The sequence below is a fragment of the Emydura macquarii genome, unplaced genomic scaffold, assembly GCF_026122565.2.
Source record: "Emydura macquarii macquarii isolate MOO-44397 ecotype Brisbane River unplaced genomic scaffold, CSIRO-AGI_Emac_v2 contig_1790, whole genome shotgun sequence".
Lineage (NCBI taxonomy): Eukaryota > Metazoa > Chordata > Testudines > Chelidae > Emydura > Emydura macquarii.
The window spans coordinates 4474741-4535688 of NW_027131927.1; the positions used below are offsets into that span (position 1 = coordinate 4474741).

General features: G+C 55.7%; 1 protein-coding gene across 1 annotated transcript; it reads right to left on the minus strand.

Annotated features, from left to right (window-relative positions):
* Window positions 1-11114: 11114 nt before the first annotated feature.
* On the minus strand, window positions 11115-54466 carry LRFN1 (leucine rich repeat and fibronectin type III domain containing 1). The gene is made up of 4 exons (XM_067557303.1): window positions 54263-54466; window positions 22570-22627; window positions 15449-16857; window positions 11115-13185 (listed from the first exon to the last, which is right to left on the minus strand). Exons 3-4 carry the CDS (start codon window positions 16822-16824, stop codon window positions 12363-12365), a joined length of 2199 nt encoding a protein of 732 aa, XP_067413404.1. The 5' UTR covers window positions 16825-16857; window positions 22570-22627; window positions 54263-54466; the 3' UTR covers window positions 11115-12362.
* Between the last annotated feature and the right edge of the window lie 6482 nt (window positions 54467-60948).

The following is a 60948-nucleotide window of genomic DNA, read 5'->3' on the forward strand; positions in this document are numbered from 1 at the left end:
CATGTGAGGCAGTAGCCAGCAAGAGAAGCAGTTGTGAGCATCATCCTGAGAGGAGGCAGCAGGACAGAGCTCCTTGGGGCACAAGACCAGCTGGGGAAGCAGGCGTGGAAATTGTGAGTGAGGAAAGTGCCTCTTGTTGTTTGCTTCTGCTGCGTTCAGGGAGGCAGGACCGTGCGTGTATCCCTCCTCAATAAACAAGCTTGCAGCAAGGAATAGAAGCATCAGTTTCTCCTCCTAATGGAAAGAATCCGGCAATGCCCTGAATACTGGCTAAAACTAGAGATGGGGGTTTAGCAGTTACAAAATTTAGTACCCAAATTCCAAACATGTTAATTCGTAAATGGAGGAGACATATTGTCTCCAAAGATGATTGGATAGATTTCTCGTTTTTATATGCTGGGGAAAATTTAGTGGAGAAAATTTTAATATATAGTGCTAAAACGGCTAATCCTAAAACGTGGAGAGATGAAGAGTTTTTAAAATGGAGTAATTTAAGATGTCAGGGAATTGGTATTAAATATTTTTTAAATGATTGTATTAGTAATTCATTTTTAAAATATCCTTGCGTGGCCAGGGGAGCAACTGCACGTGTGTGTGTGTGTGTGTGTGTGTGCGCGTGCATGGGTATACACGGGTGAGTGTGAGTGAGTGCATAGGTTTGTGTGTATGGATGTATGCATGGGTGTGTTTGCATGAGTGCATGGGTTTACACAGGTGTGTGTGTGGATTTTGCATGTGTATATGGAGGTATACACAAGTGTGTTTGCATGAGTGCATGGGTTTACACAGGTATGGTGGATTTTGCGTGTGTGTATGGAGGTATGCATGGGTATACACCGGTGTGTGGGTGAGTGCACGGGCAGGTGCGTGTGTATGCAAGGGTGTGCACACATGTATATGTGCATGTATGTGCTAGAGGCCGCTATAACCATCAGCGGCAGCCCTATGGTCCTTAGACCTCATGAGCCGTTTGACTGGAGCAGTCAATCAATGGCCCTCCTTAGCCCCGTCCCACCTGAGGCCGTTGTGGGCTCCGCAGGGGAGAAGCCGCAGATGCAGACTCAGGACCAGCCCTAGGGACAGTCACGAGCTCAGCCACACCCCAGTGCTGTGCTGCCCCATAGGCACAGGGTGGAATGTCCCCCTCTAGGGGCAGATCCTGGCAACGACAGCAGCCTGCTAGGAACGGCCAGTTGGCAGGGCTGCACCTTCAGGGCCAGGGCCCTGAGCTTTGGGATGGCGAAGGTCCCGGCTTATCCCCCCCCCCACGATCTAGCAGTAAATGGTCAGGGGGATCTTGCCGGCTGTGGTGGGTTTATGGGGTGCATCCAGTGGGAACTCATACCTGGGCTGTGCGTGAGTTCTCACAGCGGGCCGTGGAAATCCCCCCTTTTGCTCTGGGGGTGTGGGTGTGCATGTGCGAGCGTGCACCAATGTATGGGCTCACCCCAGTTGTGTGTGTGTGCATTCACCAGTGTATGGGCTCATGCAAACTGTGTGTGTGTGTGTGTGAACGGGCACCAATGTCTGAGCCTACCCCAAGACTGGGGGATGGGGAGGGCTCAAATAAACCTGCGTATGGGACTACACCAATAGCACGTGAGTGTGTGTGCACCAATGTATGGGCCTACACCAATTTTGTGCATACACGTGTGCACACATCAGTTGCAGGTGCAGTTGTATGGGGAGATTTTGGTAGACCAGTAAAAGAGCCAGGGACCACTCGATAGTGCAATATTACCATCAGCAGCCAAACTTGGTAGGCTTTTCCGCAGGCCTGGGCAGTCTTGACATGACTAAGCCAGGAGGGGAGGGGAGCCTATTGCTCAACCCTTGCCTGACCCTGCACCTCCTCTGTGATGCTCTGATGGATGTGCTGGGATTTGTGTTTCAGGAAAAAAACCAATAAGCTTATTTATGCATGGCCTCCGGCCTCAGATATGTAGCTTCTGTAAGAACACATCTAGTTAATTAAGTACACTGACGGCCTTAGGCCTCGCTTGAAACGGTCGGCCCAAGAAGTTTTCTTTTTCTTGGCACATTATCGTCTACTAACAAGGATAAATGGGTGGGAAGAGGCTTGAACTCTTTGGGATCTCTTCTTGGACACACCTTCTGGATCTTCCAATGACAGCCGGAAGATCAGGCCAATCGGAAAGCCGTCGCTGGTTCCACTTGAAAGCTGCCCCAGACTTCGGTAATTATTGAGGCTTGAGGGTTGGGGTGTGTTTACTAAGCTGTTGCGGACGTGTGTAAGTGCTTGAGCCTATGTAAAGTACAGCTTTGAAATAGGAGCACTTTTGTGTGATACTTTTTCTACCAGTCCATCTATCAGCTGGACGGCCGTGTCTCCATTTGACTTATGTCCTGACACCATCTCACGCATAATAGGGTTACCACAAGTTTTGGGTTGGCAGAACCTCGCGTAACACAGTGTCTGAGTGCGTATGTGTCGATATATGTGTGGACGGATACAGCGTGTGCGTTGCTCTGGTGGGAGGCACCAGGTGGCACTGTTAATTTTGCAAGTGCATTCTTTGCAGCCAGGCTGCTTTTGGCCTTTCGAGGTGCGCAGCGTTGCTGTTAGCGTCACGATGATTTCTTTCTCAGGGAGCTGTTGCAACTTGCAAGGGGCTAGGATATTTCCTCCCTGCCTTAATCAGTCTAATTAGGGTCAATTCCTGAGGCAAAAATGCTCCCTGGGATCTGAGCATTGGTGCAGGGCTTAATGGGCTGAAAGCTGATAGAGTGGGTTGCCTACATGCCATTTGTGACCACCTCTGTTCCAGGACTGGTACATACGATGTAAATAAACTAGTTATATTCAGAAAATACCCAGACTCTGCATCACAGATTTCTTTTCCAATGGAAAACTGCAAGGCCCTGAAACCAGCTATGGCTTGGCAAAGGGGAGATCACATCACAGGTGGTCTTGGAACGATTAGATTTTTATCAGTAAATGTCGATAAATGTCAATTTCACACAAACCTACCAATATTTCCACTGATGATAACTGAAATTTACAATATGCACAGTAAGAAAAATTGTCTTGGGAACTTGACTCAAAATCCAGTGATTTATACTTTTGCAATAGGCTTGTTACAAATGGACTAGTGAATGAATGGTAAAAGCGGGTAGGATTTATTGATTTAAGGCTATTTACTTTGTATATTTTGACATGCGATGTTGACAATTTGTGTTTTAACAGTTTATGAAGAGTTGAATCACAACATCTGCTATCATTAAATAAATGGCTGACCCACCAATTTCCTGCAGCTGTGAATTTTTAAATTGATACAAAATTTTTAAAAGTTTAACAATATATATATAGATATTATCTGTCAGAATTATAAAAAATAAAATACGAATTTTGTCAAGTCTAATTATGTGTGGGGTGTTTGTGTATTGGTGGCTGCTCACAAGTTGTGTGTGTGTGTGTGCATATCAGTGTGTGTATCAGTATTTGGGCTTACAAGGTGTGTGTGTGTGTGTATCTGTGTGTTTGTGCATATCTGTGTGTTTCTGCTTACATGGGTGTGCTTACAAGTTGTGTGTGTGCATGCATCTCTGGGTGTGTGTGCATGCACACTTACTAGCTGTGTGTGTGTGTTGGTGTGCTTACATGTTGAATGTGTCTGCATCTAGGTGTGTGTGTGCTTACAAGTTGTGTGTGTGCATATCTGTGTGTGTGAGAGTGCATAGTGTGTATCAATTTGTGGTTACAAGTTGTGTGGGTGCATATCTGTGTGCATATCAGTGTGTGTGTGTCAGTCTGTGGGCTTACAAGTTGTGTGCGTATGCATGTCTGTGTGTGTGCTAACAAGCTGTGTGTATACATAGTGTGTGTATCAGTGTTTGTGCTTACAAATTGTGTGTGGGTGGATATCGCTGTGCATCTGTGTGTGCTTACAATTTGTGTGTGTGCATACCAGTGTCTGTGTCTGTGTTTCTGCTTACTAGTTGTGCGTGTGCATGCATCTCTGTGTGTGCATAGTCTTACAAGTTGTGTGTGTGAGTGCATCGTGTGTGTATACCAGTATTTGTGCTTATAAGTTGTATGTGTGCATAGCTGTCTGTGTGTGCTGACTAGTGTGTACATGCATGCTTACAATGTGTGTGTATATATATCCATGTGGGAATGTGTGTCAGTGTGCTTACAAGTTGTATGTGTGTGCATCTCTCTGTGTGTGTATGCTTACAAGTTGTGTGCATATCTGTGAGTGTGTATCAGTGTTTGTGCTTACAAGTTGTGTGTGTGCATGGCTATTTGTGTGAGTGCATATGAGTGTGTGTATCAGTGTTTGTGCTTACAAGGTGTGTGTGTGCGCGCGCGCGCGTGCGCACAGCAGCATGTGTGTGTCTCAGTCTCCAGTTCTCTGCGACGTCATTCCGAGGCCTGGGGCTGAAAGACTCTCGCTGCTCACATTCAAGGGGAGCGACAGACATTAGTTGCCAGGTCTTTCGTGCTGGGAAATCGAAAAGCACCGAGCGAAGCCGAGGCAGAGCGAAGGGAGCAGGCAGCAGGATCCCCGGAGCAGCCTGGATCCTCCCGCCCGGCCACAGCCGTTTGCTCTACAGTTACCTGCGACTGCTGCGGAAATTGAAGGGGCAGCAGGGCCGGACCTCGCCCAGTAAATAGCCACGTGCAGGGATGGGGAAGCTGGGAGGGACTGGAGGGGAGAAGGGGGGATGCGACTGGCTGGCACCCTGAGGCAAATTGGCAGCTTCAGGGGTTTGATGTTTCAGGGGAATGGGTGGGTGTCAGGACTCCTGGGTTCTCTCCCAAACACTGGGAGGGCTGTGGGGTCCAGTGGTTAGAGCAGGAGGCAGGGGGGTTGCTGGGACAGAGTCCACATGTGATGGGCCCACAGAGTCCACAGAGTCCACATGTGACAGGCGTCCTCCAGGAAAGTCCCTTGCTATTCATCCTGGCCCAGGTCTGGCCCCTCTGCAGGGTCGTTCCACGTAACCACCTGGGGAAGCCAATCCTCCACTAGCTTGTGCTGACCCCTGCAAAGGGAGTGAACCCGATGTCCCCTGTCATAAGTTAGATAGAACCCAGGCGTCCTGACTCCTTATTCTAGCCAATAGCCCGCACTCCCCTCCCAGGGCCAGGAATAGAACCCAGGAGTCCTGATTCCCCAGCCCCCAGCCCCACTACTCCAATGCAGTAGCTAGACCTAATTTCCTTTAAAAATAGAAGCAAACCCCCCAAAGTCCCCCCCCCCCACCAAACCCCTGTTCATTATTTCTGCCCCCAGGCTCCTTTCCCAAGTGAGTCAGAGCAGCCAATTCCAGACACGCCAGCAAAGATGATTAAGAAGCTTTGAAATTAATCCCGCAAGAAAGAAGGGCCCAGTGCGATTTCAAAGGGCATGGCTCATTATATTATTCTTCGACACCCCCCCTACCTCCCCCTGTGCTCTGTAAGATCTTTATTGACTCGGGGCACTCAGGGGATGGGTCGGGCCTTCGAAAGATGGGGCGGGGAGCTGGGGTGTGGAGCGAGGGAACGAGAGAGGAGAGGAAAAGACAAGAGGAAGCTTCCCAGTTCCATCAGCCACGGGACCCGTTCCCCGTCGTAATAACCGTCCCCAGCGCCTTTCAGCGGTCACGCTCTAAGTGCCTGGCAAAGGCAGTCAGTGTCGTTACCCCCGGGGTACAGATGGGGAAACTGAGGCATGGGGGGGGGCAGCCAGGTGACCGGCCCAAGGTCATCCTGCAGGGCCGAGACAGAGCTGGGAATGGACGCAGGTCTAGGCAGGGCTGGTGCCTTTGGCCAGAAGGCCTGAGGAAGCTTTGCTCCCTCCTCCGATCCTCCCGCCCGACCCGCCTGCCTCACACGAGCCGGACAATCCCACCCGGCCACCCCGCCACCAGCTGCTACCTGGCAGTCGAGCTACGGCCGGGCTTTTAGAAAAGAGGCGTCCCTTCTTCGAGCAAAGAGGCCGGGTGACGGAGCCTCCACCACGTCTCTTGGGGCGCTGCTCTCACAGTTAATCACCTCCCTGGGAAAAACATGCCCCTTATTACCAGTTTGACGCCCAGTCCGACCCCACTGCCCCACCAGAGATATAAGCCAGGAGTCCTGGCTCCCAGCCCCCGCAGAGCCTGGGGGCCCCACATCCCAGCACCGGCCCATGGCAGATCCTCCCTGTAGGTGCACAGAGACAGAGGGGTCTTCTCCAGCTCACCCCAGCCTGCGCTCGGGACAGGGATGGTGGGAGGTGGTTTAAACCCCCTTTACACACAGATCCCCCGCCCAATATTCTGGACCCTGCTGGCCACAGGTGTCAGGTAGAGCAGCCTCGGGGCTGCTCTAACTCACCCTCTGCCCCTTAAGGGCCTGAGGGGCAGAGAATAGCCACAGCGCAGCGTGCTCCGGCCATGCCCCCCATGCACCCCGTCTGCCAGGGACTGGGAGCAGGACCCTGACTCCAGCTCCCCCCGTCACTGAGGCCTCCTGTGCGTGGGGGCAGGGAGTGTTTTCAGGCCCAAGCATGACTCAGATCGTGGCCAGCCGGCTTCCTTGCAGTGACTCCCGCTGGACCCTCATGACTGGGGCCTCAATCCCCTGCCAGCCCCAGGTCCCGGATCCCCAGTCCCCCGAGAGGTGGAGGGTGGGGGGGATTCCCCAGCAAAGGGGAGTGAGGGGGGCAGAACTTCTGGGATGCAGCCAGAGCCCGGGCTGAGGCACGTGGCCCTCGTTACCACTCCCCTCTGGCCCTTCCAGCTGTGGGGTGTGGGGCTGGGCTGCTCTCCAGCCCTCCCCCTCCCCCCGGCCAGGTGCGTGTGGGGAGGGGGTGGGTTTTTTTTCCTAACCAGACCGGCTGCACCCCCCCCCCCCGCATCTCGCTGTGACCGTTAGAGATGGGGGCGAAGGGAAGACAGGAGGAAAAACCATCCTCAAACATCCCAACGCAGCTGGCTGCCATGGAAACAGCCCTGGAGCCACAGCTCTGAAATATGGAGTGTGACAGAGAGCTGGGAGGGGGGCAGCCCCCCCCCCCAAACCTGCTGTGGGCGGGTCAGGATAGATATCACGGCCCCCACCTCAGAGAGTGCAGCCCATTGCAGCATCCCCTGTGCCCCCAAAACCCCACAGCCGATACATGCCAATACTGTCCTCCCAGGACCCCACAGATTTCCCACTCTCAGCCCGCCTGCTCTAACCACTCGACCCCACTCCCCTCCCTGAGCTGGGCATAGAACCCACAGACACCACTAGACCCCACCCTCCCCCTGACGCTGGGGATCGAACCTGATGTCTTGTGCTGACTGTCACGCTCCTCCCCCAACTCCTCCTGTGTTATCAGCGCAGTGTCAACCTTTGCCAGCCTCCAGCTAACCTGTGTTAAAAGTACAACCGCCTTGTCCCCGTTCCCCGGTGTACAGCCAACCCAAGCCGGATGGTGTACAGCGCCTGGCACGCCGGGGCCCGGCCCACTGGCACAAACAATACCTGATTCTGCTGAAGCTGGAGTTTATGGCCACAAGAGACAATCGACCTCCTGGGTGACCCAAGCCAGAGAATTGCACCTCCATTCCTGCTGTGCTGAGCAGACCTTCCTCCGGTCAGGACTGGAGCCGCCGGCTCCAATGGTTACTCGTCCTCGCCTTTGCGAACCGGTGCCAGGCATGAACTTGCAGCCGCTGGGCCTCGCTCTGCTGAGATCGCCGCCCTTTTGGGAGCCGGGGTTGGGCTCGGGGAAGGCAGGTCACTACTCCTGCCGTCCCTTGCCAGGCTGCTGGGGTCTCGTCTTCCATCAGGTGAGATCGGCACCTCCGCGGGAAGTGTTCGGGCAGGAGAGCCAGCTGGGAGCCCGGAGGATCTTTGCCTGACCCCTGGGGCGGGTGGGTTACCGGACCCAGATCCACAGACAATCTGAGCCTGGTCCAGCCCCAGCCCCGGCTGATTAGCTCCCGCCATAGCAGCCTCTGTTGCAGACGGTATTCCCCGGCATGGCAGTCAGCCATTCCCAGAGCAGCTGGATTGCACATCGCCTTCCCCGCTAGCCGCTGGGCCAGGAAAAGCCATCGCCTCCCTCACCTTGTGTCTCCGCTCTCCTGCAACACTCCCACGGCACAGCAGGGGGCACAGGTCACCAGAGAGGTTGGAAGTGATGCATTGTGGGAAGGCATTGGAGGACAGTAAGAATCCCTGGCTCTTATTATTAGAGAATGTGTGCAGCGCGTTATCCCCCTTTTTATAGCTGGGGAAACTGAGGCCCGGAGCAGGGCAGTGACACGTTTACCTAACAGGCCAGTGGTAGCGCTGGGAGTAGATGCTCCTGCGTCCTGGTGCACTGCTCTATCCAATAGGCCCCACTGTAGCAGCCCTTCATTGTCAGGCCATGGCACCAGGTGGCTTTCCAGGAGCAGCTCCAATGGGAAACTCCCTGGCATTGAGCCCACCGGACCTGTATCTCCTCTCAGCATCCCCCAAACCGGCATTTCCAAAGCTCCCTGGAATTCCCTTGCCCTGGGGCTGGCTCAGCGTTGTCGCCCCCTAGAGGGGAAAGGCCCCGCATCCCATTCTCTGCCCCCTGACGCCAGCCATTCACCCGCCCTGGGGCCAGATCAGAACTGGCGCCCCCTAGAAGGAAAAGGCCTTATATCCCATTCTGTACTCCCCCCACCCCAACCAGCCTATTCCAGCCAATTATCTCTTGACGATTTTATACATTTCCAACATGGTTTCACTATTGGTGGTGAGCCAATAATAATAATAATAATAATAACGAGCTTGTTGCCATAAGAAGTTAATTATCATGTAAAATCATTAACATAACAATGAGCCTTTTTACCATAATGAGCTAATTGCCACAACAAGGTGCTTAGTGTAGCCCCCTCATTAGCATAGCAACAAGCTAATTACCACAATAATGAGCTCATCATGGTGCATCATTAGCATACTAATTAGCTCATTTGCATGGCAGCGTCTGATCTTTTTTATTGGCATCTTGCTGGTAATTTTTCTTGGCTTTTCCAAAATCACCAAGAAATCACGAACCTGTATGAAATTAATCAAAGCCAGTTTGCCAGGGATTAGCCAACACTGAATCAACAAAAAGTGATGATGCACCATCACAATGTAGCAGTGTCACACCAAGATGCCAAAGATGGCATCAGGTGGTGCTAAAAGGGCAGGTGTGTCATGACCCAAAAAAGACCAGGAGCTGGGATCTTGTGACCTAAATGCTAAATTTTTCCAACTGGACTTGCTTTTTAATCTTCCTCAGTGAGATCTACCAGATAAGACAAGTTTGATATTTGTCCTCAGCCACTTTCGAGTGAATCCAGGGAAGATTTTTCAAGAGGAGTGTGGGGTTTTTTTTGTTTTGGTGTTGGGTTTTTTGGGGAGGTTCTCTCTTCAGACTAACTCAAAACCAGCTGGGCTGATTGCCTTCAAATTTTCCAAGAGAATTTGCCCTGGAGCTGCTCCAGAAAACTGCAGCCTGGCTGGAAATCATTTGGAAAAGCTATGAGCAGTTGGAAAAGGGGGAAGAGAGAATTCAGGCTTACTTGTGACGGCTGCTCCACAGCAAGAAGGCTGTTAGCTGGGTGCATTGGACCAAAGTGATGGAAAAGATGGTGGGTGGGGGGGCAGGTTAAGGCCAGATCAGAGACCGACTCCCATGCACACTCTAGGAGCTTCTCGCTGCGTCTGCCAATAGTGTCAGTGACCTGCTCAGTGTCCCGTAAAATGCAAGGAGCCCGGCGCTCTGCGGAGCTCCTGTGCCTTGCTCATCCAGTTGCTTTGGCCATTCAGCCTGACATCCGGGCTCTGCAGCCTGGCGCTGCCCCATGCAGCTCAGGCGGTGAGAGTCAGCAGTGCCGAGAGCTGGACAGGGTGGACAGGGCAGAGGTAGAAGTGGGCTGGCTGGCACGGACACCGTGACAGGCAGGAGCCGATCAGCACTGCACGCCGGTGCCGGGGAATGCATTCCCGCCCCAGCGTGTATGCACGCACACACACATACACGCACACAGGGCCCCTAATTGGTGTGCACACACACACACTGCCCCAGTTGGTGCACAGCTACACAGACACACACACACACACACACACACACACAAACACACACTGATTTAGCTGAGGTTAGTCCTGCTTTGAGCTGGGGGTTGGACTAGATACCTCCTGAGCTTCCTTCCATCCCTCATCTTCTAGGATTCTATGCCCCTAATTGGTACATACACACATGCAAACACACACTGCCCCTAACTGGTGTGTGCACACACACACTAGTCCTAATGCACACACACGCACCATGCAGCATCACTGCAATGCACACACCCACACACACATTTTCACACTCGGGCTGCCCGTCCCTGCCCTTCACCAGCTGTATCTTCACAGCGACTGTTTGTAATTTCACAGGGCGTCTTCAGCGCCCAGCCGGCCTGCCCCCTTCCCGGCCTGGAAGAGGCTGAGTTCTGGGGCGGGGGCACAGGCAGGTGGCACCTTCCTGACCCTTCCTTCAACGAGGTGACCTTCCCCTGCTCCTCCAGCCTTCAGCCACCAGCTGCTTTCTTGCGCCCAGCCACACGCGACTTACGAACTGGGAACTGGGACACCCAGGCCTCTCCCAGCAGGGGGCGCTGTGGGGAGCTGGCTGGGGGGGAGCGCTCCCGACTACTACTTCTGTGTTCATGGATGTGGCGCTCTGGGGTCACTGACTCCGCCAGGGCCCCCCTCGCCTTCGCGGGCAGGACGGGACCAGAGCTGGCAGGTTGGGGATGCTCAGCAAAGGATACAGCGGACAGGGTCCAAAAGCACTGGCTCCGCCTCCCCTCCTGGCTCGGCTCTTGGGTTTGTTAATTAGTACGATTTGCATATTCCCAAAGGCCTCAGTGCCCACCCGCAGCCCCCCCACAGCTCCCAGGGAAGTTCATTGGGGGTTACCCCCCCCCGGCTACCCACCTGGATCCCAGCTGGTCTCTCTCTTCACCCCACTTCCAGATTTGCCCTGCACGCCCCACTCTGCCATTGGTGCCACTCCCCACCCTGTGTGGGCATCACCCCATCCCCTCCCCTGCCTCACTTTCTGTGTCTGCCCCCCCTCATTCTTCCCCCTAGCCCCCCCATACGACAGACACAGGCCGGACCCCGCTGCAGTTCACACACAAAAGGTTTTAATCACCTCCTGAAAAGGGGGGGCCGTGCCCCAAAAGGGGATGGTGGGGGTGGAGAGGGATCGGGGAGGAATGAGGAAATGGGGGGGGCAGGGGGGCAAAGGGCACAGGTTTTTAATGTAAAAACTTGTGTTCCACACTCAAACAGCGTTTTCCTTTTTAAAAAAGTCATGACGGGCGAGGGGAAGTATGGGAAAGCAAGGGATGATGGGAAATGGGGGGACATGGGCTACAGCAGGGGGGTTGGACGGGGACTGGAGCACAGCTGTGCTGGAATGGGGGGGATGAGGGATGATGGGGGATGGGGAACCAGTGTGGGGCTAGGGTGCATAGAGAGGAATAGGGTACAGTTGTAGGGGTTGGAGGGGGACTGGAGGACAGATGTGGGGGGAAGGGAGCCTGGGGTACCGCTGAGGGGGCTGGAATGGATGGTGGGGGAAACTGAGGGGGTTGGGCGGATGGAAGGGGGATGGGTATCATTGAGGGGGGCTGGGACAGAAGGGAAAGGGGTACAGCTGAGGCGGGATGAAGGGGGAAGGGCAGAGGGTCCAGGGGGTTTGCTCGCCGGAGTGGGGGACAGTCTGGAGTACCAGGGAAAGGGGCTAAATGGGGCAATGACTTTTTCGATACTGAATACACTGAACACAGAAAATGATCTAGACCAGCCAGATACAATAAATAGGCCCCTCCCCCCCCAGTCTGCGTCGGGGAGCGGGCACCTGTGGCCCCCTTCCCAGAAACACGTGGGGGAGCAGGAGGAGAGGGAAAGGGGTTCGTTTTGGAACTAAACTCTGCTCCATCCCCCGTCCCGGAGAGTTATTAATGCATAAGGATTTACTCAAGGTAAAAGGATCTTTGTAATTTCGTGTCATCTGTGCATGTGTCTTTGCTGAGTTCTGTTCCCGCGCCGCCCGGCGCCGATGGGGGGGTCTCTTGAAACTCATCCCGCGGCCCCTCCCCTCTCTGCTGCCGGGCAGTCCCCTCCTTCTCCCAAATGTTTGCGTTCGGTCCGTCCATTGGGTGATTTTTATTTTATTTTATTTTTTGTGTTGTCCTCGGTCTCTGCTCTTTAAGGCACCGCAGTGGAAGAGAGTCAGCGTTGGGGGAATCGGCGCAACTGGATCCGTCTCCTTCTTGTCCCCAGTATTCCTGTGGAACAGGTTGTGCGGTCCCGCGGACCCGACGGCAACACCGCCCACCCCCACCCCGCCGCCCCGGGGCCCGTCTCAGACGGTGCTCTCCAGCATCCACTCCGTGCTGCTGAAGATCACCCGGCGTTGGCTCAGCGGGCAATCCTCCGCGTTCAACTGGGACGTGGACATGTGCCGTTTTGTCCGTGCCCGGCGCGGGTAGCTGTGGCTCTGAAACAGAGAATAGTCCCCGTCGAAGGAGTGACGGTGGTGGTGAGTCCTCGACAGCTCCCGGGGAAAGATGCCTACGCTGGCCAGCTTGGCACGGTGCTGGCCGCCCGGCCCAGTTTCCCGCAGGAGACCCAAGGAGCCGGTCACGCTGCCCTCGGGCTGGCCCTCCTCCGAGGACAGCAGGGCCACAGTCTGCAGATCCGCACCCGGCTTGGGGTCTCTTTTGTCCGGTTCGGGGGCGGTGGGCATGTCCTTCTTGGGCTCCGCCTCCGCAGGCGCCTCTGCAGGCCCTACCTCCTGGAAGGTCTCATATTTGTCCTCCACGGGTTTGGAGGCCGGGGGCTGCCCGCCGTTGGTCTGGGAATAGACGTTGCTGACCTTGGCTTTCTTGTTCCCGTCGTGGCCACTGTAGACCTTGTAGCGGATCATGAGGATGATGATGAAGACCAGGACGGAGGCCACGATGATGCCGCCGATGATGATGATCATGGTGCCGCCCAGGAACTGGGTGTGCAGGGCGTGGCACTGGGTGGTCTCGCCATCCGTGGTGAACTGGACACAGCCCACCACCCGGGTGGCCGTCAGCGCCGTCACCCCATCGTCGTACACGGCCAGCACGCACAGGTCGTAGTCCCGCCCCGCTGCCAGATCGTTCACCAGGAAGGCCTTGCTGGATGAGGGGATCATCCTATAGGGGTGGGGGCGAGGAGAGGGGAGGTACTGGTTAATTTCTGGGTCAGCCCCGTAGCTGCAGCCCCAGCCCCCTGGTGTCAGCCCCCTGGCACATCCTAGGGATACAATGCTAACCCTATAAACTCTCAGCACCTGGCACCGTGGGGTCCTGACCCATAACTAGGGGTCCCAGGTGTCCCCCTAACAGTGATAAAATGTACAGCACCTCACACAATAGGACCCCTAGTTATGGGCCAGGACCTCATTATGCAAGGCACTGTACATTTTATTGCTATTAGGAGTATTACGGTAGCACCTAGAGCCCAGGTTATGGGGCAGGACCCTCAGTGCCTATTGTAATGTACATTTTATTACTATTAGGTGTATTACGGTAGCACCAAGCCTCCAGCCCCATAACTAGAGTGCCTACGAGCTCCCATAAGCACCTAAGAGCAATATAAAAACCTTGCAGGTTCAGAGACGTGCAGGATTTGTGCCAGCGTCACTGAATTGTTTGTGTCAGAAAAATCCAGCAAAGAAGTAACAATAATTGTGAAGACGTCCTAATTGTCATTATTTTTTTACTTTTCCTTCCCATTTAAAACATAAAATAAAAATCCCTCATATTGGCAAGGAAATGCTCTCTTTGAGCCGCCACCATTTTTTTTGTCTGGTGAAATATTCAAAAAACATTTTCATTTCACTTGATCCAGAATCAATTTTTCCTCCCTCCCACCCCCATTTTTTTTATAAAACTGCCAGCGAACCAAAAAATCAGTTATTTGTACAGCTCTCCTTCTGGTCCATGATGGCCCCTGCCCCTCACCCTAGAGGCAGCTGCATCTCAGCGCCGGGTGAGGGATCCTTGTATAAATAGCCTCCATGTCTCACCCTCAGGGAGCTGCATCTCACTGCAGCACAAAAGATTTTGTATACACTGCCCCTGCGCTCTACCCCAGAGGTGGCTGCACCTCAGCACTAAGTGAACACTCCCTCTATAAACAGTTGTGATGCCCCACCCCAGAGGTGGCTGCATCTCAGGAGCAGGGGGGAACAATTCCTGCACTCACCTACTCACAAAGAGTAATGTGACACACAAGAATGTCACAACATACATGTGCACACAATAATGGCTCTCTCACACACACACAGGGGAGCTAGCACACACACACACACAGAGTCCATAGCTCACAAACACACACACACTGTCTAATGGCACCTTGACACACACTCCTCAATGACACACACATTCTCATGCTGTAATGGTGCGCGCACACACACACACAATAATGTCACAACACATATACCTGCACATAGTAATAGCTCACACACGCACACTGAGCAATGGCTTATAAACACACACCTCCACATGCTCTAATGTCCCTGTTTAAGGACACAGAGGAAGCCATTATCCCTTTGTAATTCCCATCAAGCAGTGCACTTTGCTCTCCTCCCCCGAACACGTCCACACTCTGCTGACTCAGCAGTTGCTAATCTTCCCCTCTCCCCCCAGGCGTGGAGTCACAGGGATCCCACAGCTCAGTGGACTGGAGACCCCGCCACCATCCACTGGAATGCAGCCACCTCTGGGGTGGAGGGCAACAGCCTGCTGGTGCACGAGGAAGGGGGACTCTTGGGACAGAGGTGTTTGGATCTGAAGCAAAGCTGTGCTGGACTTTCAGCACCCCAGAGAGCTGGGGAAATCGAGTCAGTGGTGGTGGGATTTGAACCTGTCACTATGGGAAACCTCGTCATACCGAGCCAAATAATTGGAGTTCAAAGCCCTCTACCCTGCCCCCTCCAGAACCGCTGCTCCTGGCCCGGGCTCGCCCCAGCACTGGGGTGATCCACAGCTCCCTCCACACACACACACCCTGCCACCAGAAATTTCCAGTTGGTTTCATGGCTCTGATGCTTCCTCGGCTTTCCAAGGAATGACCCCCATGGCAGAACTGAGGGAGAGCCCCTGAGGGTGACACGGGGCAGTGCAGACCTGGAGCTAGTGAGCAGCGTCTCTCCGCGTCCAGCCGCCTCACCCCTCACGTTCACTGTGTTCACTCGCCCATCCCACCTCTGCCTGCACTGAGGCCAGCGGGACCCGAGAGGACAGGTTTCAGTTACACCCGGTGCATCGCCGCTTGGTAAGCGGTGCACATAAGCTATTAAGAAAGAGGATAACAACCTACTACTGCCACCAGGCTCTTCTTTACCCCATGCCCATGGTTCCAGCCCTGCTGATGGCCCACGGGTACCATCCACCAGCCCAACCCAGCCCTCACCTGTACACCAGCGAGTCGTCCAGGGAGCTGTTGTACTGAATTTGGTACATGCGGATGCCAGGGATGTGCCGCTCTGAGGGCCAGCGGATCACCACCGACGTGGAGGTCAGCTCGGCCGCCACAATCTTCTTATCCAGATGGTTCTTGGTGTCGTTGGCGCCCGACTTGGCAGAGGTGGTGATGTCGGACGAGCCGGGGTCAGGCTCCTTCATGTGGCCCGTGTTGTTGATCAGCAGGGGCAAGGGCACGATGCAGACCTCCACGGCCGCGGTGACCTCGCCGGCGGCATTGGAGGCGATGCAGGTGAAGACCCCGTTGTCCTTGAGCGTGGTGATGAGCACCTCCAGCGTGCCATTGTCGTAGACCGTGGTGCGCGTGGTGTTGTGGATCAGCTTGCCGTCGGGCGCGATCCAGTGGATGGACGGGTCGGGGTCTCCCACCGCCTTGCACTTGAGGCTGACGCCCTGGCCCTCCATGATGAAGGCTTTGGTGGAGTATTGGCGCGTGATGAGGGGCGGCTCGCAGATGAACTCCTCCTCGGAGATGGACCAGAAGTACCTGTCCATCAGGTGCTCAGGGGAGGCGCAGGTCTCCAGGTCGTCCTCCCGCGTCAGGCGCCGGAGCCAGAGCAGCTCGCAATTGCAGTGCAAGGGGTTGCCGCCGAAGCTGATGGTCAAGGTGGAAGGGTGAGAGCCCTGGACGTTAGCCAGCACCTGAGCCCGGAGGAAGAGGTTGTCCGGGGGCAGCTTCTGCAGCCGGTTGGAGGTCATGTCCAAGCGCACCAGCTTGCGGAGCTGGGAGAAGGTGCCCTCGGCGATGTGTTCGATGAGGTTGTGGTCTAGGGTCAGGGTGTTCAGACTGACCATCTGCCCGATGGCCGCCCAAGGCAGCGTCTCCAGGTTGTTGTAGGACAAATCCAGGTCCTCCACGGTGGCCAGGAACTCGTCGAAGGAGGCCGGCTCGATGCTGCTGAGCTGGTTGTTGCCCAGGATGAGGTGCCGGAGGTTGCCCAGGCCTTTGAAGTGTTCCTTGCGGAGGACGGCCAAGCGGTTGCTGTTCATGTGCAGGGCGCGCAGGGCGCGCAGGTCGGCGAAGGCGTAGGGCATGACCTGGCTGATGGTGTTGCGGGAGAGGGTCAGGTGCACCAGGTTGGTCATGTTGGAGAAGTCCTTGCGCCGGATGATGGTGATGAAGTTGTCCGTCAGCCGCAGCTCCACCGTGCGCCGGTCGATGGAGGGCGGCACGAAGAGCAGCCCCGTCTTGGCGCACAGCATGGTCAGCGTGGGTGAGATGTTCTGGCAGATGCAGCGGCCTGGGCAATGCTGAGCCTTCGCCACCGTGCCCAGCATCAAAAGGGGCAGGAGGAGTTTTTCCATGGTACTGGCCCTCACTTCCTCCCTGCCCGGGCTCTGCAGGCAAGAGGCACAAAAATCAATGGCGGCAAAGCTACCGCGGCAAATCGCTACCTAAAAACTGTCTCCCTTTCCCAGCCAGTCTAGGTATTCAGGCTGCTGTGGTCTGTTCCCTGAGGGACCCAGGTTCTATAGCTCGACCTGTGGCAGTCACCTGGGAGCTGGGAGACCCTCAGCTCAATGCCTGTGACTGACAGACCCCTCTTGGGGCATTGTGTTAAAAAATAGTGATGCCCCCTGGATCTTTTTGTGGCTAACCCCACCCCAGTATCACCAAGGGTGGCAAATCATGAGCCCCTGGAAAAATCATGAGATCTTGCTTAAAAATCATGAGGGTTTAAACTAAACTACATTGACAGCAGATTCTTTTTTTCATTCAGCTCCTGGTTTTCCAGACTTTGCCACTCTTTTCTCTATAACTCCCACCTTACTTATTTTTAAATGAAAGCTTGAATCCTTGCAGGTTCTCACGGTTCCAAGACATAGCAACTGAAGGGAAAAAAACCCGGTCATTGCGAGGCTTGGGATAAAAGCGTGAGAGTTGGCAACACGGTCAAAATCCCCAGATCACTTCCTCATGCTCGATTTGCTTGGAATTTTTCAAGCCCCAAAACCCCAACCTCATTCCCCCCACCCCCCTCCTGAAAGTTTTTTGTATTTTGTTTTGTTTCATTGGTCAATTGTTTGTCGTTTTGCTGAGAAAATATAATTTAAAAAAAAAAAAATTGGCACGGTTTGTCATGTTCCAAAATGAGATGTTAAGAAAGCAAATAAAGAAACTTTTTTTGGAGGGGGGAAATCCCAGAATTAGACTCCAAAAAAATCTTTTTTGGAAAATCTTCAAACATGGAAAGAAATGAAACATTTTCAATTTAAAAAAAAACCCCAAAATGAGAACGATTTTTTCAACATCTCCCTCTCCCATCTCTATTTTTCATAGATTTTTAAAGTCAGAAAAGCCCACTGTGATTGTGTTGTCTGACTGGCCCTAACACCCTGTCCTGGGGAATTAATCATTCTACACAAATTCCATTTCTAATCCTGGCCCGTGGTTGGGCTGTACATTTCAGGCTCTGTGTGCCCTTCAATTCACCAATGACAATGAGTGCCGTTGGCACAGCCATTTCCTGATCTTTGTGTGCAAATGGGGCCCCCCGATCTCAGTCAGCAGCTGTGCGGCGCCTGGCACAAAGGGGACCCTTCTGATCTTTGTCGAGTCCTCTGCGCACCACCGTTAGCTACTGAATAATAGAATTACCTTGAGACCAGTCAACAATTAGATGTGAAGATGCCGTTAAAAAAAAATCTCTACCTCCTTCGGGAAATCCTCAAACAGGAATAACTGGGAAATTTTCAGAGCCTCAAATACAAGGTTCCTTTGGGCCTACACACTGTGGCGTCATGGCTGCTCTGCCTCAGTTTCCCCACCAAGCTCTTCAGTCATAGCTGTGACTTGATGCCTCCCAGTCCTGCCAAGACACTTCAGAAAGTTCCCCCACTTCTGGGGCAATGGACTGGGATGAAGTGGGAATCTTCTGTCATACTCACACTCAGTAACTCCTGGCTGTCTGCAGGGTCCCAGTCCCCTGGGGAATATCTAAAATCTCCCAGAACCACCCCCACCAAACTAAGGGGAGCCCCACTGCAAACCATAGGCCCTCAAATGCTTGACCAAGGAGATTGCCACCAGTATCTCCATTTTGCACATGGAGAAACCGAGGCACAAAAAGAGTGGGGAGGCAGGATTAGAACTCAGGTGTCTTGTATACCAGCCCGGGGCCTTTCCCGCTGGACCAAGCAGCTGCTCTGAAATAAGGTTACACTTGAGAGAAATTGTGACCCAGTACGGAAGAGCTCAGGACACCTGGATTCCAGTCTGGCCTCTCTCACTGCTCTGCCTCAGTTTCCCCTCCCAGCCTTTAGCTGTGGAGACTGTGAGTTCTTTGGGGCGGGGCTTGTCTCTCACTTAGAGTCTGCGCAGTGCCCGGCCCGACCCCCGGGGTCTCTAGGTGCCACCCTCAATAATAATCCAACACAGGGAGCCGGGAAGTTTCACCCTCAACCACGCACTGGCCACCCCGCTCCAGACTGCTGCCGTTTGAGCTCTGGGGGAGCGAATTCCTAGCCCCCGCTGGCTGTACCACTGACTTGTGTCAGAGGCAGTTCGGGGGAGGAAATAGAAAGCAGCAGACACGCTGCAATGGAGGGAGGGGGCTGGAATTTTTACCGGTAAGTGTCCTCACAAAGGAGAAAGCGAAGCTCAGCTTGCCTTCACCTTGGAAGCTATTAACCCCACTGAGGAGCTGCCGTTGTAAGAGGGGTCACATACACAGGGCGGGAGCTCTGGCCCTCCTAACTGGCGAGCACCTCCCAGTCTGCAGTGTATTTATCCTCACAGCGGCTACGATCCCCATTGTGCAGATGGGGAAACTGAGGCGCAGAGCGGCTGCTCAAGGAGGCACATTGGGGGAGGAGGGGCAGAGACTGTAGTGCGCCAATCATGGCACCATCCTGCCACTCACATGCAGCTGCCATGCCCAGATCCAGAAAAGCTCTTAAACACATGCCGGGTGTTGAGCAGTGCCATTAAAACCAGAACGCAACACAGGGAGCCTGGCTGCCAGTCGCTTTGGCTCTAACCACTAGACCACACTCCTCTCCCAGAGTCAGGGAGAGAACCCAGGAGTCCTGGCTCCCAGCCCCGCAGCTCTAACCCCTATACCCCATTTCCCTCCCAGAGAGAGAACCCATGAGTCCTGGCTCCCAGCCCTGCTGCTCTAACCCCTATACCCCACTCCCCTCCCAATCTGAACCCCAGAACACACACCCCTGTGTGCAGACAAACACAGCCCCTGCTGTTGCCAGGCAGATGTGGATCGAAGTCAGCGGCCAGCTCTGAGCCTTTCTCTCTCTTGCTCTCCCCGAGGAGATGAGAATCAATTACACCGGGCGAGAGAGAAATGGAGAGGAAGAGAGAGAAAAATGAAGGGGGGTGAAATCACTGCACCGCTAAGCACAGCTGTTCAGCCGCAGCCCCTCCGCACAGCTGGGAGCCAGAGACACCACCCCCCCGCTACCCCAAGTCCCCCCTCCCAGCTCCTTATCATGGGGGGAGACCGGAGTTATAAAGGGCATTGCCGGGGCTTTAATTAATTACAGGTTGGGCTGCTTTGGAGCAGCCTCTGCTGGCCAAGCTGCAGCCACACCCTGCCTCAGTTTCCCCTCACCCAGGTTTTCTGTCTTTGCCCAGCCTCAGCTCTCCAGCTGGGTCACTCTCGGCATGCAATCCCCTCCCGGGGTAACAAACCAGATAAACAAACAGCCGTTTGTCCACCCTGCTCAGATTCCTCTTCACCCACCTCCTGGGCTTAGCTCCCACCCGCTGCGGGGCTCCTGTACAGTCTGGCTGCTCGGGGCAGAGCGCTGACTCCCCGGAGTGCCCCCAGACCAGGGTCACTTACTCCCCATGGTTCCTCCCCCGCCCCCATGGCATTCTCTGCCCTTTGATGAGGCCCAGGCATTTCTCAGGCTGGCACCGGACCCCAGTTAGTCCGGGCTCTTAGACTGGCAGGCAGCTAATTATAGCACAGGCAGGACTGCCCCATTGCCGGCGGGGGTGTGTGTGAAAGAGAGCATTAGTGGGGCTTTTATTGTGGCGCAGGGGAATAGAACCCTGCTGGCTACTATTGTGATGGGGAGATTCCCCATACAGCGATGGCAGGACTTGTATTCTGGCGGGGAGGTCAGAGTGGCAGACAAGAGCCGTCCATGCCTTCTGCTGGCATAACCCCTTCCTGGGCCCAGCAGTGCTGAGGGACAGCCCCATTATTGGGGTCCATCCAGCTGTTCTCAGGTGCTATATTTAGGAATAGAACCCAGGCGTCCTGACTCCCAGCCCCCCGCTCTAGCCACTAGACCTAACTCCCCCCACAGAAGTGGGACCAGAACCGAGATCTCCTGACTCCCAGCCCCACTGCTCTATCCAGCTTCCCCACCCTTCCACAGCTAGAGTGGGGTCCGTGGTTCTTTCCTGGAGGGTTCCCCCCCCCGAGCTGGTACACAGCTGTCTGCAGCCCTGAGTGCTGGAGTTAGGCCCTTATGAAAAATTAATTGGGCTAATGAGCTGGAAGTGGGAGCTAGCGGCTCCTCGCAGCGGCTCTGGCACTCGTCTGTAGGCACAATACTGCAATTGCACTAAACACCAGCTAGCAGAGCAATGAGGCAGAGGAGGGAGCGGACGCTGTCCCCGGAGGGATGGAAATGGATGGTGTGGCTGTGTGTCATAGCACCTGTACTGCAGACATCACAGTGGGGGGCAGGAGGAATGCTCCGGGATGGCACACAAGGCTCCTCCCGGAGGAGTTGCTTTAGAATTGAATGAAGCTAAACCGAATTAAGGCCCCTTTAGTTCTGAATCCGAACGTCCACATGGGGGTGCAATTCCATTTAACTAATCCACTTGAAAAGTTCATTTGGATTAACTCCTCCTACAGACAAGCAGAGGAACGTCGCAGTCTGCTGTGAACACAGGATTAGGGTCCCCTTTGACTCCGGGCTGCCAGCCTTGGAAGAGCCGCCCGTGCTGCCCGGTACAGAGCTAGATAGGCAGCCACTGTCCGGCTGTCTGAGGGCCTCTGACGCAGGCTACCCCCCCCCCCCCCCCCCGTGTCGTCTCTGTGCCATCATTTCATGCCCTGTCGGTGTCTCCCTCAGCAGCCCCATTTGAGGGACCGTCGGGCCGCTTATTGTGGCACCGATCAGTTGGGGGGCTAAGAGGGAAAGGATCCTCCTAACAAACCTGTCCCCGTCCTCTGCCCCAAGACACAACCCTGCGTCCTGCTGACCTTGGGCTGCCTTGTCTTTGGGGCAGGGCCTGTTCTTGTGTTGTGTCCGTACAGCACCTAACGCCCTGGTCTAGGAGTAGAGGGTGCCTGGGTACTACCATAATACAACTAATAGCAATAAAAATGTACAGAACCCGGCCCCAAGAGGATTTGGTTCACCACTGGAGTGCCTGGTTGCGACTGTAATACACCTAATAGCAATAAAAACGTACAGCACCTGGCACAATGGGGGCCAGAAGCAAATTCCAATAATCAGTAAGGACAGTGTTTTAAGGTATTTGCAGGATGCCCAGCACCACGGCTGGCACCCCGGGGACTGAACGAGGGTTCTCCAGCGCTAGACGCACGCGTGGCTGTGGCTTTAGCTAACGCCGCCAAGGCAGGGCTGTACCCACCCCGGTTCTCTGCAGACAGGACACAGAGGCGGATCTTGTCATGCACCCACTTGCCAGCGGGTCACCCCAGTGACTAACCCGGTGCGGATGCGCCTTGTTTCTCAGAGCGGCGCCTGGGAGGCTCCCCAGGCCGTCGTGCCCTGCACGGGTTCATCAGGACGTGCCCAACACGGCGCTAACCCGCCCTCTCGGCACGGTGCCGGTTGTAACGGGGTCTGCGCTCGCTCGGCGCGTCTCTGCGCTGCTCTTCGCACCCAACGCGCCTTCCGCTGAGAGAGCCTGTGCCAGGCATGCACAGAGCCTGCTCTGCCCGCGCCAGGCCCTGCAGCGCCCTCACAAGCACAGCCCGGCTGTCTTGGGGTCGCCCTGTGCAATCCAGGTCCATCTCAGGCCACGCTCGCACCCCAAATCTGGACGAGCCCCCTTCCCCTATCTGCCCCCCACCCATGTTAGCCCCTGGTGGCAATTACCTCTCCTCAGGAATTCATCGCGTCTCCCGCCGGGTGAGTGGGCCTCCGCCGCCACTGCCTGAGGGAGACAGAGAGTGAGAGAGATGTGTCAGCAGCCATCCTGCCTGCCCCCTCACTGCCCCTCCCCCAAGTCTGGGGGGGAGGAGGCATAGAGAGGTGGGGAATGGCCCGCCCCGTGGCAGGTGGCTCACAGAAGAACAATGGTCCTTGGATCGTGAGATCATTGGGGCAGGGACTGGCCAAGTGTTCTGGGTTTGTACAGCACCTAGCGCCTGGGGTCTTGGGGCACGACTAGGGCATCTTGGCGCTACAGTAATACACCATAAACATGTACAGCACATGACACGATGGGGGCCTGGTCCCCAGCTGGGGCTCCTAGGTGCTATCCTGATCTCCAGCCATTTCATCTTGGGGCTCCTGCTGGGCCCCTGCAGACCCCGCCACTTTTGGTACCTGGGCAATCTCATTCTGCCCAGGGGCAGCTCCAGAGACCAACCATGTTTTCCCCGTGCCTGCTCTCCTGCAGGAGGAATCACACCCACCCCTCAGCTGTGTGTTTGTACAGTGCCCTGAACAACGGGCCCCGATTCCCGATGCTGGTCCCTCGGTTCTACCGTGACACAGACAACAAGCAACAGCACGAATAAACCCCAGCTTACATCCCCTCTGCCCATTGGCCGACCCTCAATTGCCCCTTCCCCGCCTGCTGTTCTGCAGTGGGTGTTGTGCATCTGCTCTCGGCCTGGTCCAGCTGGGGATAACAGCCTACTGCCACAGGCGGCTGGAGGCTGGCACTTCAAGCACTGGAAGGCTCAGGTCTAATTGACGGCAGCAACTCATGACAGCAGCTGTGTCACTTCCACCCTTCCAATGCTTGTAGACATTGTCTGTCCTTGAATCCCTTCTATGCGCCCACTTGGGGATCCATCTGCCCTCCTGCACAGCCACCCAGCCTCGGTATCTCTCCATCTTTCTGTCCATCCATCCATCCCTCTCCAACCATCCACAATAGTTATCCATTGCTCTACCTACCCATCCATCCACCAGTCCAGCTCTTTATCCCTCTACCCTTCTCCCCATTCATCCTTCCACAGTGCCTCCCAAATGCTATCCAATCCCTTATGTACGCCTCTATCCAATTTCTCCTTTGCTCTTTATAGCTAGCATTCCTGCAGCACCTAGGAACGCTAGAATCAGAATATCTAGCTACCTCTCTATCCATCTATCCATCATCAGAAATTCTGTAGCAGTAGCAGCTTCAAGGAAATTAATCAAAGCAGCGTTGCAGTGAACTCACTACCCTAGTCAGTAATACAATGCGTGCTGCGAGCCCAGCGTTATTTAGTTCAGTTCAACACCCCAGTGGTTTGACAGCACCCAAACTGTTCGGTTTTGCACACTCCAGACAAAGCCGAAGTGCAGTGCAAGGGTTTCAGGGAGTGGGGGGCTCTCAGCAAACGGGGAATGGAATTGGGACAGGCACATTAGTTGGATGTTCTCACTAAAAGGCTCAGCAGTGAAATGGTTCATAAGGTTCTAGCAGACATCACTAGGTTTCAGAGTTAACACCCATTGACCGCTTCAAGGCCTGAGAAAGGAGACTCAGTGGGGCTTCCACTGCCAGTTTTAACCCTCTTGAGTGATTCCCTGATTGACATAAACATGTACCACACCTAGCACCATGGGGGTGTGGGGAATTGACACTGCTGGGAATCTGGGATTTGCCCCCCTCATGCTTTGACCTCTGGTGGGCATCTTAGACCCTCTTCCCCAGACCTTCCTCCCCTCAACCTGCCCCTCGCACACTCATCTACCCCCCCCCCTCCCGCCAATCCCTCCTGTGTTCATCTGGAAGCATCTCACACCTATCTTGTACCCGTGCAAACAAGGGCATGAGGGGCCAGGTGATGGGGGAGGGGACCCTTCAGCTCACATGAGGCAAGAGACACAGCAAGGAAGGGTGGCTGGACAGACAGATGGGCTTTTCCCGCCAGGTTTTGCTGCTCCGGGACTCTGGGGTGAGAGGGCATCCAAAGGCCTCTCGACTTTTGCTCGGGCCATGTCACAAGCTCTCCCTGGGAGACGCCCAACCCAGTACAGCCCAGCATGGCCCAGTCCAGTACAGCTCCAGTACTGCGCATTTGGTCCAGTACAGCACAGCAGAACACAACCCCAGCCAGCCTAGCCCTGCCCTGCATTTCCCGGCCCAACCCAGCCTAGGTCCCAGACCTCCTGTCCCCACAGGAGCTGCGCTGCTGCAAGGGGAGAGCTTGCCTGTGACTGGAGTGAAGAAGGGTAGGGGTGAGGTGCTATGGCTGAACTCGCCATAGGGAGCCACAAGCAGCTTCCCCCTGCTGCTGGCTCCCACGGGGGCTGGAGATCCACCCTGCAGAGCTCGCCTGGCTCAGAGCTCGGGTGGGAGCCCTCAGAGGATGACAAAAACAGGGGTGGGGGACCTCAGCAGGGGACGCGTTTCCCTTGGAGTCAGGGCTGACCCCAATGCCCCAGTGCAGCACTAGGGGGCACCATGCTGCAGGGAGCAGGGGGGCCAGCAGGGGGCGCTCTCCCTTCACACTCAGGGCTGGCACCACCGTGAGGCTAGAAGGGCTGCCCTGCCCTGCCCTCTAGGCCCTGCTGACATCCAAAGCTCCAGCCCAGCTCTAGGGGTTGCCGTGCTGCAGGGAATGACTCCAGTGGGGCTAACCCAGTCCACTCCAGTTGGGGATCTGGCCCCTAAAGGCTCCGTGACCTGGACTAAGGAATCGGGGTGTTCGACTCACCCCCTCATTCACACCGCTGCAAAGATTTCCCCAGCAAGGGGCGTCTAATGAGCACGGGGACCCGCCGACCCCCCTCGGACCAGGGGATCTTTATTTCAAGGGTGTGGGGGGGGAAACCGGCCTGCAAAGGCAAGGAGCTCCCACCTCACCTGTTCCAGCCTGAGGCAAAGGCAGAAAAGACATAGGAGAACAGCGGGCAGGAGGAAGGTTGAGCAAGGTGGGTCTGGGATCCAGGAGTTCTGGGCTCTATCCCCAGCCCTGGGAGAGGAGTAGGGGCTAGAGGTTACAGCTGGGGCTGGGAGCCAGGACTCCTGGGTTCTGTTCCCATCTCTGGTGGAGTGGGAGGGAAGCGGGGCTAGTGGTTAGAGTGGGAGGGGAAGGGAGATATTTTGTGGGAGCTATTCCCAGCTCTCCCACTCTGTGCAAACTCAAGCAAGTCACAGAGCCCAGCATCAGTTTCAACATGGATTGCTTCTCCCCTTTCCCCCCCATCCCCGGGAAGCCTGGACATTCCTGGGGCAAGGGGCCGGCAGCTATTTAACAGGCTATTTAAACAGGCAAACTCATCTCCCCACCCCCATTCCAAAACAGGGCACGAAAAACAACCCCATGCCCTGTTGACAAGGTACTTGGGGGGGGACTCGGGTGGACAAAATGTGGTAACAGCGCCCCCTAGCGCCATTGGGGGGCCACACTGACTGGGAAAGGAGAGCGCCCCCTACTGAGCCGCCTGCATCTCTGGCAGAAGAGCCCTGTTCTTCTGCAGCGTGGCCAGCCGGGGGACAGACTTACTGGCCATGGCATTGTGGCTATGTCAGCTTGTGGCTCTGCAGCCACCTTCACGAGGCTCCATGGGACAATTTGCAGGGCTCCCACCGAGCGTCTCGGAGCCGAGACCAGACTCTAGCCCTGACCCCACTGACTTCAGGGGTGACTCCAGATCGATCGTGGCGAAGCTACGACCAGACCCTGGCCCTACCATGTTGGCAAAGGGCCCTGGAAAGCAGGGCACTCTGGAAACAAATTAACACATAATAGCAGCAGCAGTCAGGCCTGGCGACCCAAAGGCCCCCTAATGGGAGTGACAAGAAATATTATAGTTGCCAGGCCCCCGGCATCCTGAAAGACAGAACCCACTGCCTCCCGCCCCAGCTCGCCAGGGCCCTGCCTCGTGGTTGACAGGAAGCTGGCTGTAACGTGGGAGACCTTTGAGCCCATTGCCTCTCAGGTGCTTGCTGTCTTGGGATGGATGCCGGGGAGAATTCCTGGCTCCACTTGAACCCTGGGCCAGGAAATATAAATGCACCGGGCCCCAAACCAAAGGAAACCGGACACAAATGGAATTGAGTGGGTTTCCAATTGCAGTCCCGCTGGGGGCCACTAGAGGGTGACATACGCACCCCATGTCAGAGCAGCTCTGATCCCCTCTGGGGGAGGGCAGAGGGGTTGCTATCGATCTGTCCCCAGCAGAGGAGTCCCAGGGACAGTCCTGGCTGTGGGAGAGGGGACCCTGGCCAGACAGATCCGGGGCAATGAGACACGTGACTATTGGGCCGAGGATGGTCACGGGCAGGGACAGACCTAATCGTGCCAGGGGTCTTTAGCGACAGGGCACGACCTAGATATTACACATGGGCCAAAAAAAGTCAGGGCTGCATCAACTAAGAGAACATGGCGCCCCCTAGTGAGCTTCTGCCCGGCTCCCTGCAGCACGGCGCCCCCTAGTGCCGCACTGGGGTATTGGGGACAGCACTGACTGCAGGGGAGAGCGCCCCCTGCTGAGTCCCCGCCCCACTCCCTGCAGCACGGCGCCCCCTTGCGCTAGGACCAGCGCTGCCTTAAGGAGCACATCGCCCCTACCGAGCCCTCAGCCTTCCCCGCAACACGCGGGGAGATCTGCCAGCCGCACACCAGCCGGGCTCTGGCCCTGCTCAGCGGGACGGCTGAACGCAGGAGCTGCCAGAGAACAAGGCCCTGGGCACGGACCAAAATCTTCATCCCCGCCCAGTCTGAGCTCACTGCGCTGGGACCCTCCAGCTGCCTGGGCTGGGCGGGGGGGAGAGACTATTACAGTCCTTATCTACCAGGCTGGGAGGTGGATTTAATATCATAATCCGCATTTAGCTTCCCAGCTCCCTCCCCGCCGGAGACGGCGGCTCCAAGGCTCTCGGTCAAGCCGATGCGGCTAATGCATCTTTTATTCAATTTCAGCGATAAGGCAACGCGATCGCAGAGGGAGGGGGAGAAAGTGGGTTGCTTTTCCCTCCTATTATCACCATTTCGCTCCTTCGCTCGCTCGCACTGCAATTAGAAACTCCTGATCCGACTCCTCTTAGCATGGAACCGGCCGGGGGGGGGGTCAAAGCCAGGCCTCAACCCTGCCCTCCCCAGCCCGCCCGGGTGCTGCTGGGGTCAGCGCAGGGATGTCTCGGCTTCACCCCCCCACCCCAGAGCCCCTTTGTTCGCCCTGCCAAAGGATGAGAGTGGGGCGTTGGGCCTGGAGGGGGACGGCCGCTGGGGTTGGGGGGCAGCTGGGTTTGTGGGGATGGTCAGGGGGCACCGGCAAAACAGGAGGGACTGGGAAGGCAGGACTAGCTGGTCTTGAGGGCGGAAGGGGAGAGGAAGGGAGTGAGCAAAGTGTGACTGGTCTGGGGAACCAGCGCCCCCTTCTGCTGCATGGTGACAGCAGCGTTACCCAGCAGGTGCAGGCTGGAAGGGAAGCAGCAGAGGGGCCAGGACAGGCCTGGGATGATCCCAGGGTCACTCTGGGATGGGGCCTGCTGGAGGCCCTGGGGCCCACAAGCCAGCTGCCGGCCTCCATCGCGGGTGTCAGGCTGCGAACACGTCCGCCATCAGAGCCAATCGGCTTCAGCTCATCGTACAGCGCAGCGCTGCTGCCGTGTCCTGTCCTGCCAGGGCTGGGAAAGAGAAATCACCCCCCAGGTCTCCCTGACCAGGCATTATCTCCCTTCTGCAGAGGAGGAAACTGAGGCACAGAGAAAGAGGGAATGATGCATCCCAGATCATGCAGCACATTGGTGGCGAAGCTGGGGATACAACCCAGGAGTCCTGACTCCTAACCCCCCCCCACTCTAACCACTAAACCCCACTCCCCTCCCAGTGCTGGGAATAGAACCAGGCACCCGGGGATCCTGTTTTAACAGCCCAGTGCCCCCGCTAGGATCACCCCCACATGCGCCCCTGCAGAGGGACAGCTTTTCCCTCGAGGGACTGATTAGCCAGGTTCATGAGCGAGCCAACAACACCCCAGGCCAGCCCTCCGCTCCCGCACTCTGCCCGGGACCCCACGGCGAGCGTCATCCCCCCGATCCCACCACAACCCTCAGAAACGGATTCAGCGTGTCTATGGGGCTAGACAGACAGAGGGGTGTCTACGGGGACAGACGGACGGATGCGGCTGCCATAAGAAATTCCGGCTGTGCTACCAGCCCTTTTCTAGACAAGTGCCCCCCCAGTGCCCCACTTCTGATGTCAGACCCCTTTGCCTGACCTTGCCTGGGCCCCGTTCTGAGAGTGGGACCCCTCCCTCCACCTCGTGCGGCCCGTGGGGCTCTGCAGGGTCCCCATGCCCCTGCTGCCGGGGAGAGGGCCTCGGCGACCCCACGAAACAGGCCGGGCGCCAGGCAGCAGAGCGCGACCCCCCGTCCCGCAGCTCCCCTTCCCTGTCCCGCAGGCCCAGCCCCCTCCCCCCCCAGCCTCTGATGTGGCTGCCATTTCTGTCCTCCCCCTTCCTCCTTCTCCCCCCTTCCCTTCCCTCACCCCTTTGCCTTTGCCTCCGCCTCCTCCTCATCATCCCTACTCACTATCCTCTCCTCTCCTGCTCCTTGCACCCGGCACCGTTACAGCCCCCCCCCCCCATCCCTCCGGGACAAGGGGCTCTGTCTCCTGCTGCGATGGGGGGCCCAGAGCTGCCAGCATTCAGGGACAAAATCTCAGCCCTGGGTGAGGATCCCTTGAGCCCTGCCCCCCGCTGCCCCCTATTCCTTTCCCCGCTCTTTCCAAGTGCTGGGGTGGGGTGGGGGGAGGTGACGGACGTGCCGGGAATAGCGCAGCAGGCTCTGGCGCCGTCTGACATGCTCTGACTCGAAATCAGCGCTTGATAAAAGTGAGATTGCTTGTCGACAAACAGAGCCGCCAGCTGCCGGAGCAGCGCCCCCCCCCCAGCGCCGTGCACGGCCTGCTAATAACGCCGCCCCCACAGCCAGCCAGCCCAGGTGGCCAGACTGGGGGAAGGGAGACAGACTGGCTCCCAAGCCTGATGACCCTGCACGACCCTGGCTAGGGAGACAGCAGCATGCACGGCTAGGGGGTGCCGGGCTGCAGGAATCAGGGGGGCGCCGTAGGGGGCGCTCTCCCCTCTGAATCACGGCCGCAGCAGCGAGAGGGGGAGACGCCCCGTGTTCTGGGGTCATGCGAAATCCGGCACTTCACCCGTCACGCCCAGGTTCCGATCTACCCATCCTTCCACCGGGCCTCTAGCCAGGCAACCTTTCTGCGGCTTCCCAGTCCCTCTCACCCCTCGCCACAGCATCGCAGCCCCTGCTGCTCCCGCGCTGAACTCCAGACAGATTTACACCAGCTGGCCCTGGGAGAAAAACGTTCCCGCCGCCGAATTCACCTGTCATCACACCCGTTCGCCCAGCAATCACGCCCTCGTTATTTCACTCTTTGCCAGCTCCCCCCCTAGAATAACCAGTGACCCCTGTATTTCGGTTGCCTAATTTTTCCTTTCTAAAGGACGCCTGTGACCTTTTCTCTGAGAAGCCCGTAAGCTCTCATCCTCCGCAGCAGGCCTCTGAAATGTGGCAGGGAGAAAACCCTCGGGCCAAGAAAGTGCCTTTTCTTTGGTGCAGCAAGTTCCACTTACGTTTATCTGAGTGAGAAGCTACCACAAATCCCCATTTCTCTTCTCTCAGAATCCCTCAGAATCCGTAGATCTCAGATCTTTGCCAAGGAGGTAAGTGTCGTTATCAGAAGGGGGAAACTGAGGCCTGGGCCGGGGGCCATGACGACATACCAGTAGCAGGACCAGGATTTGAACCCAGGTCACCCGAGTCCCAGTTCAGTGCTCCGTCCATTAAGCCCCCCTAACCAAATAATAATTGACAAGCTAATAACAGAACAGAAACGGTCTAAAGCCAGGCTGGCAACGACACCAAAGCAGCAGCACACGCAGTGCTAGGAACGCATGGGACTCACCAAAGCAACTGTGGGGAGAGTAAGGGGTGGGGAGAGGCAGGCTGAACTCCCCCAGGACTCCCCCTCCCAAGCCCATCCCCCCAGTTTGGCAGCTCCCGACCATTCATGGAGCCAGCACACGGTTCCCCCCCTGGGGGCTCAAAGTGGAAGCGGGGGGTCGGTGTCCAGGAGCGCGCTGACGGGCTGGCTGGGGAGTCCATCTTGTTTTCTGGCTTAACTAGGGCTGCTCAAACCCCCAAGGGAAGCTGTCAGTCCAGCCTTCCAAGGGGGTACGGAGTCAGGACCAGCTTCTAGTCCCTGCACCCCCTCCTGCTACTCCTGCTCGTGAATTTATCACGCTCCATCAGCCCTGCTGCTTGAACGAGGGGGGGAGATTTTGTTCAAAGGCGCAGTGGGGCTCCGGGACCCATCTCCCAGCCGCCTGCCCGCCCTCCCCGGCGTTGAAAGACTCCTCCCAAGTGGGAAGTCATGCAGGAGATCGGCTGCCTCGTCCGGCATCAGTGTACCAGAGGGCACATGGCAGAGCACGGGCGTGTGCGTGGGGACCACCGGAAAGCTCGCTGGGATGCGTGTGGAAAGCCGCAGCGGCGTTTGGCCCGGGGGCCGCTCCAGGCCGTGCGTGCGCGCGTCCCCACGAGAGCGATTAGCCCAGAAAGCAGGCTGGGTTTTCTCACTTCCCTACCCGCCGTCACGCCGGCCTGCCTGGATAATGGGAATATAAACACGTCCTGAAATAAATAAATGGCATGATCTTCTCCCCTCCTCCCACTCCGATCGCTCCCCCTTACCCCGCCCGCGCCCGCTCCAGAAGACAGCCAACATCTCACTGCCTCTGCTAACCTAATTGGGAGCAGCCTGAGGAGGATGACATATGGGTTAATTAAGCCGTGCCCGAAAGGAACAGCTGGAACGGGGAGGCTAATTCACTAGAACTGTGTGCGTACGCAGCCCCCCTCCTTGGCTCCACGGGCACGAGGGTGGCTGGATGCGAAGGGGGGAAGGAAAGGAAAGGAAAGGAGGCTGCATGGCTTGAAGCTGCCCCCTCCAATAGCATCTGCTGTGGCTCAGGGGCCGGTCCTCCGGGGCGCTGGTTCAAATCCAGCCCGGGCTGGCATCGTGTGGCGCTTGTTGCTACCCCAGCGGCTGCTGGGTTTGTTTGGGGTGAAGAGTTGATGTCTGGTGCTCATTTCACAGCAGGGCTGCTGCCTGCCTTGCAAAAGGCATTGAACGGGGTCAATGGGGCCAGATCCCTGCTTCTCCCTCGAGAGTAGCTGCAGTCTGATCAAGTGCAGCGCAGAGAAGTCAAGCGTTAAGAAAAGGTGCAGCTCCTCCCCACCCCCCCAACTTCAATGCTGCCGTGTAATTATCCTTAATTCGAAAATAGCCAGTCTGAGCAACTAATATCAGTTCTTAGACAATCACAGTTCAGGTCAGCTTGCGGCTCCTTCATAATCTCCGCGGCAGAGCATCAAGCAGGCAGAGTTTTTCAGAAGCATCATTATATGACTCAGAGGAATAAATAAATAGGAGAAAATAAATAAAAGGAGAAAAGCCACTGTCGTTAAAAGAGCGTTATTTAGGTTGCAAAGTCGAGGCCTTGGAAAAAGATAAGAAATGCCGACTTTGCGCCTGCCTGTTCAAGTCTGTGCCCCACCTGTCAAGAGGAAAATGAAAGCACTCGGGAAACTGACGGTGATATTCCAGGGCGAACACGTGAAGGGACCGTGGTCAGCTTGCCACTGTAAAGCTGGCATTGCGAGCGCCGGGTGTTGCAGCCTAAATCCTGTTCTTTTAAGGAAGTTTTTTGCAAGGCATTTCCTACCTTTTTTGTTTATTAAAGGGAAAATAAGGCCAGTGAGGCATCCTTAGCAGGACTAGCAGCCTCAACCGTCACTGTTAATTAACAGGCTTTTTACAGCTTGGCCGACAGCACTAGCTATGATTCATGGCACCAAGAAGAAAGTGTTTGATGGGCACTGTACAGACATGTGGCGCAAGCCAGTCCCTGGCCCTGAAGAGCTGACAGTTGAAACATGGGTGGTTTTACAGGTGAGGAAACTGAGTCAGACAGCAAGGCCATGACTCCCGCAGAGAAACTGTGGCAGAGACCTCAAAGCCAGCCTTGCACCGCTTAGCATCTCTCTGCCTCAGTGCCTGCTCCATAAAATTAGGATAAATAGGTCCCTGTTGAGCTAGATTAGAAGCTCATTGGGGCAGGGACTGGCTCTTGGTTGGGGCCCAGGGCCCCAATCCAGGTCAGGACTTCTAGGTGCTACCGTAATACACCTAATAATGAAAAGCAGAACTGAGTTGGCGTAAGAGGTGTCCAACCAAAAGTCAGTGGGATGGAGGCTTTGCTCATTTGCCAGCCGCATTCACTGTAAAGCTGGGGCAGGGAATTATCGGCTCGGACCCCAGGAATTCAGCCACAGTGAGGCCTGGGGGGGCGGAGGAATTTCACCTTATTGCTGAGGCCTGATTGGCCTCTTGGTGTCTTTCCAGTCACTGACTGGATGAACAACAGCCAATTGGATCCCAGTTATTTATTCTCAACGCTCCAATCCCTCCAATCCACCCACTGCCTGTTATCTGATTGGCTCTGAATGGGTGCAAATTCAACAGCCAGGGAAAACGAATGAGGGGAAGGAGGCCACGGAGAGCAAGGGGGTTGGAGGGTGTTATCCCAACTATCAAATGGACTTCTCCGCTGTTGCCTTGGTAGTGGTCCTCGTTTCCTAGGTGACATTCCCCACTTTCTCCAGCAGCCTCAGCAACTGGCTTGTTGGGTCAACAGAGGCCCAGTGACGTCTACAGGAGGAACAAGGGGTCTGGGATGACCTCAGGTCCATCTATCTATGTCCAACCATCCATTCCTCCTTCTTTCTGTCCATCCAGTGTCCAGCCATCCTTCCATCCATAGTATCCATTCTTTTATCCAGTGTCCATCCATCCATCCTTCCTTTTATCCAGTGTCCATCCCTCCTTCCTTCTATCCACAGTGTCATCCATCTTCTGTCCACAGCATCCATCCATTCACAGTTTCTACCTGACCTGAGCTTTCTCTGAGGTTCCCGCATGGCGGTACCCAAACTGAAAAGCCCTGGTGCCCGATTCCCTGGTACTCTCCAAAATGAAAAATCAAAAAGTTTTTACGCCAATTTTTTACCAAAACAATGTGCCAAAACCATGCTGACTTTGCCAGTTGTTTCAATGAACCCAAATCTATATTTTTCAGCAAACGAAAAAAAAAAGATTTGCATGAAAAATGTCACCGAACTCTAATTTCAGAGCGCCGTAAATAGCTGGCGAAGCCCCTGTGGGTGGAGACACAGCTCCACTTAGCCACCATGGAAGCTAGATGTTAGACACAGAGAAGTTAGATAAAAACACGCAACACGCTTGCGAGAAGGTTGCAGCTTAACACGACTTTATTTCTCAGAATCCAGAACCTTAACACGCAAGAAACTCGAAACAGAGAGAGACAAAGCAGGCTGCTCGATAAGTTAGAGGAGCTTAATTCACCTCACCTTGCTCTAAGTGGCTCTTTGCAGATTGAATCTGATCTCATGTTTCCCTACAGAGCCCTCTAGTTTGCCAGCAGGATCAGGAAAACCACTCCTACAATGACAAGCTTCAATTCCAACACACCGCAATAGTCACACTCAGCTCTTCCTAGGACATCAACCTCTCCAGTCCTACGTGGCTGCTCTTTGAGCTACCTACACATCTTGGGTTCTTCTGTGTCCCTATTACTGCAATATCTGAGCACCTCACAGCCTTTTAAAGTGTTTATCCCCCTAGCACCCCTGTAAAGTCAAGCAGTGGCCCAATTCAGGGAATTATCCCTATTTCAGGGCCCCAGATCATCAAAGGTATTTGGGTACCTAACTCCCATGGGAATCAGCCCCCTGGGGTGAAAGGCCAAGATCTCTTTTGAGGGATCCAGGTCGAAATGTAAGGATTGGCGGGACTTCAACGTAGGCAGCCAACACCCCACGTTGCCAGCTGGCCGTTCCCTGCCACACACCCTCTGAGGCGGCACGCCATAGGAAGTCCCTCCTTGAGTGATCCGACTGACAGTTGTCTTGGCAATCTCTGATTGGTTCCCTGATCCTATATAAGCCCCAGGGGCCAGAAGCATCCAGGTAATAACGTGGGTCTTTAGCTGCTAGCAATGCCCTACTTCTGAGTTCCCAACATTGACCTCGGCTCTGACTTAGAGCCTGAGTCCTGATCGGCTTCCGGGCCCCGCAACGCTGACCTGGTATTGACCCTCGGCCCTTGACGCCAGTGGTGACCCCTGGCTTTGGTTCCCAGCTCCCAACTTCCTGCCACTAGGCATGCCTGCCTTTGCCCAGGATCCTGACACTCAGTGACCGGGCCAAGGTCACACAGGAGGGTGACAGAGAAGGGAATCGACCCTGAGTAGCCCAACTGGTTCCCTAACCACTAGGCCATCCTTCCCCCAGCTCCTTCTGGCTCGGGACCGATCATGACGTCCCAGGTCTGGCTGCATAGAACGGGACTCGCTTCCCCCAAGCGTGCATCCAGTGCTCGGCTCGGTTCCTGCCTCTCCGCCTGCCAGCATTCCCAGAGCCGAGAGCCACCCAAAGACAACAAACGAACCAGGTGTTGCAAAGAGAACACGCAGCCCAACCGCCTCCTGGTCTTGCCAACGAGGCAGTGAGCCCCATAAACTCAATGACTTGTGGGGCTGGCATCGCAGCTGGGCACTCCGCCCCGTCATGATCTCTGTACACCTCCCATGACTTTCAGGGCAGGGCACTCAGCTCGCAGGGGGCTGGGGGGACACCGATGCAATTGGCACAGAGGGCATGCAGGAGCAGAGTTGAGCCCTGTGCACATAGCGTGGACTGGGACTCAGGTTGCCCATGAGCTGCTGGATGACCTTGGGCAAGTCATTGCTCTGCTCAGTGCCTCAGTTTACCCTCCTGTCCTTTGTCTGTGTCGACTGTGAGCTCTTTGGGCCAGGGATTGTCTTGATCTGCGTCTGCACCGTGTCCGGCCCATTGGGCGTCCAGCCCCCAAGCCGAGCTGGGGCCCGTGCAGTGGAGGCCTCTAGGTGCCATTAGCTAACAATAATCCACTAAAAGGAGCAGGAGCCATTCAGGATGTTCCCATGCAAGGATCCAGATGCACTCATTGTAGGAGACTCAGCCACATGCCCTGAATGCAGTCACCAATGGCATCTTTCTGCTGAGCTGCCGAGGGGTAGGATGCACAATACCAGCCTCTGGCAGCCTCTGGCCATCCCTGCTCTTTGAAGGTGTCTGCCCCAGTGCTTGTTTAACTGGTCCCTGCTTTGATCTCTTGATGGGAAAGGAGTGTGGGGGGGTGGGGACCGGGGGATGGAAGGTTGTGCGGCACAATGGTGGCGATAACCCTGAGCTCTTATCCATAGATCTCAAAGCACTTTACCAAGGGGATCAGGATCATTCTCCCCATTTGACAGATGGGAAAACTGAGGCACAGAGATGGGTGACTTGTCCAAGCAGGCGGAGCTGGGACTGCACAAGCCGGTGGGCTTTGTTCACAGCTCAGTTCCACCAGGTTTGTACCGGTGTGTCAGCCCTGGAGTGACTCCTGATTTACACTGGGGTAAGCGAGAGGGGAATCAGGAGTGACTCCTGATTTACACCCGCAGAGAAACAGTGGAATCACCACTCGACAGGAAAACCCCCGTCTCTCTGCCTCTTCTACTGGGAGTACATGGCTTACTCAACTCTACACTACCTAAAGGCAATGTGACCAGATCCCCAACTGGTGCAAATGGGTGCAGCTCTCATGGAAGGCTTTGCTGATTTACACTGGCTGAGGATCTGACCCACAGGCTCAGCATAAGGCCTTCCACAACAACCTGCATCTAAGAGTCAGGCAAAGACTACCCAAGCAGTGACCTTGCGTTGCCACGAATAGATGTCTTTAAATTATCCGTCCTTTCCCATGCACTCCCAGCTATCTATCTTATCCCCATACACATTCATCTCTCTCTATCCATCCATCCATCCATCCCCAGACACACCCAGCAACCTAGCTGTCTGTCTCCATGCACACACCTTTGTCTGTCCATCTATCCATTCATCTATTTATTTCAGGAACTCAAAGAAATGCAACCCCCAAAACCAGCGACGCAACGAACCAGGAAAACGCTAACAAAAATGAAAAGCTAACGAAATGTTATTAATGGTGATGTAGTCATCATTAATAATGAGTCATAATAAATAATAATTGGACAAAGGTTAAAACACTGGAAAACGTAAAAGGCAGACTCTGCTCACTTTGCTTCTTTGTGTAAACACAATTTTTTTAAAAGGCAGAATGAGGCAGGAAGCCAATTAAAAATAAATAATAAAAATAAAAATCACCGAACAGGAAAAGGGAATTTTAATGAGCTGATATTTTAATATAAACACGGTTTTACAAACAGGAAAACTAAAACAAGCAGAAAAGTGCAATGCAATGCAAGCTGGAGGGCGGGGAGACACATGGTTTTCTGACCACACTGCGTTCCTATCCCCGTGGGATACTGCACTCCACTTCCAAAGCCCTGGGCGCTAATTAAATATTAGCATTTAAGGCCCCGTGGGTCAAGCCGGGGGCGGGGAATCAGGACTCCTTCCTTCTATTCCTGGCTCTGGGAAAAAGTATTTGGCTAGTGGTTTGAGCGAAGCTCAGGACACCTGGCTTCTTTACCGGCTCTGGAAGGTCCCGGAGTCTAGTAACAGGTAAGTGATTGGGAGCCAGGACTCTTGGGTTCTAGTCCCAGTTCTGGGGAGGGAGTGGGGTCTAGTGGCTGGAGCGAGGTGCAATAACTCAGGCTGGGGGGGTTCTATTCCCAGCTTTGGGACCAGCCTGCTGTTTGCCTGGAGTCCAGTGGGATTCCCTTTGCACTGGGGTGAATTTCACCCTTCAAGCTCCCCTCTCCTCCTGTTGCAGTCGGGGTGGCTCTCCGCACACCCCGGAGGAAGCAGAGTCCAAAATGACCGGCCCGGCCTTGCCCTCCGACAGGAGCACTGCTGAGCAAGTACAGGGGAGCTGCCGGTTCAGGTCAATGTCTCCCTCCAGGGGCGCAAGGAGCCGGCCCTTCCAATGCAAGATCTTGGCCACAAGAAACTCAGGCCACCCCCTCAGCTGAGGAAAGGTGGCATGGTCTGAGCCACACCGGCTGGGGATCTGGCCCCATTGACTCCAGTGGGGGGGTGGCAATTGAGCCCAGGCAGGGCACAGTCTGTTTCAGTGAATAAAAACATCTCCCTAATATTAATCTTCAAACACACCTTGGAGTGGCAGAGGCCGTACTGAGCCTCGAAGCCCAGGGTCTCAAAGGGCCAAGTCCCCAGCGGGTGTAAATCATCATCATGTCGGAGTGAAGGGGCCCTCGTGGGGTGTAAATCAGCATTGCTTCACTAAAGTCAATGAGGTCACCCTGCAACGCCCTGAAGGAGAAAGGAGTTTTCTGAACTCCAAGGGAGAGTGGCGTGGCCCAGGTCACCCAGGAATTGAACCCAGGACTCCTGACGGCCAGGCCCTGCTCTACAGACACGTGCCTGGAAGCACGTTCTCTGGGCAGCACTTGCACACCTTGGAGCCAGGCACTCCTCAATGCCAAAGCTCTGTACAAAGCCGGAGCGAGATTATTAGCTGTGCCTTACAGAGGGAGAAACTGAGGCACAGAGGGGCGGTGGGAGAGACTTGCCCAAGGTCATGCAGTGACCCAGTAGCAGAGCCAGGAAAGGAAACCAGAAAACTGGGTCTGAATCCCCTCCGCTCTAACCACTAGACCCCACTCCCCTCCCAGAGCTGGGGACAGAGCCCAGGAGTCCTGACTCTGCCGTCCTGCCCTGCAGAGTCTGAGGCCAGGAATCTCAGGGGAGAACCGGCAGTTTGGAAAGACCCTGGTCCTGAGTGGAAAGGCCAGGAAGCCAGCGGCCATGGTGGCGCAGGAGTGGCAAGGACCAGGCCCTGGGTTACGAAAGTTTTCTGCTAGATGCCTGGGTCACTCAGCCAGAGGGAGGCACGTGGGGGCACAACCAGGACTGGTGGATGCATGAAGCTTGAACCTGGCATGGCCCAGCGCCAGGAGAGCTTCCCTGCAAGGAGACGTCGTTGGCACAGCAAGCGCTGCGAGAAGGTCAGGGACAGCTGAGCCCACCAGGGAGGGATCTCAGGCCGCACCGCGGGTGGATCCCCCGTGTCCGGTTGTTTCCCGGCAGCCACCCTGCCATTCCCCCTACAGACCCAGTGCCCAGCTGGCACCGTCCGGCTTAGCCTGGGAGACAAACAACCCCCGGAGTTTTGCACAGAGCAGGGCTGCCCCATGCAGGGGGACCTAGCTCCTGTGCCCGGCGTCCCGGCCCAGAGCTGGGCTGCAAAACACGGCCTCTCCCCGCTCGGGACCGGGCGCTCCGGCAAAGCCGGGGAGAGGAGCGGGCGGGCGCAGAGCCAGCGGAGGAGCGCCAATGTCCGTCCATCCATCAGCCGGGAAATGGAGCGGAAAATCTCTTGTTTGAGAGGCAGCCAGCTGTGGGCGGGGGTGCTCTGGCTCCCCCGCCGTGCCTCCCCCAAGTACTGGGCACCAGGTGGGTGAGGGACTGGGTCCTCCTGATCCCCTCCCGCCAGCCACTAGCTCCCTGCTTGGTGGGGGAAGGAGGCTGGCACCCTGATCTCTCCAGCTGGCAGCCGGATCAGATGGTGAGGTGACCCACAGCGTGAGCTGCCCGTCCCCCATTTCACCCCAAAACCTCCGCGGCGGCACCAGCGGGATGCACGAGCAAACCCAGCGCTTCCCCTTCTGCTCAGTAGCCTGGGTCACTCCTGCCCAGGGCAGGGGTCTGAGTAACTCTTTGGGGGTAGGACTGACCCCTGAGATCAACCACACTGCACAGGGTCCCTGCCTGGCATAAGGGGCCTGACCCCAGCCTGGGCGGATCGGGGGCATGCCCGGAGCACAATGCGCTGTGGCTATTCTCTGTCCCCCAGAGCTCATGGGGGCAAATTGGGTGGCATGGCTGGGATGCACTGGCTGTGGGTCTTCTCTTCCCCCCAGCTCCCTTAGGGGATGAATCAGGAGTTAGAGAATGGGGGGCAGGATGATTTTCTCATCTTGCGAATATTTCTGAGAGTTCGAAAATTTGGACCCTCCCAAACCAGGTTGAAGTGTCGAAATCTTGAAATTTTTTTACAGATTGAAAAACCAAAGAAAAGAAAGGCCCCCGATGTTTCGCTTCCCATCAATCGAAACCGTTTGACCCACTCACTTCCAAATGTTTTCTTTTGATTTTGACCTTCTGGCCCTTGTTTTGCTTTCCTGCCTAGATCGCTGGTGTTTGGAACCAAAATGTCCTTCCGAGCCGCCGGCAGTTTCCATTTCCAAAACGTCCCGAGGGAGCGTTTCGAAGAACTCAGCCCTTTGTTTCCCCCATTTTCTCCGACCTGGGAGAGCCCTCGAAACCCACCCCGTTTTGCAGAGACTTTCCACTTAGACACGGCAGGATTTCCTCTGACAATCGATTCATTGGAAAATTCCCGGCCGGTTCTGCTCCGGGGCGAACTGGACAAGCCCAACGCGGGGTCGGGTCTGGATCTGAGCCGGAGCTCACTGCTCGCTGCGGCTGGTGACCCTGGCAGGAAGACATCCCAGGCAAGGTGGAGGGGACAACTGGCTACCTCCCAGCGGTCAGCGGTGTAGCGAGGACGGAAGCGAAGGCCGGGGCTGAGGAATGAGCTGGTTTCTGCAGAGTGATTTACAGTCCCTCTGTCCCAGCTTTGCTCGGTTTCTGTTTCAAGCGCCTATTGATCCTGGGGCCGTGCTGGTTTTGGATCCATCGGGCTGGGGGCTGGATGCAGCGTGGGATGTCGCCAAGGACCGCCGGGGGACAGAGGTGACCGGAAAACCCTCGCCGTGCCAGTGCAGGCCGAGCGGCCGCAGTCCGCAAGCGGGGACGCAGGGCGGCTAGGGGTGGGGGAAGGAGCTGTATATATCCACCGGAGTCAATGGGGCCAGATCTGCCGCTGGTGTGAATCCGTGGGGCTGATTCCCTTCTCACCCTGGCGTTAATCCGGAGGCAAGGGAGACGCACTAAAGCCAGCGAGATCTGAGGGAGCGATTGGTGTCATGTCTGCTCCCTGATTGGATGTGCATAATAATAACAACTAATAACTGCCCAGGGGGGCATTTACCCAGCCAGATTTTCCTTTCCGACGGATGCTTAGGGCACCCAGGAGCTGGCCACCCTTGCCTGGATCGTTGGGAGCATGGGCCAGGATGACACCATGGCCAGCACTTCCAGTTGGGAAAGGGTTAACTAACGGGCGTTGGCCTCCCCCCTACTGCAGATCTCTAAGCCCCCCAACTCACACAGGCACCAACATGCCTCTGAGGGGCAGTGCAGCAGCCTTGAACCCGTTGCAGAGATGGGGAAACTGAGTCGCGGAGCAGGCAGGTTACTTGCCCACGGTCATACAATGGCAGAGCTGGGGACAGAACCCAGGAGTCCGGACTCCTGCTGGCCCTGCTATAACCACTAGACCCTTCTCCCTAAATAGAGCCCAGAAGTCCTGATCCTCTACTTTCCTGCCCTAATCACTAGACCCCATTCACCTGCCAGGGCTAGGAATAGAAGTCAGGAGTCCTGACTCCCACGGTCCATGCTCTAACCACTAGACCCCACTCTCTCTCCCAGTACTCTCAGAAGAACCCAGGAATCTTAACTGCTCCTGCCGATTTCCTGCTATAACCACTAGACACGCTACCATGCCCTGCGCAGATCTGGGGACATAACCCAGGGGACAGTCCTGATTCCCAGTGCTTCTGCTCTAACCCATAGACCCTATTCCCCTTCCTGAGCTGGGAAAGGAACTCAGGAGTCCTGATTCCCAGGCCTTAAACACAAGCGCCACCCTCCTTTAATATTTGTACAGGTATTATTTGGGTTAATGTCTCAGCGAGCCAGTTATAGGTCAGAGCTACAGTTCAGCCTCCTGATTCGATTTCCATTCCCTGATGATGGAAAATAAAGCAAGGGGAGCAAATCTCACTTTATTCCTGTCCCATAAACAGTTCCCCGGGCCCCTGAAAAATGCAATTGAATGCAAACCAAATCTGCTGAACTGTGCTAGTATCGCTGCCCAGGAAAACTGCTACTTACTGCGTGCCCCGGATAAAAGATCTCCTGAGGTTGCAAGGCAAGCAGGATCTGGAGAGATGCCAGTGGAGAGAGGAAGCTTTGCTGGAACGTGGGCAGCATGTGCTAGTGGACAGAGCGTGGGACTCAAGAGATCTGTGTTTTATCCCTGGCTCTGCCACTGGCTCGCTGGGTGTCCCTCCCTGCTCTGGGACTCAGTTTCCCCATCTATAAAATGGGAATAATGAGACTGGCCTCTGATGGAAAGTGCTTTGAGATCTATGGATGGAAAGCGTCAGATGAAGCAGAGATTCTCTGTGTGTTTGTCTGACTGGCCATGCTGTTATCTCTTGGCGCTTGCATAGGTGTGCATCATTATTACCAGTATTATTACATGTATTATGCAGTCAGAAAATGAAATGTCCATCCTAGGGGAACTTCCCAAAGGCTGGCCTTCATTTTCCTCCCGAATCAGGACCAAAAAGTTGAGACAAATCGAAAATTTTCCCAGCACGAAAAGTTCCAAAAAACATTGTTTGGGAAACAAAAAAAGGTGACATTTTTGATCGGAACATTTGGACAGTTTTCATTTTGAAATGTCAGTTCAAAAGCAACCATGTACTCCTCTGTTTGTACAGCGCCTGGCACAACGGGGGCCTGGTCTGCACTGGAGGCGCCTAGGAGTTACCGAAATGCACCTAACAGCCACAAACATGTACAGTGCCTCACACAATGAGGTCTAGTCCATGTCTGGAGCGCCTAAGTGCTACCGTAATACACCTACTAGCAATGAAAATGTACAGCACCTGGCACAACGGGGGCCTGGTCCATGACTGGAGCGCCAAGGTACTACTGTAATACACCTAATAATAGCAGTACAAATGTACAGCGCCTAACACAATGGGAGCCTGGTCCATGACTGGAACTCCTAGATGCTGCTGCAATAAACATGATTAATAAAAATAAGAGGTCTCTGCTGCAGATTACATTTTACATCAAAACATCAATTCGCGGCAAACATTTCCAAACCAGATTTCCCCTTTCGGAAGGCACATTTTGAAGTGAATCAATTCCCAGCTACATTTTTCCAGACTGGTTTCCCAACAGAAAAGCAGAACAAATTATGCTTTGTCTGCACTACAAATAAAAGTGGTATTTTGTTGGTTTGGTTTTTTGGTGCGGGGGGAGGGGAGGGTTGCATCTAAATAGCAGACTCAAGATAGCTATCCCAATGCAAAAGCTTACTGGAAATAAGCCAGATCATTTTTAGCCTCCATGGGGCAAGTTAAGATCAGATCTATACCCTCACCACCACCTGGCACTTAGTCAAAATCGACATTTTCCCACAGAAGAGTTCGATTTTGACTAACCCACCTTTTTCCTCCTGGAGAAATGTCAGCCAGATCTAAAGATTATTATTCGATTCTTTGCACGATGGAACCCTCCCTGATGGTGCCCGGTTTCTGTCACCCAGGCCCAAGGAAGATGAATTCCAACCCGAGCAGGTGCAGCGAAGGGAATGAAGAGCGGATCTTAGAAAGCAGACTGAAAGATCTGGGCTTGCTCTGCCGCAGACACAGTCCGGGATCTGATTATTCTCTAGAAATGCATCAGGAGGGGAGACGCCGGGGAGGGAGAAGAGCTATGGAAGCTAAAGGACAATGCTGGCACAAGGACAAATGGGGAAGAACTAGCCAGGGACCAGTGGAAGCTGGAGAAGAAGGTTTCTAACTATCGAAGGAAGTCGGCTCTAGAGCAGCCTGCCGCTAGGAGTGTGGGGAACACAGAGCTTGATGCCGTTATGAACGGGATGATATCAAGGGGCTGGCTGTGATAGCAAGGACTGGTCTCCAAGACCCAGGAGGTCCCTTCCAGTCCAGTGTTCCTACCTAGCAGCCCCTGTCCTGGGTAGGGTGCTAGGAGCTGTACAAAGACAGAGCATGCCCCAAAGATCTTACAATCTAAGTGTAAGAGAAGGGACAGCGGATGGATCCAGACAGACAGATGGGGAGCACCAGGGGGCAACGAGGGAGAGCGATCACCCCTCAACTGCAGCAGCCTCAGTCTTGCAGTTACCTTAGCATTGTAGGGTGTGTTCACAGACCCATCGATTCCAAGGCCAGAAGGGTCCCCTGTGACCATCTCGTCTGACGTCCTGTACAGCACAGGCCAGAGCCGGGGAATGGACTAATTCCTGTTTGAACTAGAGCGGATCTTTTACAAAAACATCCAGTCGTGACTTAAAATTTCCCAGTGATGGAGAATCCTCCATGACCCTCGGTAAGTTGGGCCCACGTTTCATTTCCCTCATTGTTAAAAATTGGGAACTGATTTCCCGGCTGAGTTTGTCCAGCTTCCACTTCCAGCTGGCGGATCTTGTTGACGAGCCCATGATGAGTTTTTGGTTCCCCGGGATCAGGGAGAGGAGTGAGGCTGCTGGAGAAAGAAGCCAAGGAAAGGATCTGGAAGTGGAAGGGAGCTCCCGCCAGAACCCTGACCACCGACCCCTTTAATGTACAGACCCAGGGGGCAGCAGGGGATGAAGAGATGTTGCATGAATCAGTCAGAGCTCTGCCAACGGGCTGGCAACCCAGCTGATGTCAAAAAAAGCCTGCGGCGCTGGAGACGGGACGGGGGCTCAGTGGGAGGGGTGAGGCTACATCACTACATTAAGTGCTTCTTTTATGCCGCAGGAGACATGGCCTGTATCTATAGCCACATAACCTCTCCAGCTAGTGCCCATATTATCAGTTGACCAGCCTGTCAGCAGGGTCTAGGAGCTAAGGGAGTCAAGAGATGCAGGTTCTATCCTCGCCTCTGCCACTAATGTCCTGGGTAACCTGGGGCCAGACATGTCCCAGCTCTGTGCCTCAGTTTCCCCAACTGTCCATCCAGACTCTTTGGGGCAGGCCCTGTCTCTCACTGTGTGTCTACACTGCCAAAATGAGGTGCGTCCTTAATTCAGGTTGAAGATGCAGCAACTCTGGTTGAAGTTTATAGGGGAGCCGGGATTCCAGTAGAGTTGCCATGAGGTTGGTGCTCTTTTGACCCGGGTTAGAATAACAGGATCATAAAAGTGTTGGGCAGGAAGAGACCTGAAAGATCTTCTCCCCGCACTGAGGTGGGATAAAATGTCCTTAGACCGTCTCTGACAGGGCTTTGTCCAACCTGTTCTTAAAAACCTCTGATGACCTCAGGATTCCCGCAGCCACCTCTCCCACTGCGCCCCTATCCTTAGCAAGTTTCTCCTAATAGCCATCCTAAATCTCCCCTGCTGCAAACCCAAGCGGCACCTTCTCATCCTACTGTGGCGGCCATGGAAAGGATCGCTATCCTGAGTTACAGACACGCGTTTGGTTTCAAGTGTAGACATCCCCCGTGTCCGCAGAGAGCAGAATCTGACTCATGCGCCCTTGAAATCAACTCTGGATTGGCACCAGTGTGTCATTTGGCCTGTGTTCCATTCAAGCCAGTGAGGCGGCTTCAGTTTGCACCAGTGAGTCACCTACCAGGACCGAGAGCAAGCTGAGAACCGAGCTGTTTGCTGAGGCACCTACTCCTTAGCCATCTGTTGGTTTTAGATTCCTCCTTTTCCCCCCAGCAATGAGCCATGTCTGCTCGGAGAGCGAAAACCTTTGCTTCCCAGCCTCGACTACAAAAGGGACTACACCGAGATCCCTCCAGCCACGCGCCGGCCTCTGGGTTAACTCAGTTACGATCCCAGCTACGAAACGGGGAGCAGGAGACATGTAGGAACATCAGATCGTGCTTAAAACAAGAACCATTAAGCAGGAAATAATGACTGGAAAGTGGAGAGCTCTCATGCAAGGTAAATGCGCTTCTCAAGTAGCTTTCATCCGATCTCTCTGGGTTTTTTAGTGTTATCAGGGATGTCTGGAACAAGGTCTCCGCACAGAAGCAGTGCTGTGAATAGCAAAGGATTGGTTTGCTTGGGTTCTGTTCCCCCGATAACCACGCTTCACTCCTGAAACATGCATGGCGCTTCCGAGGCGCGTCCCTTATCAGACTGAGGGAGGAGCGAGGAGCAGCTGCCATGCAAAACGTTTGGGGTTTTTCTTCTGCTAGTAGGATTCATTTCGTCTTCCTTTCTCACTTCCCCTTGAGAGCTGACTGGACAATGGAAAAACCCTGTGAAAAATGCCCTGGTTTTGAACAAAAAAAATCTAGCCCCAGAAAAATGGCAATTTTGTCACAGGAAGGAATGTCAAGAAAAATCGGGAGACCCGCCAGGGAATTGATGGCTGGAGGACACCTGATAGTGAAATTGATAAGCCACCCTCTACCCCAGAAAGCTTTTGTCAATTTCACCTTTCCCTGGCCATGAAATAAGCAAGATCTTGGCAGGAGAGCAGCCAGGCCGCAGTGGTTCAACTCTCCTCAGGGCATGTCAAATTTTTGTGGAAAAACTGGATTTTTGTGGGAAAACATGGAAAAAATTGGTTTTGTGAAAAGGGCATTTTTGTGTTGGAAAATTATTCTGCTGAAATATTTCCAATCAGCTCTATTTCCCCGCCCACGCCTCCCACGTCTGGATTTAAACCCCCCATCGGCCAGATCCTCCAGTGGTCTAAACTGGCAGCACTTCATTTAATGGACCCACCTTGATTTACACTCGCCGGGTATGTGGCCAGTTTATGTTAAAGCAGCACAGAATAGAGAAGAACCAACTCATTTCCTCTTAAAACCAAATTAAATAGCCAAGCAACCCACTTGCCAGGAAGCATTTATATAACAGATTTATTATTATTATTATTATTATTATAGTACATAGTGACCCTGTCCAAGTTCAGGGCCCAGTTGTGCTGATGCTGCACAGATCCTGCCTGAGATTGGGTCCCCCAATGTGCCAGGCGCTGCAAAGACACAGTGAAGGTCCCTGCCCCGAAGAGTTTACAATCTAAGTAGACAAAGGATCATTCTCCCCATCGTACAGCTGGGGAAACTGGGGCACGGATAGCTTTTGGTGGTTTTCATGAATCATAGAAGATGAGGGATGGAAGGGACCTCAGGAGGCCATCTAGTCCAACCCCCTGAGCAAATCAGGACCAACCCCAACTAAATCATTCCAGCCAGGGCATTGTCAAGCCTCACCTTAAAAACCTCTAAAGATGGAGATTCCACCACCTCCCTAGGTAACCCATTCCAGTGCTTCACCACCCTCCTAGTGAAAAACTTTTTCCTAATATCCAACCTAGACCTCCCCCACTGCAACTTGAGACCATTGCTCCTTGTTCTGTCATCTGCCACCACTGAGAACAGCCCCGCTCCATCCTCCCTGGAATCCCCTTCAGGTAGGGGTCTGCACTTATGAAGAGCTCATCTCCTATTTAGGCACCGAAGCAAGCAGCCATGTTTCCAGAAGATCTTGGCATGCTGGGTGCTGCGTTTTATGGAAATCCCTCAGCGCCAGGATGGGCATGTTTGAAAAAAATCCAGCAAGCCATGGCTCACCCACAGTCCTACCAGCACCACTGGGAAAGAAACGCAGGGTTCCCAGGTCCCACGCAAGTGCCTGAAACACAAAACCGGCTACGAATCCTCCCTGTGCAACAAGCCCCGGTGGTTATCCTGCAGTGGCTTATGTCTTTGGTGACTTTCTGGAAGTGAGAAGCTTTGCTGAGCCCAAGGGGATGGCTCAGGGGAGGAAAATTACTCAGGTGTGCAAGTATTTTCCAGATCAGGGCCCAACGCAGCTAGGGTGACGCGTGTGGCATATCCACGGCAGTCCACCCACCATCAGTCCAGAAGGAATCAGCAGCCCACCAGATGGCCCAGTATCTGCCAAGAACAAGCATGGTTCGAGACAGCCCCATCCATGGGTGGTTCCAGCTGGGGAAAGCGTAGCATGGCCCCGTGTCAGAGTGCTGGGACGGTCTGGGTTCAATTCCTACCTCTGCAGCAGACTCACCTGGGTGACGGTGGGCAAAAATCTTCCCCTCTCTGTTCCTCAGTTTCTCTATCTCTAGGGATAATTATTCTTTCTTGTCTATTTAGACTGGAAGCTCTTTGCAGCAGGGACTGTCTCACGTGCAGCACCTGGCACAATGGGGCTCTGATCTCAGCTGGGGCGCTAGGCTACCATAATACACCTACTAAGAGGGCCAGGCGGTGCAGTCTACCCATGGTGCTGCTACAGCACCTGTTACTATAATATCCGAGCACCTCACAATCGTTACTGCATTAATCTTCACACCCCCCCAGGAGGCAGGGCAGGGCTCGGCTCGTATCGCCCTTGTGCAGCTGGGGAACTGAGGCACAGCGAGGCTAAGTGATTTGCCCAGTGTCCCACAGGGAGTCACCGGAAAGCTACGTCCCATCTTAGCACCCAGCCTGCAGCACCGGTTGCTGGGCTCCACCTCAATGCTCTTCTCCGGGAGAAATCACGGCCAAGTCTCCTGCCGAAGGAGAACTTTACCAACCTCCAAACCAGCCCCTCGGCTACCCCCCCTCAGTCCCATCCCACATCCGCCCCTGCCCCGGAGCTGTGCCAGCTCTGGCTCTGCCATCTGCACAGGAAAATCCTGGCACCCTTTGCCAGCCTTTCCGCTGGACACCTGCAGGCCAGACCAACTGGCCAGCATGCTCGACCTTGCGTAGCTAATGTCCTCTGTGTTCTAGCAGCGCCGGAGACGGCACTGACAACTGGGTGGCACAGGCCCTGCCTTGTTCCTTGGGCGACCATATCGGGTGCTTGGACATCTCCGTAATCCTACCTCCAGCTCCGTTCAGCCATTTCCCCAATGCATGATCTCTCCCTCTCCCCTCCCTCCATCCCTCTGACAAGCTCTTTTCCCTGTTGTCTCTTGCAAAAGGAGAAGACCAAAAAAAAAAAACCCTCCCAAAACCCCTAAGTGGTGGCTGAGTGCTGTTAAATCAAATTAAAGAAATCACCACCGTGGGCAGGAGCCGAGAAGACGCAGCCTTTAAATGCTCCTGACCTAAGTGGCGGGCGGAGGAGTCAGGCTGGGAGGGAAGAGGGAAGCAGAGGGAGATTGTGCCTGAGTTTTGGGGGGTGGGGGCTTTTCCTCCCCTCTGGACCCTGCTTGGGACACTGATGCCACGCTGTGCAGGGGGCTCGGTGCCAGGCCCGGCACTATGTGTGTGTGTGACCACTGCCTGGTCCAGTGTCTCCCGTCGTGAGCAAGGATTATTCAGCCCCCTGCAGCCGAGCCCATTGTTGAGTTGGCCCTGCACTGCCCAGCTCTGGAGGGCACCACCCTGCCCTGAGGGCTGGGGTGGGGCAATGGTCACTCCCCAGCCTCCTTCACTCCCAAGAGTTTGCTCCTCTCTGTTTCATCCAAATGCCACCTCCTGAGTGCTCAGAGGCGCTTGTTCCCCGGGATCAGCTTCTGCCGCTGCCCCACTGCACCCCATCACACTGTCAGTGCCCCTCTGCCAGTGCCCCACTGCACCCCATCACACAGCCACTGCCCCTCTGCCACTGCCCCACTGCATCCCATCACACTGTCAGTGCCCCTCTGCACTGCCACACTGCATCCCATCACACATCCACTGCCCCTCTGCCAGTGCCCCACTGCACCCCATCACACTGTCAGTGCCCCTCTGCCAGTGCCCCACTGCACCCCATCACACTGCCAGTGCCCCTCTGCCACTGCCCCACTGCACCCCATCACACATCCACTGCCCCTCTTCCACTGCCACACTGCATCCCATCAAACTGCCAGTGCCCCTCTGCCAGTGCCCCACTGCACCCCATCACACTGCCAGTGCCCCTCTGCCACTGCCCCACTGCACCCCATCACACATCCACTGCCCCTCTTCCACTGCCACACTGCATCCCATCACACTGCCAGTGCCCCTCTGCCAGTGCCCCACTGCACCCCATCACACATCCACTGCCCCTCTGCACTGCCAGCACCCCTCTGCCACTGCCCCAGTGCACCCATCACACTGCCAGTGCACCTCTTGACTGCCCCAGTGCACCCCATTGCACAGCCATTGCCCCTCTTCCACTGCCACAGTGCACCCCCTAACACTGCCAGCACCCCTCTGCCACTGTGCCAGTGCACTCCACCACATGGCCACTGCCCCTCTACCACTGCCCCAGTGCACCCCATCACACTTCCAGTGCTCCTCTCCACTGCCCCAGTGCACCCATCACACTGCCAGTGCCCCTCTGCATTGCCCCAGTGCACCCCATCGTACAGCCACTGCCCCTCTTCCATTGCCCCACTGCACCCCATCACACTGCCAGTGCCCCTCTGCACTTCCTCAGTGCACCCCACCACACTTCCACTGCCCCTCTGCCACTGCCTCAGTGCACCCCATCACATGGCCAGTGAACCTGTGTCACTGCCCCACTGCACCCCTTCACACTGCCAGTGCAGTGCGACCCCTGGGCCCATGCCCCTCTGCCCCTCCCTGTCAGTGTAGCTCAGCAGGAGCCTAGAGATGCTCATCCTTCCTGGTGGGCACCATTAAAACCCAGCCCCCGCCCCCGCTCTCCCCTCAGCTCCACACCCCCCCCCCACTGAACATGCTGGAAGTTCATCATAGGATCCATAGGTGCCTCATTCAGCTTCTGCCTCTGTGACCCCTGCAGGAGATGCAGCCCTGGCTGCAATGAGCTCCTTGCATGACCTGCACCGCTAATGCCATCGCACACCTCCAGCCAGTGCCCACGGCGAGGTGCTCCTTGTTCCCCACCCTCATCCGCCAGCTCAGCAGGATTGCTGATGTCAAGAGAAGCGTTTGCAGGGTGTACCTTGTTATAGACCTGAGGCTGCAGCACCGACTCCAGCGCTCCTCCCTGCCCACCGCCGCACCGTCCCCCCGCCAGCTAACAGGGCTGCTTCAGCGTTAGGAGCAAGAAAGAAATGTGTATGGGGACAGAAAAGGGGGCTAGACAGATAGAGATGTGTGTATAGGGATAGAGAGATGGTGTGTATAGGGCCAGGGAGTGGGTATGAGGATAGAGAGAGGTGCTCTGTGTGTGTATGTGTGTGTGTGTGTGTGTGTGTGTGTATAGCAAGAGGTGTATGGAGATGATCAGATAGATAGATAGATAAATAGATAGACAGATATGTAGTGTATGAGGATGAATGGAGGGAGAGTTGGAAGGAGGGATGGGGGTGTATGAGGATGGATGGATGGAAGGACGGATGGATGAAGATGTATGAGGATGGATGGACGGACGTTTGGATGGGAGTGTATGAGTATGGACGGATGGACGGATGGGGGTGTATGAGGATGGATGGATGGATGGATGGATGGGGGTGTATGAGTATGGATGGATGGATGGGGGTATATGAGGATGGATGGATGGATGGGGGTGTATGAGGATGGATGGATGGAAGGATGGATGGATGGGGTGTATGAGGATGGACGGATAGCTAGAGAAGCAAGGGGAGGGAACAGGCAGAGCAATGGCTTTGGAAGGGAAGGACAGGAGAGAGGCAGGCTGGAGGACGAGCGAGGTGAGGGGCCGGGCCCTGTGTCCCCTCTGCAGCCCTGCTCACTGCTCTGGATTCCCAGGGAGTCAGGCAGGGGAGACCCTGGGAGGGGAGACGTGAGGCTCTTTGACTTTCCCCAAGGCCTTCCTGCGATTGCCCCCACGGTGCCAGATCCTCTGCTGTGGTTAGTCACTGGGAGCTCCCGTCCATCACACCAGCTGGAGGCCAGCCCTTGTGTCCACCCTGCAGGGCTGCTGCTTCTTACCCAGGTAACACAAAGTGCTCGTGACACTCTCACACTGGGAAGGACACAGCACAACCAGAGATACACACACACACACACACACACTGACCCACACAGCTACACACCCACTGACACACATCCAGAGATACACAGACATCGATACACACCTACAAACACTGACACACAAACTACCAAACACACACACTGATACACACACAAACACTGACACACAAACTACCAAACACACACACTGATACACACACAAACACACTGATACACATGCACTAACAAACATACACATACAGATACACACACACACACAGATACATACATACTCTGATGTGCACACTCTGACACACAAAAACACACACACTATGATGTGCCCACACTGACAAACATATACACACTGACATACACTCACATCTACACACACACACTGATGTGCACACATTAACAAACACACACACATACACTGACACACACTCACACACCGACACACACAGACTCCCACATCCACACACACGGGACAAGCTCCGGGGATGACAATGTGCAGGAAAGGCAATGAAGGAAATACCTGGATATATTTTAAAGTGTGCGGGGGGAACTAAGCTTTTGGGGCTCCGCTGGCCCCTCCCACCACAGGCCCCCCAGCAGCCTGCATGAAACAGAAGGGAAATTAACCAAGCCAAGAGGCCTGGCTGTTAAAAGATACAACCAGTGTGAGACCTGCCCCAGCCAGCTCTCCAGCTGGTGTAAATTGGCTTCCCTCCATTGAAGTCGCTCAGCTGTGCTGATCTACACCAGCTGTGGATCTCCCCTCCCCGCTCCACACACCAACTGCGTGACAACTGCTGTCCTGGGCGGTTAACATGCACCACTGGCATTCACCCGAGGAGAAAAGGATGTGTGTGAGAGCGATTGTGCATGTCAATGTGCATTCGCACCAGTCAGAATGTGTGTGTGTGTGCGTGTGTGTGCGTGTGCCAATGTCAGTGTGTGTGTGTGTCAGTGTGTCAGTGTGTCATGTGTGTGTCAGTGCAAGTCTGAGTCTATATCACAATGTGGGTTAGTGTGTGTTACTCTGTGTGCATGTCAATGTGTGAATGTGTGTGTGTCAGTGTGTGTGTCTGTCAGTGCATCCACAAGTCTGTATCAGAATGTGTGTCAGTGTGTGTGTGTGTCACTGTCTGCATGTCAATGTGTGTGTGTCAGTGTGTGTGTTTCAATGTGTCAGTGTGACTGTGCATCAGTGTTTGCATGTCAATGTGTGTGTGTGTCAGTGTGTGTTTGCGTCATTGTGTGTGTGTCAGTGTGAGTGTGATTGTGCCTCAGTGTTTGCATGTCAATGTGTGTGTCTGTGTGTGTCAGTGTTTGCATGTCAATGTGTGTCAGGGTGTGTGTGAATGCGTGTGTCAGCGAGTGCATGTCAGTGTGTGTTTGCGTCATTGTGTGTGTGTCAGTGTGAGTGTGACTGTGCCTCAGTGTTTGCAGGTCAATGTGTGTGTCACTGTGTGCATGTCACCATGTGTCAGAGTGTGTGTATGAATGTGTGTGTGAGCATGTGCATAGTGTGTGTGTGTGTGTGTGTGTGTGTCACAGTGTGAATGCAATGTGCATTCCTGCGTCTGCATCAGAGGGTGTCAGTCCATGTGTGTGTGTGTGGCTGTGTGTGCCAATGCGTGTGTGTGTGTGCGAACAGAAGAGAGGGAACCACAATTAGAAAAAGGAAGCCCGCCGACACTGCATGGGATGTGCTCCCACGGCTTCCGACCCAGCCTTCACTCCCAGCCCCCCAGAACATCATCCGGCAGCCTTGGGGGCAGCAGCCAGACCAAGCCAGGAGCAGCGACCGCGGCCTGCGGCTGGGACCCAGCAGCCAGCAGCACCCAGGGGCACGGTGCTGGCACGGTTCCGGCCCGCCTGGATTCAGCCTCTCTGTGCATCTGGGGGGCAGGATCACCCTTCTGCGCCCGGCTACCGATGCCGAGGGGCTGTGGAGGGGAGGCCGGGGGGCATCAGATCAGATCAGAAGCCCTGACAAGGTTTTACAGGGCTGGCTATTGAGGCTGCCTGGCTGCAACTTCCCCAGTGCGCTGCTGTTCCTCGGGACTGGGCAAGCCTCGGCTGGCGGAGGCAAAGGGGCGAAGAGGCACCAGATCGAGAGGGGTCTGTGTGGCCATCTAGGCCCTGTTATTTGTCTGACAGCCTCCCCTCCCCCCCTCCCCAAGCACCAGGTGAGGAAATAGCTCACTCCGGCTCTCCAAGCTCAGCACCGCGGACAGCGGCCAAGGGAGGAACCCAGCCTGCGCCGGCTGGGAGGGCGGGGGCGGGGAGCCAGAGTGGGGGTCCAAGAACCAGCTCCCCCCGGATCAGCTCCCAGAGCTGGCAAGGATCTTTCTCTCTCTCACACACACGGGAACCAGGTGCCACCCCAGCGTCTGGCAGCGCCACGCCACACCGAGCTGGCACCGACAGGTCGCCCTGGCAGCCGAGGAGAATCTGAGCCAGGCAGAGAGATGCCAGACAAGATCCCCCCCCCCCCCCCCCCCCCCCCAGCCCCCGTCCCCACCATTTTACCAAATCCCAGTGCTGGCATAATACAATCCAACCCCCCCCAACACACACACAACTCATCACCCCCCCCAACCTCCCGACACGATGCCATCCAACCCCTCCCCAACTCTCCAGCTCCCCCCCCCCCAGCCCTGGCAGGGTCTCATAACCCCACTGCCCCCATTCCCAAGCCCCAGCCTTGGCAGCACATCTCCAATCCTCCCCTCCCCCCTCCGATCAAACCCAGAAGCCCCGACCCCAAATCTCCCCCCCCCCCCCAGGTGAAGGGCCCTCCCCCGGGGCCCAGGTTGCACCTACCTTTCGGGGAGCAGGGCTTCCTCAGCCGACGGGAGGTGCCATCCTGTATTTTTTTTCTCCCTCCCCCCCCGCCCCCCCAGGGATGCGGGATGGAACCAGAGGGCTCCGCGCACCCTGCTCGGAGTGGGGGCGGGGGGCGTTCAAGGGGCCCCACCGGGCCGGCCCCCTGCAGGCTCCATCGGAGGAATCCACAAACAAAAGCAGGTCTTGGGGCTGGATCCGCAAAGGGAAGGCGGGGGGGGGGGGGGGCGGCTGGGCCCCGGCCGGCTCCTTCCTTAGCTCGGGCTTTCCTGGTTCGGCGCTCGGAGATGTGTGTGTGCGGGGGGTAGGGGGGTCTTTGGCCCGGCTCGGTTCCCCGGAGATCCGGATTAAGAGGGGTCCGATCCGCCGCCGTTCGCGGCTCCTTCCTTGGCTTTTCCCAGCCCGCAGAGCCGGGGCTGGGCTGGGAAGAAGGAGGAGGGGGAGGCGGAGCGCAAAGGGGACGCGCCTCCCCGGAGCCGGGCGGAGTGGCCAGGGCGCACGGGCCGGGGCGCACGGCAGGATCGGGTCGCCTCGCAGCCCCGCCGAGAAGGAGGGGGGGGGGTGATGGGGAAGAGGGAGGCTGGGGGGGGGGGAGATTTGGGGGGAAGGGAAGTGCAGGAGGCGGGTCTGCCCCTTTCCTGCAGATGGAGGGGGAGGGATTTGGGGAGGGAGGGACGCGCGGAGAGGCGGAGCGAAACAACACACATTGGAAATCTTTAGCACTGCAGCAGCTGCACGGAGCAGGAGCCGGGCGGGGGCGGGGGGAGGAAGGGGAAGGGCAGGGACAGAGGCAGACGCAGCTGGGAAGCTGCAGAGAGATAAAGGGTGGCCAGGGGAGCGGAGGAGAGAAAGATGGGGGGATGGGCAGAGAGAGAAGGAAGAGAGGGATGGCGACAGGCAGATGAAAGGGGAGGGGGAGAGAACAGTGACTAGGGAAGGAAAAGAGGTGGCTGGAGGGGAAGAGAAATCGAAGAGAGAGGGGTGGAGCTAGAGAGCTGGGTGTGGCTGAGGATGGACAGAGAGACGCAGCCAGGCGGAAGGAGGTGTGTGTGTGGGGGGGTAGATGAAGAGACAGAGAGGTGTGTATGGAGAGCCAGGGAGAGCCAGGCAGGCAGAGGGATGTGTATGGGGCTAGGTAGATCTTTTCCACCCTGAGAAATAACCCAGGTGAGGGCAGAAGGAGAGAGACCGCCGGGGTGCGCGGCTGAAAGGGTGAAGAAAGCAAGGGGTGGAGGAAAGGAAGGAAAGCCCTGCCAGAGTCCTGAGCAGAGCCCTGGAAGGGAATGGAGGGAGCAGGGGGAGAAGAAGGGCAGCTGGAGGGATAGATGGAAACTGAATAAAGGGGACACATGGGTGGAGCAGGAGAGAGCTCGCACGAGGGCATGGCCAGAGCTCGCAGGAGGAAAGGGTGGGAGATCGCATGCGGGAGGGGCAGGAGCTCGCACGAGGGCAGAGTGAGAGCTCGCACGAGGGCAGAATGGGTGTTTGCACAAGTTCACCCTAATGCCTCAGCCCCCCACCGCTGGAGTCTGCTGCCCCCCAGCTCTGTGCCCAGGATCCAATGGGGTCTTAGCAGGCCCAAGTTCCCCCCCCCCTCCAAACCAGGGATTTAGCCAGTGCCCCAGGCACCCTTCCTGCACAGCTAAGGCCAGCCAAGATGCCCAAGAAGCCCCTCCATGCCCATGGAGGGATTAACCACTGGGGGCTTCTTCCCAGCCCACCCGGGGCCATGGTGGCTGCCGTGAGCAAGTGGGGAAGGGGATGTTTGCCCCTAGTTCTATTAACCCTTTCCCTGCCTGGCACTGGGGAACGGCCTCCAGGCTCCACCGGTGGGGGGGGGGGAGGGAGAGTGCAAGAGTCATGGGGATTGCAGGGCATGCAGCTGGTACAGTGTTCGCTTAATGACACGCGCACCCCCGGTCGCCTCGCCAGGAAAAGCCGGTCATAGGTTTAGGGCAACTTCCTCCACTGCTCCCTCGCCCAACCCAGTTTTGAAGTGCAATGGGTGTGTGTGTGTGTGTGAGCGTTTGCATGCATGCGTGTGCGTGTGCGGCGTAAACTTGGGCGGATTAGATTTTCATCAGTAGCTGTCGATAAATGTCAATTTCATCACACACGCAATGACACCGACGAAAAAATATTTCCATCAATAACAATCCAGATTTACAAATATGCACAGTAAGAAAACCAGGGCTGGAGAACTTTTGATTTAAGGCCCCTCACCTGGTGTATTTTGACCCGTGATGTTGCCTGTTTGTGTTTTAACGGTTACAAAGAGTTCACTTTTGGAATCTCAGGGTCTACTCTCATTAAATAATTATTGCCTGATCCTCCCCACTGGTTGACACCCTCTCCCCCAGAATTTCCCACAACTGGGAACCTTTAAATAGATAAAAATAGGGGGGAAATGCTTAAAAATAAACACTGATAGTATCAATTGAAATGATAAAAAATAAAAACTGAATTCTGCCAAGCCTATCTATCTGTCCATCCCCATACACCCCCATCTAATCTATCTCTCTGTCCCCTACATCATCTGTCTATCTATCAACCAATTGATCCATTCCCAGTGGGTTAGCATTCACTGGTTCTCTCTCCATGGCATTTCTTCATCAGCGCCCAAACTGGGCTTGTGAAAGGTGAACTGGGGGCAGCCGTGGTCCAAGCGTGGAACAGTCTGCGGCAAGACCCAACTGTATAGGCCAAAGGGAAGATATGAGGTGTTGGGGGGCAGGATACCAGCTAGATGGGCCTCTGGGCCTGCTCCAAGACACCGCAGGGGAAAGAAGGGGTTACCAGTCCAGCTGCACTCACTGATCTATCATCACTGCATTTCACTTCATGCTGAGTCAACTCTGTTCCCAGAGCGGCTCCTGCTTTGAAGGGGGGGAGGGCAGATGAACCGACCCTCCCCACCCCCAACCCCTCCGCCGTTCCAAAGCCAGCATTATACCGGAGTCACCTCCTTAGGACTGTAGATTCATGAATGATGCATGTGCTGCTCGGGGAGCAAAGCATCCCTCCCCCACACCTCTTCCCAGCCATTAGCATCTGATCTGAGGCCACGTCTGGCGCTTCTGTTCAAAGGCTGCTCCTGCAGGCCTCAGATGCCCTGGAAAACTATTGTCATGGCTCTGGAGCAGGAGCTGGATTTTTATCTTAGGCTAAACAGGCAGCTACGGGTCCCCGGCCACCTCAGCGCTGGATAGAACCCAGGACCCTTGGATCTAAAAGCACAGAAGAGGCCAAAACTGCTGTGCATGGCTTGGCCTCCAGGGGGCGACCGAGAGCCCTGCATTATAGAGGACTGTATGACTTGTGTCGCTTTTTGCCACTAGGTGGCCCAGTCCAGTTTGGCCCATTTGCCAGCCTTGCGTAGGTGAAATGAGTTGGATGGGTCTCAGCCCAGCTTCCTGGGTCAGAGGAGATTCCAGGACAAAATATATCAGACCCACACCTGTAGCTGGCTCCTTCTTAGTGAGGGAGCCTGGGGGGGTGGCCTGGGTCACAGAGAGCGAATTGTCCTGGGAAGAGAGAAAGGAAGAAGCAAGGGAGAGGGGATGAAGGGAGAAGCTGGACTAGTGAAAGGGGAGTGAGAGATGGAAGGGTTGTCTAGGTGAGAGGCAGCGTCATCTTGTGGTTAAATCACTGGCCGAGGAACCCAGACACTTGGGTTCAATTCCTAGCTATGACGGACTACCCTTAGAGTCCTGACTCCCAGCCCATGCTCCTCCCCCCCCCCCCCATCTAACCACTAGACACCACTCCTTTCCCAGAGCTTGGGATAGAACCCAGGAGTCCTGCCCCCACAGCACAACGCAAAACACAACAGCGCCCCCTGGTGGTTACCCACCTTCCTCACACCCCAGGCTTGCAGGCTGTAAGAATGGGTGGGCACCGCCCCGTCCTAGGAGCTGGCTTGCACATGCACTGCTGCAAAGGGAGCAGCTGTGTGCACGCACAGACGCACGCACACTGCAAAGGGATCAGCCGCCCAGCCTCAGAGCAGGCTCCGCTGAGCACGGGCAGACCCACAGAGGCACCGTTTCACTTTCACCTCCTTCAGGGTGGCACCCGTAAATGGGAGGGGGGAAGGGGAATCACGGGCATGACACCCGGAATCCGATCCAGCTCCCCAGCAAAGCTCTGGGTTGGGGTGGGGGGAACCTCTGATCTGGGGGTTCAGGCTCCAATGCAACCTCCTGTCTCCAACAGCCGCTCTGACAGTGTCCCAGAACAGGGCTGGATGTCGGGGAGGGCAGAGCTGGCCACGGCTGCTCCTGCCTGCTCTCCCAGGGGCGTCCCCAGCCCCCTGCAGGCCCATGAGCTCTGTACAGCACAAGGTTCTCCCTGCCCCAGGGTTCTCGGTGCCAGCTGCACAGCGCCTCCAGCAGGAGGAAGGCAGCACTTGCTTTCCCCAGGGGGCAAGGCGCCAGCGCCCCGACGGGAGGTGGGAGAGTCCCCGCCAGGATCAACCCCCCCGCCGCTCGCCGGTGGCCAGGCCCTGATGAGGTAACAGGCTGCCTCATTCCCTGCCACCCTTCGCAGCTGGCGCACCGCCCGCCACAGCTTGGCAGAGCGAGCGGGGCTGCTGGAGGAGCAGATGATACCGGTGCCCACGGGAAATCAGTGTGATTTCTGAGCCAGCTCTGAGCCCCCACCCCACTCCCTGCGGCACGGCGTTCCTTTGCGCCACCATACTGGGGCCAGCACTGACTGTCCAGGGCGGGGCGCGCCCCCTGCTGAGCCCTCCCCACACTGGAAGCTGTGCAGAGACAGTGACTGCACCCAGTTTCTCCCTGGCTCCCAGCCTGCCATGCACCAGAGAGGCCCACACATACCATGTCTCTTCAGCCAGGTGCATACCCCACCCTATCTCACCAGCTGCCCAGTTGTCTGCCAAAGGGGGAGTGGGCACCATGGAGAGAAACTGGCTCCCGGTTCAGACTCAGGGCTGACCCCAGTGCCCCAGCGTGGCACTAGGGGGCGCTGTGCTGCAGGGGGGCTCAGCAGGGGGCGCTCTCCCCTCTGAATCAGCGACGCAGCAGTGGGGGGGGCGATACCCCATATTCTGGGGTTATGCAAAGCCCCGTGCTGCACCCATAGCATGCACGTTCTTATCTCCCCATCCTTCCAGTGTCTCCCAATCCCCGTCCCTCCTTTGTTCTGCCGCAGGGGGAGCGCCCCCTCTGGGGGTTTCTTGGTGCACCTATCTCCCACAAAAAGGGACATAAAAAAATCACTAGTCAGGTTGCAAAGGCAAGAGTGAGCAAACGCTAAGGTAAGGCAGCCTGGCTGTCAGCCCTTCATGACGGACTTTTAACTTGGTTTTGTGTGTGTCATTTCCTAGATTAAAAAAAAAAAATCTGAACCCCCACTCCCCAATACCCAGAAATTCCCTCCTGTGGCATCATCTTGACCCCACCCCCCGTGGGTCATCAGCCGGGATGGGGCCTTTAGATCCATCGCCCAGCTCTCTGATGCATGAGTTAATGGCTGAACGGTAGCAGTAGTAGGTTGTCATGCTCTGTGTGGCCCAGCGCGAGAGCGGGCGGTGATGCTGCCCCTCGGTTTCCCAGACGCTGGCTGAGAGACCCACAGATCCGGAACTCCATTCCAGGCACTGGAGGGGGCAGCCTCTTCTTCCACCCACCCCTGGTGCCCCGTCCCTGCCAGTCTGTCCCTGTCTCTTCCTTGCTCCTGGCTCCTGGCCCATGTAGGCCCAGATCGCCCCTCCCCCAGCTCCTTATCTGATCTGTCTCACTCCCCCTTCACTGGCCTGCAGTCACCCCCCTTTCTGTCCCCTGCCCACATTCCCCACCCCCACTGGCTCTCAGTCCCAGTCTCCTGCAGGCTTCTCATCCAGTCCCAGTCTTCTTGTCCAGCTAGTCCCATTTCTTACACTCCCAGTTCCAATTTCCCTCCCTCCCCCAGCCTCCAGCCCCTCCCCCATCCCCCTGCCTCCTGGTCTTAATCTCCTCCCCGCTTTTCCCTCCCCCCATAGACCTGGCTTTTGTCCCCTCTGACATTTGAATCAGGTCCTCCTGCTCTCAGTTCAGGGGTCCAGAGGCAGGACACTCCGCAGCAGCCCAGAGCTGCTGTTGCTGGGGAAATCCTGCTCAGTTTCAGGCTCCGGCAAGCCCCCTGTGGATGGAATTTACCTGCTAAATTCTAGCAGGCCTGTCCCCAGCATTTTCCAAAGCCTCCTAACTTTTCACTGAGCACGGGAGGGGGGAGGAGGGCAGGAAGGGGAGGAGATGGCAAAAGGCACCTCCTCAACCCAGGAGACACCCCACCGCCAAATTTCAAGGGCCTATTCCAAATCCTGGGGGGTGCTCGAGCTTCCAAAGAAACGGTCCTTGGTGTTTTTTAACACGGGCCAACCGACATGTTTTTCCCCCTTGTCTCGTCCTCAGAACCACGCTGAGCCGCGCGGGCGGAAATTTTCCAGAAAAAGTCTCCCGGAGGTAGGCCCCCTGCGTGGGAAATTTCAGCCCAGACAATCCGACTTTGGCCGAGTTCTGCACAGCCCTACACGGGGTTTGATAACGGGAAGCGTCAGCAGCTTCCGTGAGGGGCCTCCCTACGACGGCTAGAGCCGGTTGAGAATATTCTGGCAGGACAGGATTTCCGGTGGGAACGTGCCGGTTTCAACCGAGTCCTGC

Bases quoted from the DNA above. Each gene is read 5' to 3' on its own strand.
- LRFN1 (XM_067557303.1), bottom strand. From the start codon at position 16,824: ATGGAAAAACTCCTCCTGCCCCTTTTGATGCTGGGCACGGTGGCGAAG. The intron at 13,186-15,448 runs GTGAGGGCTGGG...CCACCCCTATAG, and splicing joins GACGACTCGCTGGTGTACAG to GATGATCCCCTCATCCAGCA.